Below are 70,490 nucleotides of genomic sequence, written 5' to 3' on the forward strand. Positions count from 1 at the left end.
CCCCGTAGGGGCAGGAGCACCTTGGGTCGCCCTAGGCTTGGTAGGCCAGCTAGGCCGTCTTCAAACGTCAAGGAGATGAAGGAAGAACAGAATGTTGAGGTTGGAAAAGCTAGAGTACAGAAAAAAAGGTAAAGACAATGAAAGATAAATGTATTTGATAGATTCGATTGAGTGTTGTGTCCCCTCAATTGGCCGTGGCCTTTTACATTTATAGAGTGGGGAGGTCTATACCATGGGAGGTCGAAAATATGTTAAAACTGACATAGAATCAACTTACAGACCTAATTTGGACTAAACTGCTAAAAACCTGTCAGACCGGTCACCAAATCCGGTCAGACCGGATTTACTTAGATAGGGAAACTTGCAGGTGACCATATAACCGTTTCGATCGTCTCAACGAGGGCTTCATCTTAGTGCACTCAAACTCATGATTTGACCTCATCTTAATTCTGTTTTGAATTCTTTTTTGGCTCATTGATGAAATCATGTCTAGAATATCCCAAAACGATCTCCCTATCCTGCACAGCAGTCATACATGCCAAACTTGCAAAAATAATAGGAGTTAATATTAAATTGGCTATTTTGACCTTTATCTTGCTTATGCCATTGTTGAGTGTCAACAATTAGACACATGAAAATTGGAGTCCTTAGCGCAGCCTTGAGATGTTCTCCATTACTTCATAGGTGGTTCATTGTGTCCGTACTTGTACATGTAAAATGGCCCGGCAAAGCTTTGAGAAGGGACATTGGAAAAAAGGTGTTCCGAGGCTTGCGACTTTAATTTGGCTCCTTTCCTGCATATCAAGAATACACTGGAACACCTCCCTTCCTGATCCCTTCTCTGCCAGGAGTGTTCTAGCTCCATGCCGTTTGCTCTCCACACATGTTTCACATACTTGCAGCCAAGAAACAGATGCCCCCCATCCTCATTCAGCCCATTACACATCACACATCTTGTGTCAAGTTCAATCCCTAGCCGTTCTAAGTTCATTCTCACTGCTAAAGTATTGCGTGCCATACGCCAGACAAAGTGCTTGATCTTAATTACTCGGGCAGTTCATCTTCCACAATCTCTTCCAGTGCTGTTCCTCCATCGAGTTTCCACTGGATGATGAGGCATGTCCTCTACTTCGCTCCCTCTTCTTTGTAGAGCTCTCTGAACTTTGTACGTAATGCCACACGAGCAGATCATCAAGATCAGGATGCATAGGAATACGAGCAGATCATCGTAATCCTGTCTTTCATTTGGTGATGTGTGACTTGGACGACCCTCCTCTTCATCGGCGTGATGGCTTTCAATTAATTTGTTCCAGGCCAGGAGTACACAACCTCGGAGGCTCGGATTAGGTAAGCCACAACTACTCACGAAATGTGAATGGTCTCGAAAGATCCTGTGATATAAAATTTCTAATCATCAGTCCAAAGCATACATTGCACTATAAAAATATCAAGGCCATTAACAACAACACAACATATACAAAGAAGTAAAATCCACCGGCCTAATAATAAACTCAGCACTATGGTACGTAGACCCTAAGAAAAGCACTCAGTTTTTTTAAGACAGGAGGAAATAGGGTCATCACTACTGGAGGAAAATCATTGAAAAATACCTAACCGCTACATGGTGCCCCAGTACTTGCTAGGTGACCCAAAAAGCTGCAACAGTTAGTGATAATGATGCCAAGGGCGGCTATTTGCCGACACCACTATGTTGGGTCATCTATATCTGCAATTATTGAAGCAGTAATGGTACAAATAAATAAAATTACACATAAGCCACACCTTGACATCCTTGGGGCATGCACTACTACAACCACCCCATCACCATCGGTTCCAAATCCCCATTGACCGCCGGTTCGGGAGGGGAGGGGGGATTAGAGTCGGCGGTGATGGAGTGCAGCATCACTATGGGATCTAGTTAAAAAAACAAAACAAAGGAGAAAAACTTGCTCGTGCCGCCCGCGTGCCTCCTTGCCCCACGCTAATACCCGCCGCGGACCTACGCGCTAGCAGCGCCGCCTCACCTCACGCACTGCTGCCCGCCATTCTGTAGGGGAGGGGCGGCAAAGGATGTGCCAGCGGGGAAGAAGCGAGGGGGGGGCATGGAGAGGGAAGGGGTGGCTGGGAGATGGGAGGGGTGATGGGAAGGAGTGGTGGGTGGAAGGGGGGGATGGTAGGGAGGAGCAGCAGCGGTGATGCAGCGGTTTTGCAGTATTTGGGAAGAGCGTTCATATACATAGTCATGCGCCGGGAATGTAGGCTTCGACTAAACCTCATCCACAAATATATCAAGCCTGTGTCGTCTGGGATCTTGCATATATCATCTGGATAGGTCATATACCATTGCACCGACATCACTTACTTATACTGTCAGTTTAACTGGTGCTACTGAGTTTTCTTCATAGTTAATCTCCAATTGCACTGTCCAATGCACTGACGCTTATAATATTCATGCCGTCGGTTCAACCGATGCATGTATTCATGTTGTACTTGTCCAACTCGTCGTGCCTATCATTTAAATTGGACATCTTGACAGCGAATTGGACATTTAGACTATAGATTATACTTCATCCATGGGATCTAGAAATTATACAAACTTGAGCTCACAAACACGTTAATCCCATTGATTATGTTGTCACACAACCACCAAGTCACAAACTATGGCCTAATGAGGTCATGTTTCTTACATGGAGTGTTACCAAAACCCAAAGCTACCATACCAACCCCATCCTAAATCCTAACCAGAATTCTTTGCCGAAGGTGAGAAGGGAGGGACAAAGAAGCAAACCCACGGTGTGGCAAGAAAATTTGAGTATTGGTACGTTGTTTAGGATTTCCCTTTAAAAAATGAGATTTCAAGGGGGCCTGTTTCTTAATTTAAATTTACTTATTTCCAGTGTGGGCCACAGTATAAATTTATTTGTTTATTGTTCGTACACAAGCGACTTGTATACCAACTTTCATCGTACCAAAACCACCATCATGCTCAGAACCACAAAAGCCGCCGGGTGACCTATTGCCTGACGCATCATTGGCCAACCAATAGCATTATAAATTGAGCCACCGATAAGCCCACTTCACTCAATACTCAAACCAGTGTTCAGCAGCCAGCTCTCAGGTAGCAAAGAGCAGACATCTAGCCAACTAGCTTGGAGTAGAAGTCCGGTCAGCCAGCCATGGCTGCAGCTCCGGTGACGGTGCCGCGCATGAAGCTGGGGTCGCAGGGGTTGGAGGTCTCGGCGCTTGGCCTCGGCTGCATGGGCATGTCCGCCTACTACGGCCCGCCGAAGCCTGAGCCGGACATGATCGCGCTCATCCACCACGCCGTCGCCGCCGGCGTCACCCTCCTCGACACCTCCGACGTCTACGGCCCTCACACCAACGAGATCCTCCTTGGCAAGGCTCTGCAGGGTGGGGTGAGGGAGAAGGTGCAGCTGGCCACCAAGTTCGGCATACGCCTGGGCGTCGACGACGGCACCCGTGAGATCCGCGGGGACCCGGCGTACGTTCGCGCCGCGTGCGAGGGCAGCCTCAAGCGGTTGGGCGTGGACTGCATCGACCTCTACTACCAGCATCGCATCGACACAAGGGTACCCATCGAGGTCACGGTGAGGATATACACTTTCATGCTCATCAGATAAAATTTCATACGGATACAAAAGTTCAAGGGGTGTCTTTGGCACCTATTTACTTCATTGCAGAATAGATCCTCTGGTAATTCTTCTATACTATATGTGGGACTAGAATGGGTGACCCGAGAGGGGAGTGAATGGGAGCTTTCAAAACTCAGTGAAAAAGCTGACTCCAATTCACTACCCAGAACCCTCTCTTCTAATCGCCAGAATAACACGAGTCAACTAGTGTGACACGCTTTCTAGAAACAATTAGGAACACTTGACTCAAAGCGGAAGCGACACTGAAGACATGGCAAAAGAAAACTTGCACTAGAGGAGAAGCAAAACTATCTCTAAAACACCCTAACTAATCAACAGTAACTAGCGAGAGTGAAAACTAAATAAAGCTAGCTAACTACACATGCAAAAAACTCTAAGAATTTGACTAAGCAAGGAGATTAACAAGTATCAGCAGCAACAAAAGCTAATAAATTAAGGCACGAATTAAGTGCTCGTGAGAGAAACAAAACAAAAACAAAGAGAACAGCATACTCACCTTGCTTAGTGATGAGCTGCCTGTCTTGCAGCTTGGCCCGAGCACTCCACGGGTGGGCTGCACGATGCTCACTTTTGGGCCGCCTGCCCTGCGAGCCTGGTTGGCACCTGGGCCGCCTGCTGGGCTGCAGCACGTCTGCTGGACGGCCTGCCCCGCACGCACTCGCGTGAGCGTGCCTGCTGCAGCTGTGCTCGCCACCGTATCTCAAAAAAAAAAAAATGCTCGCCACAGCCCCAAGCGCTGCGCCGCCGCATGCGCGAGATCGCTGCTCGGGCCGCCCCACACGACCGTCGCGCTGCGCGTTGCCTAGCAGCAAGCGCTGCTGAGCGAGCCCCTGCTCAAGAACAGAGAGGAGAGAAAGGAGGAAAATGAGAGGAACTCCGGATCTTCAAATTCCAATAACTCACTCAAATCATAACGATTCGAAACGAAACTCAAGCCATAAAATCAGAACGACTAGGACTAACAGATCCATGAAAAATTTCGAAAAGACAGTGGAGTAAAAACATGTGAATCGAAAATCGCATGAAAATACCCCGAAAATCGCAAAAAAAAAGAAAAACAAAGGGAATATGAGGATGAACTCAAAAATCACACAGATCTTGACGCCCGGAGGACAAAAGTAGGTTAGAGCCTCCATTTTCAACAAAATCTCCAACAAATCCTAACAAGAAAATTACAAGAAAAAGAAAAAATCAGGGGAGGAGAAGAGAGAGATCTCCAACTAGTTATGCCTATTAATAAGAGATCCTTGGCGAATGACTAAAATACCCCTATGCTAATAACTATGGTAACCGCCCATGCAGGGCAAAACGGTCCATATTTTTATAAGAGCAATGGACGGACATGCCGTCTTCACGACTTTGCTTCGCATCGACGCAAGCTTCGCGATGGTGCAACATGACCTCTGACTCGGCCATCGTCCTCGCCAACTCGGACCACGTCGCCACATCCTTCGTCATGCTTCCTTGTCGATCCGTGCACCATGTAGGCCGCCCGCGACTCTGCCTGACCTCTTCAGATCCCTCGGTCCAAACCTACTCTTGTTCTCCCCCGAACTTTTCACTTGGTCTTCACCTACTTGTCCTTCACCTCGCGCCGTCGACAGGGTTTTTTTCCCAACCGGACACCCCAAACTGGAGCACTCCGGCTCCGGTAAACCGGACCGGTTTGACCGGTTACCGGTAGAAACCGATCAAATTCAAATTTGAATTCAAAAAACTCAGTTCAACCGGTTCGTACCGGTATACCGACCGGTTAGACCGGTTTACGGGTCGGTTTGACCGGTTTACCGGCCGGTTTGACCGGTTTGAATTCAAATCCAAATTTAAAATCGCATGTGTAGCCGGTTTGGACCGGTATACCGGCCGGTTTGACCGGTTTACCGGCCGGTTTGACCGGTTTACCAAGTGGGCCTTAATGGGCCGTCTTATTTTTTCTTTTTCTTTTTTGTTTTAACTTTAAATGCCTGAAAAGTATGTTAAACGAATGAATTTTTGAGAAAACTTGACACCATTAGATTCGTCGCACCTTGAAGTATTTTTAGGAATTTTTTGGAATTTTTTCATTTTTTTGAATTCAAATTTGAATTTTGAATTTGGGCCGGTTTGGAACCGGCCCAAACCGGAACCGGACCGGTTCCCACCGGTAAGGTGAACCCTGGCCATCGACCGCCACGTCGCACCCTGAACCTGCGCTTCACAATCAAGGCAAGCATAAATACACAACGATTGTCAATCACTCATTACAACAGCACTGGTCCTCACTATCTTTGAGGTTTGCCCAATTTATTTTGCATTATCTCATCTTCTTTTCAATCGCTCGGGAATTCTGTTCTACTTTCAAGCTAAGGGTTTGTCAAACTTGAAAGACCGGTGAGTATATATTTTCAGAAAAAATTGAACTTGAAGAAAATCATTCAAAGTTTCAGAACGAGAAAATGGTCTCCGGCAGGACTCGATTATTTTAATTTGCAGTTGTATCCAATAAATAGCCTATAATACTGATATGAAAAATAAGCTCATATTCTTGGCATCTACAGGTAGGTGAACTCAAGAAACTAGTCGAAGAGGGTAAGATAAAATACATTGGCCTGTCAGAAGCATCGGCGTCGACCATCAGGAGGGCGCACGCAGTTCACCCAATCACCGCTGTCCAGATGGAGTGGTCTCTCTGGTCAAGAGATGTTGAAGCAGAAATAATCCCAACTTGCAGGTCTTTCCATGACCTACCTTTGAGTAACTGAAAGTATCTGTACTATTGTCTTATTCAGAACCATCCACCTTGTTCTGACAATTTCAGGGAGCTTGGCATTGGAATAGTCGCATATAGTCCACTAGGCAGAGGGTTCTTGTCAAGCGGGCCTAACCTGGTCAACACGCTTTCTGATCAAGATTTCCGCAAGGTCTACATCTCTTAACTAGCTTGGTACAACATATTATCTCAGCACCATTTAGCCTTTCCAATGAACCATGCATCCTATGCATTTTTCAGGATTTGCCTAGGTTTCAGCCAGAAAACCTAGAGAAGAATGCCTTGATATTTGAGAAAGTGAATGCAATGGCGGTAAGGAAGGGGTGCAGGCCATCTCAGCTGGCGTTGGCATGGGTTGACCACCAGGGACCTGATGTCTGCCCCATACCTGGGACAACAAAGATTGAGAATTTCAACAATAATGTGGCGGCCTTGTCCGTGAAGCTCACGCCTGAAGACATGGCTGAGCTCGAGTCCTATGCCTCGGTGGATGTCCAGGGTGATCGCTACCATGACTTCCTCAACACCTGGAAGGATTCTGAGACTCCTCCCTTGTCCTCCTGGAAGGCTGAGTAACAGCTACTTACGTGGACGGTCTGATACATGAGGCTATGTTATGCTACCTGGTGTTGTTTTCACGACGTTCCTTGGTGTTGGCAAATCAATGGCAACATTTGTGAGTTGGGTGATACTCGTGTATGATGGCGAGGTTGTGCTTTCGCATAAAAAAATGAGAAATAAATTAATAATGCAATGTATGAATAAGTTGCTAAAGGAGAATGCTACTATATTTGTGGCCCTAAGCCAAGCAATCAGTTGCCACATCTCTATGCATCGGTGCGCTTCCTTCTTTATCTGAAACATATTTGACTCTTGTTACAAGTTCCCTATGCTAAGAGGGAAAAACAGATACTTCCCCAAATTATCTGAGTCCCTCATGTAATCTTGTTCTATTTCCTTCTTCTTGTACCCTTATATATATATATATATATATATATATATATATATATATATATATATATATATATATATATATATATATATATATATATATAACTAGTAGGTGTCTTACCTCTACCGTACTCCTCAAATAATGTTAATAAATCGTGGGAATTTCTACATCAGTGACAAACTTAGGTCTTGCATACTTTTAGAAGTACAGTTGTTCGGAACATTTCCACATTACGATGAAGTGATCCATGTCTGAATAAAAAAGCACCTTTCAGTGAGTAGAAGGCTGAAGGGCGAGGCACACAAATAAATGGTAAAGTCTTCAATGTGCGAACACTTGGCTGGTGGCTATCTGCAACCAGCAGAGTATATAAAAAACAACTTTGTGCTACCTGAAGCTTAGAGAAAGACTCTACCTTTTCAACACAATGAGGTAAGCAGCATTATAACTTCGTCTCTGATCTCACTATATCGTCGTGGTCGTCGAGCAATCAGTGTTCCCGCGCTCATATTATTCTACCTGTGAATTTTGGGGAGAAATTTGATAATATTCCACTGGGCAGGTACGTTGATGGATGGATACATCTAACTTTTAGTATGGCATACAAAGGTTTTCTATTAAATTGCGAGAAGAAGACTAAACTATCTTCATCTTCTTGAACAACAAAAACAGAAAGATTATTCAATCTGGAATAAAAATAAATCTTACCATAGGTCTGTTAATTGAGATCCTACATTTCTTCTAGAAGTGCACTAAGGGTCTATGCCATCCCACATATTAGCGATGCCGCCTTCATGGTGTGTTAATCGACACCCCCCCCCCCCCCCCCCCCCCCCCCCCCCCCCCCCCCGAGATTTATCTGAAGTATAAATTAGGCACAATGTGATCTTTCCAATCATAATGGGAAACCAGATATTCAAAGAGATCGTTACAACATTTATTTGCATGTACTCTGATGGTGGCAACTATGCAAATACATTTATGGCGAATGCACTCAGATAACAGTAAACATTTCTAATTCCCTTTCCAAGATGACAGAGGAGGGGTCTCGGAATCCTTCCAGGTATTCAGAAATGTGCTGTGATACCGGTCACCTTGGACATCATCCATGGCGGCATAGGACTCAAGCTCTGCCATCTCCTCGGGCGTGAGCTTCACCGACAACGCTCCCAGGTTCTGGTTGAAGTTGTTTATCTTTGTGGTTCCAGGTATGGGGCAGACATCGGTTCCCTGATGGTGAACCCAGGCTAGTGCGAGCTGCGATGACGTGCATCCTTTCCTTGCGGCCATCTCACTGACACGCTCAAATATGAGTGCGTTCTTCTCCAGGTTCTCTGGCTGAAACCTTGGTAGATTCTGAAAGACAACGGGATTGAATTAAGATTTGAGTGAAAGGATGAATTCATGAACAGTAGGCAAATTGCCCAATTATAGTTCTTAGATACATCATGGATAGTTCACCTTGCGGAAATCGTTGTCGGGCAGTTCCTTGACCAGTTTGGCTCCACCGGAGAAAAACCCTCTGCCTAATGGACTGTATGCGACGATCCCAATGCCAAGTTCTCTGAAATCATCAGAACACGAAGAGAGTTCAGAACATATATAGTATCTTACAATCCATTCCAATAATAAAACAGAGTCTTGTTTCTTCTCCTGCAATGCAATACACTCTGTACCTGCACGTTGGGATTATATCTTGCTCTACATCTCGTGACCAGAGAGACCACTCCATCTGGACGGCGGTGATCGGGTGAACTGCGTGCGCTCTCCTGATTGTTGATGCAGACGCTTCGGACAGCCCGATGTACTTTATCTTCCCTTCTTCAACCAGCTTCTTGAGCTCACCAATCTGCACGACAAATCCAGCAATCCATGCTAAGAAGGAAACAAGCAAGAAAGCTCAACGTGCAGCAGCAACCAACGGCAACGTGACACTACTCACCGTGACCTCGACGGGCACCGTGGTGTCAATCCGGTGCTGGTAGTAGAGGTCGATGCAGCTGACGCCGAGCCGGCGGAGGCTGCCCTCGCACGCCGCGCGCACGTACGCCGGGTCGCCGCGCACCCCCCTCACGTCCGGCGTGATGCCGAACTTGGTGGCGAGCTGCACCTTCCCCCTCACCTCACCCACCTGCAGCGCCGTGCCGAGGAGGGCCTCGTTGGTGTGAGGCCCGTAGACGTCGGAGGTGTCGAGGAAGGTGACCCCCGCGGCGACGGCGTGGTGGAGGAGCGCCACCATGTCGGCCTCCGGCTTGCGCTCCCCGTACGCCATGGACATGCCCATGCAGCCGAGGCCCTGCGCCGAGACCTCCAGCCCCTGGGAGCCCAGCTTCATCCGCGGCACCGTCACCGGAGCAGCAGCCATCCCCTGCACGTACGGTTGCGCCACCAGTGGATGCTATTTTGCTGCCTGCGACTGTCGGCCGGCTTCTGTGTTCCTGCTGCTGCGGTTACCACCAGAGATCAGCTGGGTTATTTGTAGGCCGTTGTTGGCGTCACGGAGTAGGTCACATGGGCGACGGGAATTCAAGCAAGAAAGCCATTGTCAAAGGCTTCCTGTTTAATTAGTCTTCAGGAAACTTGTAGCCGCCGGCGCGTCATGGCTTAGGTCACGGTGGCAAATTAAAGTTTTTCAGGGGCTAAACGAACACGATACTTTCGGTGGCCGTCTACATATACTTTTGACTCTTTCTTTTTCCAACAGCTACCAATCAACAAGCTCAGACAGATCCAGTGATAAATCAAAGTCTTGATAACTATTAGTGACGTGGCAGCGGATGGGGACAGCAATCCCATATGGCCTGGCACCCATAGGGAGACATAGGGATCCTTCAAAGTGATGACAACCACTCCATCCTTCTGCGTGCATAATCGAACCAGTGATTAATGCACGTCCATGCCTGCGAGTTGCTAATATGTGATAAGCAGTATTACTGAAATTGATAGCTGTTTCATGTTTAGTACATATAAAGTTGTCTTGAAGAAGTGTATTAGTATATCGGGAGTAAAATAAATTATTCTGATTATTCTTGCAGGATTGGTATTATTTTTTGTTCGTGTAATTGGTTCATCCATTTCTAACTGTGCAAGAAGGAAAGGTCTTTGTAGAAGGTTATATTTAACATAACTAGCATTCAATTGCATATAGTAATTAGAGGAAACGAAAAGAGAGTAGTAGTTGATATCTAATGACCATTTGTGTTTCCATTCCTATAGAACATAAAGGACCCTGCATCTCCAAGAACTCTTGTATCCGTGAATAGCTAAAATTCTTATATAGTTATTATGTAAAACGAAATAGCTAGCGAAAAAGGGATGAAATCTAACAACTTCTCCAAAATTCAAAAAGGGATGACTAACACTCAACGCTAGGCAAAGATGCCCAGCGGCACCCCCTAAATAGAAAAGGATGATGGAGTTTTTTTGTCTTCCTTTTCTTTTTTTAGAAAACTCACTCAAGATACAATAGCTCTTGGAAATTCTCTTGGCTCTGCAAAGGAGACTAAAAGTCTCAGTCTTTAGTGTGGTAAATAGCTAGTATTGGTGCTTGGACAACTACTAACAAGGATCTTTAGTAGAGCCGGTACCAAAGGGGGCGTCACTGCATGCACGATGGCGTTCCATCCAACTGGTACTAAAAGGTTTCCCCTTTTTCTCTATTTTAATTTTCTTTCAAATTATTAGTATTATTTATTTATTCATAGAATTATTACATGTACCTGAGTTATACTGTATTATACATCCTTTAATCATGATTGAATTGAAATAATATATAAAAATAAATAAATTTCATGACCAATAATCATGTAATTAGGTATATAAAAATATAGTACTAGTTATTTAAACATATTAATATTTACAAAAATGTATAAGTATATAAAATATCATTGGGTTCGAATCCCGTTGGCCGCGTAGCGCACGAAAAATGCTATGACTTTTCGATTTTGATGGAGCGGATGGGTGGCTATGGGGTGGGGTCCTCCCTGATTATTTTTTATATTTTTAAAATCAGTTTTCTGAAAAAAAATTGCCACGTGATTTTTAGCACTCGGTAAATGCTTTGCCGTGTGCCCGAGAAACGACCCACGGCAAAAGGCCTCTTTGCTTCCCAACGGCTACTAAAAGGTTTACCCTTTTTCTCTATTTTAATTTTCTTTCAAATTTTTATCATTACCTATTTATTCATATAATTATTACAAGTACCTGAGTTGATTGAGTTGAAATAATATATAAAAATAAATAAATTTCATGACCAATAATCATGTAATTAACTATATAAAAATATAGTACTAGCTAGTTATTTAAACATATTAATATTTACAAAAATGTGTAAGAATATAAAATATCATAATGTTATCCGATTACCATGGTTTTAAATAGTCGGCTATAGCCCCGCTATAGCTCCACTATAGTCTTTTTAAAGGGTTCCCGCTAAGCTATTTGTATTTGTGCCGCTATGGCAGCTATGGATGCTAAATAGGGCTATAACTGCGCTAAATGGCGTAGTGTCGGGTACCACGATTAGGACACCCTAATCGGAGTACTAAGATCACTCTAAAAAACGCAAACACTTGTTAAGTTAACCGGGCTCACGAAGGCCCACGGCCTCCTTCCAATCTGGAAGAAAGGAAAGGACTCAAAGAAGCCTAGCATACGGCCTATTCGCACCCCTCTCGGGCCCACGAGACGATTTCCGCCTCGCTCGAGGGCTCCCATCGGGACCCTCGACTGCGCCCCGCATCTCCGCCTCGCTCGAGGGTAGCGAATCTACCCTCGAGCGGGCAAATCATCTCCGCCTCACTCGAGGGCTGCGAACCTCCCTCGAGCGGGTAACTCATCTCCGCCTCGCTCGAGGCCACCCCTCGGCGTAAGGGACAAACGGCCCTACCGCTCAACTGCCCGTTGTACGGAGGTATTGAATGCCAACCACTCTTCCACAGTGCTCAGGACAGACGGCGTCAGGCCGCCATTCCCCATAGTGGCTGTGACCGGAGTCCCATCCGCCGACTCCGGTCACTACTCCGCCATCCCGGACGCTGTGGCAGCACTGTGGGACCTACGACGCGGGACACGGCGTGCTCGGCACTGCTCCCCGTATTATTCTGCCAACTCCGGCCGTCCGGACTCCACCTCATCACACGTATGGCCCCGGACCCGCCTCCAGCTTGGGAAGGGATCCGGCGACGCCACGTACCCCTCCAAGAGGGAAGCCCGGCGCTAAGTAGCCGGAGGCCCGGACCTCCGTCCTCGAGGGGTTTGGGACCTCCACGCAACCCTCGGACCTCCTTAGTGCTCACACCGGCACTCTATCCAGAGGGTCCGGGACCGCCGCGTGCCCCGCCACCGCTGGAGCACACAGGACCCTGACCTGCAGGGCCCACTGAATGCCACATCTGGAGGACTGAACATCCTACAGCGATGACCACGCCGCCTGCTGGGGTTGGCAGGACGCCGGCGCGATCTCCGCAAGACCACGGACGACATCCAGGACGACTGCCACGCTCGACGCCATGCCCCACAGTGTACTTTTTACAGTGTTCAACTACTGCACCCCCGCGATTCGGGGGAGGACGACGACTTCCACGTTCCCCCACTCATGTATACCGCCCCTCCTTATGACTATAAAAGGAGGAGGCGGGCTTCCTTTAAGGGGGATGGTCACCCACACTCGCGATCATCGTCACACTCTCGGCACCACTGAGCACTCACCTCAACCGACTCCTCTTCTAGCAGAGACTTGGGAGCCTCCCTCCCTCTCTCGCCACGCTTGTACCCCCTACTACAAGCACTCCGGGTGCAGGATAATACAGTGCCCTCGCACACCCCCTTTGCTGGACGTACGGCCCTGCGGCCGGAACCAGGATAAACCCGTGCGTTACTGTGTTGCCTCTTGCATCAACATCTGGGACGAGGAAACACGCAGCATTTACTAGTTGAGATCCGGACCCCCGGGTCAGGGCACCGACAGTTGGCGCGCCAGGTAGGGGATCGCTGCGTGACATTTTCTCTCTTGTTCCCATTTGATCTCCAGGGATGGCATGCAGATCCAACCCATACCCCATGGGTGTTTCGGATCTGCTCCCAGCGGGGTACGTGATCTGGTTCGGGAGTCTCGAGTTTAGAGCAACTGGCAACGGTTACCTCATGCAGCTCCTCTCGCCTAGACGCAACCCCGTCACTCCGACCTCATGCACTCGGGCCATCATTCGCGACAAGCACGCGCGGAGCGGCGTCGTGCGGCACGCCACAGCTCCCCCACGTGGGTTGAGGCTGGCATGTCGCAACTTAGCGTCACGGCCAACGGGGCCACCACTTCGTCGTCACGTGCCTCGGCGTCATCTGCGCCGGCACCGTCATCTGCTGCAGCACCAGTGCCTCCCAGGGGGGGCTCGACCTCGCCGTCGCCCTTCCCCTTTGGGATGTGCAATGCTGCGACCTACGCTTCTTCGGTCAGTTCTAACTTCACCGAGTATGAGGATCTATCGGGTCATCACCTTCTGTCAATCCGCAACATCATCGCGTCATCTCCTGACGAATCCTACCCCGAGACGGCGAGCTCGATCTCCGACAACATCCACTTCTTCATGAACAACTTCACGGCCGAGGAGGCCGAGGACTACTCCGGGGTCCGCGACCCCGACGCATTCCGCTCATTCCAGCTTGCGACGGCTTATTGCCTCACCTGCTCTGAGGACTCCAGTGAGGGGGAATACAATCCCACTCGGGAGTGCTTCATGGCAGACCTTGCGGACGAGCAAAACGACAACGCTCCGGGTGACGACGGGGACGGCGGGGTGGACGCACAGGCGAACCAACCAATTGTGCCGCCTGCGGCCCCTTCTTCTTCATCAAGCTCGGCGGTGCGGCAAGCACAGCTGGCACAGCTCAAAGAGCTTCAAGCCAAGCTCGACGAGTAGCGTCGGCAGACCCAGGAGCTGCACACCGCGCTCGAGCCGCAGCGCACCGCACGTAGTGCACATGCCCAAGCGGCGGCGCGCGTTGCCCGGGAGGGCATCCTGGCTGACGACACTCGTCGCCGCAGCCTACCTACTCCAAGCCATGCCCGAGCCATCGACACCTTCGGGTCGCAACCTGCGCCGCGAGGCACAGGCACTCATCGAGCAAGCTGCCGTGCAGCAAGCCGAGAGCTCTGCGTCTCGAATGCGCTCGAAAGCTCTGGAGCAGCCCGGTAGGACTGCACGCCAGGACCACAAGGCTTCTGTGCACACTCCACCGGCAGAGAAGGGCAAGGCAGCCGTGGCGCCCGGTGCCAAGGCACCCTTGGTGCACGACCGCATCGGAAGGCCACCCGCGAGGGAGCGGCTCCACGACACACGCGGGCATGCTGAAGACAGGGACGCCCCCTACATCGTCGGCGGTAGGAGGTACGCCCCACGACGGGGTGGATGTTTCGACCCCGAGCATGACAGGGGTGAGTCACCGGAGCCTCTGGGCACCCGGGTGTTCAGCCGGGAGATCTGAACTGTGTCTTTTCCCCCGCGCTTTCGACAACCCACCACCCTCGTCAATTACTCGGGTGAGACCGATCCTGCAGTCTGGCTCAACGATTACCGCCTAGCGTGCCAGCTAGGCGGTGCGATGGAAGACGCTGTCATCATCCGCAACCTTCCTCTTCACCTTGCTGACGCCACATGAACATGGCTTGAGCACTTGCCCGCGGACCAGATCCCCAACTGGCCCGACTTAGTCAAGATCTTCGTGGGCAACTTCCAGGGCACGTACGTGCGCCCTAGGAACTCCTGGGACCTCAAAGGGTGTCGTCAGAAGCCCAACGAGTCCCTGCGCGACTATGTGCGGCGCTTCTCCAAGCAATGCACCGAGCTCCCCAGCATCACACACGTCGAGGTCATCAACGCCTTCCTCGAGGGTACGACATGCAGGAACCTGGTGCATGAGCTTGCGACCACCAATGAGTTGTTCGACGCCAACACCAATGAGTTGTTCGATGCCGCCACCAACTACGCCGCCAGCGAGGAGGCTGTTGGTGCCATCTTCGACGACAAGCCGAGCAAGCGCAAGGACGATGCGCCCGCGGAGGGCAGCAACGTCAAGCCCAACGCCCCCGCCGAGAAATAGAAGCGGGGGAGGAAGGGAAAGAAGCCAGTCCCACCGAACCAGCACAGATCAGGGCAGGTAGAGGACTCCGAGGAGGCCTTCACTGCCGCCCCGGACCGCAAAGAACCTCAAGGCCCCCCTCGAGGCGGTGGTGGTCTGTTCGACGACATGCTTAAGAAGCCGTGTCCTTACCACAAGGGCTCAGTCAATTATACCCTCGAGCAATGCGAGATGCTCAAGAAATACTACAACCGCGTTCCCCCAGTGGAGAACACCTTCTTCATCTTTGGAGGACCAACGACGAACATGACCTCCCGGCAGCGCAAGCGTGAGCGCCGGGAAGTTTTCTCCATCACCAAGGCCACGCCATCCTACCTCGATTGGTCGAAGGATACCATTTTGTTTGGCCGTGAGGACCACCCCGACTACGTCCCGCACCCGGGACGGTATCCGCTCGTTGTCGACCCCATCATCGGCAACACCCGCTTCTGCAAGGTACTCATGGACAGAGGCAGCAGCCTAAACATCATGTACGCCCACACCTTGGGGCTCATGGGGATTGGGCTGAACAAGCTTCGCCCCAGCAAGTCGCCATTTCATGGCGTTGCACCGGGGAAGCGCGTCCAACCCCTCGGCCAGATCGATCTGCCTATCAACTTCGGCACGGCAGCCAACTTCCGCAAGGAAGTACTCACCTTTGAGGTGGTGGGGTTTCGGGGATCCTATCATGCCATCCTTGGACATCCCTGCTACGCCAAGTTCATGGCCATCCCCAACTACACCTACCTCAAGCTGAAGATGCTGGGTCCGAAGGGCGTTATCACCGTCGGCTCTTTGTTCGAGCACGCCTACGAGTGCGACATCGAGTGCGTTGAGCACGCGAAGGCTCAAGCGGAGGACGAGGCCCTCGCAGCCACCCTCGACAAAATGGCAAGCAAGGCCTTGGACTCCATGCACCGACACGCCGGGAGCTTCGAACCCGCCGAAGGAATCAAGAAGGTGCCCCTCGACCCGAGCCACCCCAACGGCAAGGCGTTGCAGATCAGCGCTACCCTCGACAGCAAATAGGAAGTGGTGCCCGTCGACTTTCTCCGCGCCAACGCAGACATCTTTGCGTGGAGCCCCTCGGATATGCCTGGCATATCGAGGGAGGTCGCCGAGCACTCCCTTGATATCCGACCTAACTCCAAGCCGGTGAAGCAGCGCCTGCGACACTTCGACGAGCTCAAGCGCCGGGCGATTGGCGAGGAGTTGCAGAAACTTCTGGCGGCCGGGTTCATCAATGAGGTATTCCATCCCGAGTGGCTAGCTAATCCTGTATTAGTGAAGAAAAAGAATGAAAACTGGAGGATGTGTGTAGATTACACTAGTTTAAATAAAGCATGTCCGAAGGTTCCCTTTCCTTTTCCATGTATCGATCAAATCGTAGATTCCACTGCGGGATGTGAACTTTTATCCTTTCTTGATGCTTACTCCGGTTACCACCAAATCAAAATGAAAGAGTCTGACCAGCTCGCGACTTCTTTTATCACACCTTTCGGCATGTACTGCTACGTTACGATGCCCTTTGGCCTCAGAAACGCCGGAGGTACATATCAGCGGTGTATGCTCCATGTTTTTGGAGACCATCTCGGGCGGAACGTAGAGGCATATGTCGATGATATCGTTGTAAAATCTAGGAAGGCGGACGACCTGGTTGCCGATCTCAGGATCACATTCGATTGCCTGCGGGCCAAAGGGGTAAAACTCAACCCCGAGAAGTGCATGTTCGGGGTGCCTCGAGGCATGCTCTTGGGCTTCATTGTCTCCCAGCGGGGCATCGAACCCAACCCTGACAAAGTCTCGGCCATCACATGGATGGGACCGATTCGAGACCTAAAGGGGGTACAAAGGGTCATGGGATGCCTAGCGTCCCTCAGCCGGTTCATCTCGCGTCTCGGCGAGAAAGGCTTACCCCTGTATCGACTCTTGAGGAAAACCGAACGCTTCACGTGGACCCCCGAAGCCCAAGAAGCCCTCGACAGGCTGAAGGCATCACTCACTCACGCCCCCATTCTCACACCACCCACGGATAGCGAGCCCCTCTTTCTGTACATAGCTGCGACGACCCAAGTGGTCAGCACGGTGATCGTGGTCAAAAGACAGGAGGAGGGCCATGCTCTGCCCGTCCAACGGTCGGTGTACTACATCAGCGAGGTGTTGTCTGAAACTAAGACATGCTATCCACAGATTCAGAAGCTGCTTTACGCAGTGGTTTTGGCTTGGCACAAGCTGCGCCACTACTTCGAGGCCCATCCTGTCACCGTGGTCTCGTCTTTCCCTTTGGGAGAGATAGTCCGCAACTGGGAAGCCGAAGGTAGAATTGTCAAATAGTCTGTGGAGCTGATGGGAGAAACTCTCACCTACGCCCCCCGCAAAGCGATCAAGTCCCAAATCTTGGCTGACTTCGTAGCTGAGTGGTGCGACACTCAGCTACCCCCATCGCAAATCCAGGCCGAATGCTGGACCATGTACCTCGACGGGTCGGTGATGAAAATCGGCGCTAGTGCCATCCTCCTTTTCATCTCACCCCTCGGAGAACACATGCAGTACATGATACGGTTGCACTTCCCTGCATCTAATAATATGGCAGAGTACGAGGCCCTCCTCTGTGGCCTTCGCATCGCCATCGAACTCGGCGTCAAACGCCTCGACGTGCGCGGTGACTCTCAACTAGTCATCGATCAAGTGATGAAGGAGTTTAGTTGCCACGACCTGAAGATGGAGGCATACTGCAATGCAGTGCGCCGCCTCGAAGACAAGTTCGACGGCCTAGAACTCAATCATGTCCCGCACAAGTACAACGAGGATGCCGATGAGCTAGCCAAGATTGCATCGGGGCGGACCACTGTTCCCCCGAACAGCTTTGCTCGTGACATCACCAAGCCCTCCGTCGAATTCAAGGATCTGGCGGAGCCAGGCCTCTCGACCACCGGGCCCTCCGGCGGGAACCCCCCGGCGGACGAGACCGAGCCCATGGACATTGACTTCGGGACCACCTCCGCGGACGAGGCCGAAGCAATGGAAGTTGATGAGGCCCCCACTTCGCAAGATTGGCGCATCCAGTACATTGACTGGATGATTCGAGGGGTCCTACCCTCGAAGCGCGCTCAGGCGCGGCGCCTCGCTAGGTGGGCAAAGTCCTTCGTCCTGATCGACCATGAGCTATACAAGCGCAGTCCCCCGGGAGTCCTGCAGCGATGCATCCCCATCCCTGAGGGCAAGGAGCTGATCCGCGATATTCACACTGGCGTCTGCGGCCACCATGCCGCACCACGCACCCTCGTGGGTAACGCATTTCGGCAAGGTTTTACTGGCCCACTGCGGTCACCGACGCCACCAACGTCGTGCGGACCTGCGAGGGTTGCCAGTTCTACGCTCGAAAAACACACCTCCCCGTGCACGTTCTGCAGACCATCCCCATTACATGGCCTTTCGCTGTGTGGGGACTGGACCTCGTCGGTCCACTGCAGAAGGCGCCCGGGGGCTTCACCCACTTGCTGGTAGCAGTCAACAAATTCTCCAAGTGGATCGAGGCTCGACCCATCGGCAAGATCAAATCCGAGCAAGCGGTTCTATTCTTCACCGACATCATCTTCAGGTTCGGGGTCTCGAACTCGATCATCACCGACAACGGCTCCCAGTTCACAAGCAAGAAGTTCTTGGCATTCTGTGACAGTTTCCACATATGTGTGGACTGGTCGGCTGTGGCACACCCACAGACGAACGGGCAAGTGGAGCGTGCCAATGGCATGATCCTCCAGGGACTGAAGCCAAGAATCTTCAACAAGTTGAACAGATTTGGCCAGAGGTGGCTCACGGAGCTACCCTCGGTCATTTGGAGCCTGAGGACGACCCCAAGCAGAGCCACGGGCTTTACCCCATTCTTCCTAGTCTATGGCGCCGAGGCCATACTCCCCCACGGACTTGGAGTACGGGTCGCCGAGGCTCAAGGCATACCAAGAGCAGAAGAACCAGCAAGCCCGCGAGGACTCGCTGGATCAAGTGGACGAGGCTTAAGACGTAGCGCTCCTACACTCTGTGCGCTACCAGCAGTCTTTGCGAAGATATCAGGCGCAGAGAGTCCGGCGCCGAGACCTCGATAAAGGGGACTTGGTGCTAGGGCTTCAATAGGACAACAGGGGCCGCCACAAGCTCTCACTGCCATGGGAAGGACCATACATAATCGCTGAGGTGCTCAAACCCGGCACGTACAAGCTGGCAAATGAAAAAGGCAAAGTCCTCACCAACGCTTGGAACATACAACAGCTACGTCACTTCTATCCTTAGAATTCCAAGCTATTTGTACATCGTTTCTACTCACATTTTCGATTTCCCGAAATAATAAAGAAGTACACTTTACTTGTTTATTTTTGGGAACCTTCCGGACCCTCGAAGGCTCGGATGCACACGAACACTGAGGTACGCCTGGCTTTACCCTCGGCAAAGCCAAGCCTCCCTCGGGGGCTATTACGGGGGGAACCCCCGAACGTCCCCAAAAATCGCCAATGTTTTTTCGAAATATTTCCGTCTCGCCCCTAAGTTTCTCGTATACTTGGAAAAAATGGACGCGGGGCGTAAGCGACTACGGTACGGGGCCGGCCGAGTCGTGGGGCCGCCTACGCCTCTGGGATATGGCACCCCCTCACCACCCCACGCCTATGTTGCTTATGAACGCAAAATTCCTCGCAGATGTTTATCTAAGTCGCATACGAGAACATGGAAATAAAGTAAAGAAAACAAAGGCTCGAACACACAAGGCCTCGATGGGCCACACAGTCGAGTTAACGAGAACGAATTTCTTATATTCATCGACACGATTACAAAGTGTGATTACAATAAACACTAATCTATTACATGGGCTTCGAGGCCCAGACTTCCTACAGGCTACCATCCCCCCTTGCGGGTCTTCAGTGGCATCGAAATCAGCTATGGGAGGGATGTCTGCTTCGAGCTTCCCGGCAAGGACGGTGGTGAACTCCTCCGCGGCTGCGTCGGCTTCGTCCATAATGGCCGACGCAGCGTCTGCATCAGCATCATCGGGAATGACGTACTCCGACGACACCCTCTGGAGATCCATGAGGTTGTGTGTCGAGGCCACGGTGAGGACCCGCAAGACACCGAGGTGGAAGGTAATCTTGGCGTGTTCGGCAATCTGACCGCCTAGCTCTCGCAGGCGGCTGATCACCGAATTGCCCAAGACGGCACCCTCCCCCTCGAGCTCTTGGCACACGCTCACGGCGGTTTGCTCCAGCTTGGCGAACTCCACCTGCGCCGCCGTGAGTGCGGTGTGGACCGCTTCCTTCGCCATGGACTCGTCCGCCACCTTCTGCCTCAGCTCTGGGCAAAGGAAATCAACGTAAGCTACGAAAAGAAAACAAACTGACGAAAACTCGAAGGTACTTACCCATGATGCTCTTCTGTGCCTCCTCCCTCTGGACTCGGGCGGCCTCTTCGAGCGAGGACAAGGAGTTTTCCTTCTCCTTAAGGGCGGCCCCCACGTTCTGGAGGGCCACCTCCTTCTCCTCGAGGGCTTCGCCCTTTTCCCGGAAGGTCTCAGTGAGCGTGACAACGGTCACCACCTTGTGGAGGAGCTCGGTCTCCTGCTGCTCGAGCGCCATTCTAAGGCGCCGCAGCTCGGCGCTCTGCGCCTCAGCTTCCCGAGCTTTCTCCTCGAGCGCCATCCAGAGGCGTTGCAGCTCGACAGCCCGCGCCTCGGTCTCCCGAGCCTTCTGCTCTGTTGTGGACCTCTGGACGTCCCGCTCACCGATAGCCCACGCCAAACCCTCCTCCAGTGCCTACTGACGCGCTCCCAGATCCGCCATTTTAGTGTTGGCTTCGATGTTCTTGAGCACTAGCTCGGCGTTGTGCTGCCCGAGCTGGCTCATCTGGGAGTACATCCGGGTCATCTCGGCACTTTTTTCGCGTGAGATTTCCCTCAGCCGCTGCAAGTGGAAGGGTGTGGGTAAAAGCGTGTTAAAGCCAAATCGAATCCGAGCAATTTTCAGGGGAAAGTATTTACCTTGCTGACCTGGTAATCCGTCCTCTGATGGAGCTGGAAGGCGCGGTCGAGAGCTTGTAGGATCTCGCGGCCGACGTCGAGCTGCGTGTTCCAGGCCTCCTCCTCCTCTTGCTCTTTGCGGAGGAACTCCGAGGGGAGCCCGGACGGGATGATCTCCCCGTGATGAGGCCCCTCGGACGTCCCCACATCAAGCACATCCGCGCTGGCCGATGCGAACTCGGCGATGTGTGGGGTGGTGCTTGCCGCAGCAGCGGGGTCGATGTCCATCGAATCCCCATATTCCTCGCTGCTGTCTGATAGCTGCACCACCGGCACCATGCTCCATTGCGCCATTGGCACCGGCACCACCGCGACGATACCCTCGTCCCGGGCCTCCGTGGGCTCCGAGACGGGTGCTCCTTCCACCCCCGGCGCCCCTAGCGCCGTCTCCTCCTCTGCGACGCTCTCGACCTCTGCCCTCGGGGGCTCGAGGACAAGGGTCTCCACCTCCGCATGGCTGGCGGGGCACTCCCGCGCCCCCCACCAGTTTCGCCTCCTGTAACCGGCCAGACAGCGCTAGCCGCGTCGCCCTGACCGGCCTCAACTTCGATGTCCGGCCGGGCGGCGTCATCCGCACCGCCCCGGCCGGTTTCCTCGACGTTGTCAGCCTGAGCGGCTGTTTCAGCACCGCTTTGGCCGGCGTCGCCCTCCTCCTCCTGTGCTCGAGCTTGCTGGGCAGCCTGGGCCCCTCGAGCCATCGCCTCCCGCAGCTTCGCCACCTCCGCCATGAGGTCCACGGCAGGAAGGGGCTGCGGCGCCGTTTGCGGCGTACTGCGTGCCCCGGTCTTGAGGGCCTTGGTTGGGGCGAGCTGGACCGCATCCTTGGCAATGACCCCGGGGCTGGAGATCGAGGAACAAAAGCTGAGGATAACGGAATCGAGAAATCGATCAAATGGATGACATAAATAAAGTCCAAGTCCACTTACCTGGATCGAGCGCTCATGCTCTGCTTTCTCGTACCGCTTCTTTGGGCCCGCGGCACCACGCCGCCCCTCGAAGACTGCCCCAAGGGCGCCCCCCTCGGGTTGGCCTGGTGCCTCGAGGCTATTAGCACGGGCACCTCTGCGCCCGCCGCAGACTCGTTGCCACGAATCAGCACCTGGGGCGCGGGCGTCTCCTCACCCGCCGCCGGAGGGGACGACTCCCGCTCCGCCCCCTCGAGGGACGGATCCACCGACGACTCCGCCGCGGTCCTTGTTTCTTCCGGCGCTGCCGACACCCCCTCGCCGGCATCCCACTGATAGGTGGGCGGGGAGCTCGCACCCGTTGCCACCCCATCGTCCCCCAGAAGGTGGCCCTCGGCATCCGAGGCCTCTTCCTCCTCCTCGTCTGTGGACTCGGGCGTGGCAGGCCGCGGCTTCCCCTCAGAGCGTGCAATCTTGCACGCGTTGTCATGTTTCTCCTTCAGCTTCCTCTTCCTCTTGGCCTTCGCCTCCGCCGTGTCCTTCCGCCTCTTCAACTTCTCTGCGTGCAGGCGGTTGATTTGGCGTTCTTCCGGGACCGGGGGCCTCGAGGAGTGGCACTTCAACCCCTGCAAAGCATGACAAAGTTGAAGTCAGGGGGCGGGGAAAGGGACTGCACAAAGACACAACAAATTCGGAATCGAAACTCACCAGTGAAATGTACCCCGACTCGGGGCGCATCATGATCCTCCAAAGATCCTCGGGGTCGTGGGGGAACTCCGCCACCGCGTACCTCGCCCTCCGGGCGGCGGTGGTACGGGAAAGCAGTTCGACCGCCGTCCTCGAGCCCGAAGCCTTGGCCCCGGGGTGAGCTTGAATATCAGCAGGGCCCTCTCCATGAGAGGGATCACCGTCTGCCGATGAAAGTTTGCGATGACGGCCGCCGCCGTCAACCCCTTCTTCGCCAGATGCGCCAACACATCGGTGAGGACTCCGAGCTTGGCTTGTTGTGCTGGGGGCGACACCCCCCAGTCCCACTTCGGTGGTCGCTCCCGGAGTACCTTGTTGGTGAGCGCCGGGAGCACGCCGCTGTAGTTCCGAAGGTAGAACCACCCTCGACTCCACCCGGCGTTGTTCGTCGTCATCTTGCTGTGGATGTACAAATTCTTCCGGTATGGGCGCACGTGCAGCGTCAGGCCACCGGCGCGTGCGAACAGCTTCGGCTGGCCCCACGCGTTCTCAACGAAGAGCTCGCCGCGGAATAGATGGATCCAAAGATCCCAATGGACCTCGATGCCAAGGTACCCCTCGTAGATGGCGACGAAGACCACCGCCTGCGAGATAGAGTTGGGGCTTAAGTTATGCAGCTCCGCTCCGTAGTACTCACACAATGCCCGCATGAACCTGCAGACGGGGATGCCGAAGCCTCGCTCGTGAAGACGCACGATGCTCACAACGTAGCCCTGGGGAGGCTTCGGCTCGGTCTCCTCTGGCAGCGGGGAGGCTTCGGCTCGGTCTCCTCTGGCAGCGGGGAGATCCTCGGGGTTCAGCGGCAGCAGCCGGTCGGCGACCAATTGCTCTAGAACCGCCACGGTGGCGGAGGACCTCCCCCATGGCAATGGCTCCTGGACATCTGACATTTCTCTGAGTCGAGGGGGGATGTGGGAATGAAGGCTCCGGGATGGCTAAGGTGTGCTCTCACTCTCCTTCTTCCTCCTTTCGCTCTTGGCTGTGCGCTCAGGATGCAGGGGAGGCGGAGAAGGCAAAGCGAGACGAAGGCAAATGGCCATGTGAGCCTAAACAACCCCTTCCTCTTCGTTTTTATTCACCACGACGGGCGGGTCCGCCGCCACAACCCGAATCTACCGCATTGAATGCGGTAGATTTCGCTGTCGCTGATGGCCGGGCCCCGTGGCTGCAGAGTCTCCCACGCGTTAGCCACCGCCCACGCCGCTTCGTCTGCCCGAGGCTGCCGCCTGAAAAGGCGCGCCCGCGCCGCACCGCACGAATCGGGCCACATCGCCCACAACCAGCAGAAGACCCGCGCGCGTGATTCGCAACTCCACGTCGTTCTCGAATCATGACGGAATATTCCTTCCGGGGTCTCTTCACCCTCGAAGGGATCGCATTCCGAGGCCTTACTGATCAGGGGTTCAAAGCCTGGCCCGTCGGCGGTTCGACAGGCGCTCCAGATCACTAGAATCAGGGACTGCATGGATGTGCCATACAAGCCACCCTCGAACGCGGAGTTCGAGACATCCTACACAGTGTTCAAGGCCAGTCGAGGGTGCCTAGTAGGGGGATCCCATCGAGGGACAGCATCGAGCCCTCGGACCCCATCGAACGGGTCCGAGCCCCGCCTAGCGAACCTTCGCAAGCGCTCTATGGGACGTGTCCATGGACCGCAAGCCGACCCTTATCGAACGGGGCACGGACGTCCGCTTGAACTACCTGCTAATAGCTCACCGAAGCAGCCATAGCTCGCGGCACGGGCATGGGTAGCATGGTGCGCTTTACCCCTCCTCCCTGCGAAAGGGCGACGAGGGTCATAATCGAAGACGAGGGTTTCCCTTGAACGCCTTCACATGGGCCTAGGCTCGGGGGCTCCTCGCACACCACAGTTCAGACCGCACCCTCGAATAAGCCGACGACCGTCGATTGTGAAGCTCCGCGTGTCTAACAAAGTCCCCTACTATCAACGCGTACCCACCTGATGGTTAAGCTGAACGCCGGGTCGCTGTACCAGCACTGAGAATGCCGAGGCCGGCTGAAAGAGTGCCGATGCCGGCTGAAAAAGACGCTGGACGGCCACCCCAGTGAAGCAACCCAGCGGGGCGATGTTTATAGCCCTTGGACGAGTACAAACACTCCTCCAAGGCCTCAGGGGCTACACCCGCGGGTGCGCTGACGCGCCCCCACGGAGAAACTTCACACATATTCGGGGGCTGTAACCCTCTGTACATCCCTATACCCTCGGTCATCCTCCCCGTAAAGGAGAAAGGGACTTTATTGCTCAATGCAAATAAAGATCATAAAGGGTTACCGGCGCGAAGCCGTCGAAAGATACAAACACATTGCCACCTACGTGGCAATTTTCCCTGTCTTGGGGAGGAGCGAGCAACGAAGAAAGGCACCGAGCACCTGGCTGACGCGACGGCCAGGTTGCTAGGGATGCGAGGGACAGCCCCCAGGCCGCACGGGTCTAGCGGGATGCTCCCCTCGCAAGCTTTCTTTTAGCATCTCTTCCACCGAAGACTACGCGGGGGGTTGAGCTAGCGGACAGCACCCTCCGCACCGTCTCCCCGAGAGCAACCTTGTTGCCGGGGGGGGGGGGGACGATACGAAGAACAACCACCAAACCTGGCACTAACGCCATGGTCAGGCATCTCCATCCCCCTTCAGGCTAGGGGACATCACAGGAGCAGGACCCCACGGGCCCAATGCTCTTCTGCTGATCCCACTGAAGCTGAGGGATGGTGCGCATGCCCTCTCCGGCTTTCCCCTGCCGCTCGCAAGCATTCTTCTAGCACCAAAGCTTAAAAAGGCCAGGCCACCCCATCTGGGGGCCAGTCACGAAAGGCAAAGAAAAATATTACAAGACTTAGGCAATGCTGGAAGAAAGATCAGGGAAGTTGGAGAGGAAAGGGAACCCCACGACCCCTATTTATAGCTGCGTCAGGCACCAAGCTTCAAGCCTGTCGAAGGACAAGGGCTTGGACCGCCCATGACGGCACGACCCTCCATGAACGGAATATGCCCTTGGTTATCACGCCGAGATGAGACCAAACAAAATAAAGCCTAGTCCCTGGACGCTGAGCGGCTCAGGATCGGCCCAGGCCGACCGCCCCCGAACGGCGCGCCGCAAGGCAACCAGGGAAAGCGGGGCCGAGACCTTGGGCGCGGGACAGCGCGACGGAAGCACCAGCTGCTGAGCAGCAGGAGCCATCATCCGCCCTGGCCCACTCAGCACTCTGATGCATCCCGTCCCCGGAACAAACAAAACAAAAAGGCTCGCGCCTCGAAGTACTCTCCCCACAGACGCACTACCCTGACCGACGAGTTGTCACATCCGTCGGGCTGGCGCTCAGGCGCGCCTGGTGGGTGCACGGCATTGACCGATCACGTCAAGGGGAAAATTGCCAAATTACCCTTTGGCCGAATCCCTTGACTCGACCAAAGCCTCAGGGGCTGCTATCGGGTACCATGATTAGGGACACCCTAATCGGGGTACTAAGATCACTCTAAAAAACGCAAACACTTGTTAAGGCAACCGGGCTCACGAAGGCCCACGACCTCCTTCCAATCTGGAAGAAAGGAAAGGACTCAAAGAAGCCCAGCATACGGCTCATTCGCACCCCTCTCGGGCTCACGAGATGATTTCTGCCTCGCTCTAGGGCTCCCATCGGGACCCTCGACTGCGCCCCGCATCTCCGCCTCGCTCGAGGGTAGCGAATCTACCCTCGAGCGGGCAAATCATCTCCGCCTCACTCGAGGGCTGCGAACCTCCCTCGAGCAGGTAACTCATCTCCGCCTCGCTCGAGGCCACCCCTCGGCGTAAGGGACAAACGGCCCTACCGCTCAACCGCCCGTCGTACGGAGGCATTGAATGCCAACCACTCTTCCACAGTGCTCAGGACAGACGTGTCAGGCCACCATTCCCCACAGTGGCTGTGACCGGAGTCCCATCCGCCAACTCCGGTCACTGCTCTGCCATCCCGGATGCTGTGGCAGCACTGTGGGACCTACGATGCGGGACACGGCGTCCTCGGCACTGCTCCCCGTATTATTCTGCCAACTCCAGCCGTCCGGACTCCACCTCATCACACGTATGGTCCCGGACCCGCCTCTAGCTTGGGAAGGGATCCGGCGACGCCACATACCACTCCAAGAGGGAAGCCCGGCGCTAAGTAGCCGGAGGGCCGGACCTTCGTCCTCGAGGGGTTCGGAACCTCCACGCAACCCTCGGACCTCCTTAGTGCTCACACCGGCACTCTATCCAGAGGGGTCCGGGACCGCCGCGTGCCCCGCCACTGCTGGAGCACGCAGGACCCTGACTTGCAGGGCCCACTGAACGCCACATCTGGAGGACTGAACATCCTACAGTGACGACCACGCCGCCTATTAGGGTTGGCAGGACGCCGGCGCGATCTCCGCAAGACCACGGACGACATCCAGGACGACTGCCACGCCCGACGCCATGCCCCACAGTGTACTTTCTATAGTGTTCGACTACTGCACCCCCGCGATTCGGGGGAGGACGACGACTTCCACGTTCCCCCACTCATGTACACCGCCCCTCCTTATGACTATAAAAGGAGGAGGCGGGCTTCCTTTAAGGGGGATGGTCACCCACACTCGCGATCATCGTCACACTCTCAGCACCACTGAGCACTCACCTCAACCGACTCCTCTTCTAGCAGAGACTTGGGAGCCTCCCTCCCTCTCTCGCCACGCTTGTACCCCCTACTACAAGCACTCCGGGTGCAGGATAATACAGTGCCCTCGCACACCCCCTTTGCTGGACGTACGGCCCCACGGCCGGAACCAGGATAAATTCGTGTGTTACTGTGTTGCCTCTTGCATCAACATCTGGGACGAGGAAACACGCAATATTTCCTAGTTGGGATCCGGACCCCCGGGTCAGGGCACCGACACGTAGCTTTAACACCGTTATAGCCTTATCCTTATATCAGTGCTACTGTTTTGGTCTTTTGGACAACTGGATATTTGACTGTATGAATTTTATTATATTGTCAACTTAAGTAATGTTCCCGTAGTGTCAGTGTTTTGCCGTCGGGTTCTCCGAGGGGTATCCCAAGGAGAGTGGTTATGAGTAGGGACTCGCCGAGATCAGAATGCGATGGTGCAAGGAACACAAGGATTTAGATATGTTCGGGCCGCCGGAGCGTAATACCCTACGTCATGTGTGGTGGTTTGTATTCCCTCTGGTATTGTTCGATCTTTTGGAGGGGTCCCTGCTCCCCCTTATATAGTCTGGGGGAACAGGGTTACATGGAAAGTCCTAGCCGAGTACGTTTAGAGTCCTACTTCGAGTGAGTCGGGTACTTTCCTTGTACTTAGGCTAGTTCTACAGCTGTACGAGTAGTTACAGTAGAGGTAGGGCGTGCCTATGCAGTATTCCCTACTCTAGAATATTTGATGACCGTGAGCAGTCATGCTGCCCCAGGTCTGACAAGCCCCCGAGCTCTTCGTAGTCGAGTCTTGCAGGCGTTGAGTACTTCTGAAGATGTCCATCGGGTGCTTTCGAGTACTTTTGGAATCCATTGCACAGGTTCGAAGTCCTTTGAGTGCCTTGAGTAGTCTTCCGAGTACTTCCCTAGCTGCATCGAGACTATGAGGTGCTCTAGCTCTGAATTTCTCCTTCTGATACGGTGCGTGATGTGCTCGCGCTCCATATGGAGTAGCCCCCGAGCCTTAGCTTGAACCGATGGATCAGGCTGAGGGTCATTTCTGTTTTTAGGTCTGTTTTTGAAAAAAAGTTTACCATTTATGATATATGTCTCGCAACCCCTGAGCCTTGACTTGAAATCCCTCGATTTAGGGTTAAGGATCCCAAACCGAGGCATTCTATGTGACCTTTGGTTTTTCTAGTATTTCCGAAAATGCCATTGTCTTGATTATTTAACAGTGGTGATCCGATCTGCGTTTTCATTTGCTCTTGTCTGAGACCAACTCCTCAACCTTCTGTCTTCTCTTGATTTCTCAGCCCCCGAGCATATGCGTGAGAAGCGGCTTGTGACCTTCCGAATGGCACCGAAGAGGTCCAGGCGTCAGAGATCTGAGAAGGTGGCGACGATTGCGGACGGTTGGAGGAAAATTAAGTGTCGATTGCATTGACCTCTACTTCCAGCACCGTGTCGACAAGAAGGTGCCCATCGAGGTCACGGTGAGTATTTTTTTTATCTCGATCGGAATAGCAGCATGCCACTGCACTAATAGAAAACGAAGAAGAAAAGTTTGACACTATATATGACACACGCTACGTTCCAGGATTACATTCACGATAAAAAAGAAATTAAGAACCTGACCTGACCTAAATACTTATCAGGGCTCCAACGGCAGTAAAAAAGGATAGCCCTTTTGCCCCCAACAAACTTCAAATTAAGAACTGCTTCGATTCCTCTGCAGCAGGCAGCAAGGCAGTTGCTTAGCTCGGGGAAGTACAATTGAAAATGGAACAATTTAGATGTTTCTATATGATCGCTATGCTCGGGGGATGATGAGGGAATTCAGCCCTTGCTTAATCTGATCATCACTCACCCATCTGCTGACTTTGCTCTGAAAATTATCAAAGGAGTGTTATAGGTTGTATTGCCAAAGCTTGCAAGAAACCTCTGAAATAACAGAGAAGGTCAAGGTGAGGGGACGACCTTCTCCGGCCACTATTTGATTTCTCATTAGTTTAATAGCTGTGACTTGTGAGCATCAAGGTTGAAAGTCAGGGGAATACTAGCTCCACAGTGATACTATGATAGTTGTCGTGGCTCTAGGAGAGGGCCACAGCCGGGTGGCTGAATGCACCCGCCTAATCCCAGAGGGTGGTTACCCGGGGAGTACAAGCTATCCCTCAGATCTACTCATGGGGCAAAAACACAAGAACACTCGGGGATTTAGAGTGGTTCGGGCCGCCGGAGCGTAATACCCTACGTCCACTGTGAGATGTTTTGTTCTTATATCTGTGGATGAGTCTATCCTCTGCCTCCAAGTCCTTTCCCCGACTTGAGTCTTTCTCTAGCGGGCGTCCCCCTTTTATAGCACAAGGAGGACGCGTACACAGGCGTTGGACCCCGATAGGTGGGCCCAACAAGGATGTATAGTATATATAAAAAATAGACACTAATGGAGCTACAGTGGTTGAGAATCTCTTCCTTGATATGCTTCATCGCACTGTCGACTCTCTGACCGAAGGGAGTCTTCACTTGTCCCATTGGCGAGGCGCCCGTTGAGACAGTGTAGGTTGCGGCGTAGACTGTTGGGTCTACCACATAGGCGTTATGATACTCCGTTGCCGAGCAGTCGTGTCTAACTGGCGTAGCAGACTGTCACGCGTGGCGTGGGTGGTGCCAACAGCTGTTCTGAGTGCCTTGGTAATCCACGATCAACAGTACAGCCTGGCAAATGTCTCCTCGGGCTCTGCTATGGCAGAGCGCACTTAACGTCTCCCATATTGAATGAGGTAGGTGGGCGAGTTTTCCCGAGAAAGCTTGGTGGCCGCGCGCGCGCGTGCCTGCGCCCGCGGACACGTGGTGGCTCCGGACCCTCCCAAGCGGGGTGTCTACTCCCTTCCCGGAGAGGGGTCCGGATAGTATATGGGGGTCCGAGACCCGGTGGGAGGTCCGGGGCCCCCGGCCGTTTTGGCCCTGAGCACCCTCCGGGCCACGTGGCGACACCGGACCCATCCCTGAGCGGGAAGCGGGTCCGGGACCGTTAGTCTGGTGATGTGGAGCCGGACCCTAGGGGTCCGACTGCCCAGTTCCTTAGGACGCAGCCATGGATAACTACGCGAGTCTTGGCACAGCAAGAGGGGGTACCCTAGTCCAGAGGTACCGACAGTGGCCCCCAGGCCCACCTCGGGGGAGGTACGAATCCGCAGGTGGGGCCATTATCGTGACACAATCTCCGGACCCTTTCAAGGCCGTAGCACTTTGCTGCCAGGTTCAGGTACTGGAGTGCTCTCCATAGGGCGGCGAAGGTGCAGGCTTAGGGTACGGAAACAAGCTAAGCGGCTGCACGGACCTCGAACTGCCCAGGGAGCAAGCACCACTTCCCCGGACCCGGCTCTAGACGACCGTGGCGAGCGGTCTCCGCCGGAGCGGGCCACCGGAGTGGACTTGGGCGACCGTGGCGAGCAATCTCCGCTGGAGCGGGCCACCGGAGTGGACTTGGGCGACCGTGGCGAGCGGTCTCCGCTGGAGCGGGCCACCAGAGTGGACTTGAGCGACCGTGGCAAGCGGTCTCCGCCGGAGCGGGCCACCGGAGTGGACTTGAGCGACCGTGGCGAGCGGTCTCCGCCGGAGCGGGCCACCAGAGTGGACTTGAGCTGTCGCTATTGATCCATCGAGATACGTATCCAGACCTCGTGGTATGGCATAGGAAACCAAGCCTTATACTAGAAAGGAGTCCAAACCTCTAGGTTCGACAGCATCGGATACTAGAGTACTCGTAACAGGGCAGTGAAGTGCGTAGGCTTAGGGTACATTACCAGGCTAAGCGGCTACGCAGAACTTCTCCACCCCAGGATACAAGCACCACTTCTCCGGAGCAGGTCCCTAGGAGTTAGAACCGCCTTCCAGTTAGAAGGGGTATTACAACCGGACCACTAGCCATTAACTCAATTTGGATCGTTAGCGAAAAAAGGATTCCACATGGGAGAAGGAAAAATGCAAGCTGATCAGATGAGTGCGGTTAAGTTAATGTAAAGATAAGACTGAGGAAGCAAATCTCCTTTATTTCTTGATTTGTGGTGTACATCAGAGGTCGGGATTACGAGGGCGGACCTCTACCGCTCTGGACCACTTGCTGGTGTCGCCTGTTTGTGCGATGAAGCCAGAGGTCGGGTTTACAAGGGTGGACCTTTACCGCTCTTGACCACACGTAGGCACCACATTATTACAAAGGAGAAATACACTCAATCCTATCTAATGTTAACCTTCAGTCGTCGCCCTGTGAGGCATGCACGCCCCTGGTCGGAGTAGAACTGCCACCTTGGAGATTCCTTAGTTGTTGGGGGTGAAGGCGGTCTGGACATGCTTATACAGCATCATCCAGCATCACCTCGGGAGCTTGCAGGGCCCTCCTTTGCACAAGAACTGTTTCATGCTTAGTTTGCATGAGAACAACTAATTTGGCTTTGAATGGGAGTGGCCCTGCTGCTGCCAGCTGCCGATGGGAGCCAGCCCGACACCCCGGCGCAGCGGATGGATGGGTGCTCGTTTGGACGAGCACGGAGCGTGGAGAAGGGCGGTCGTTCGCCGGCTCCACCTTGGTGCTGGCACAGGGCCCCCGCGCCTTGTGGTGGAGGCTGCTGCCTGTCTGCAGCAGCTCCAAGGGAGGCCCGAGCCAGGCGAGGGGGAAGGCGACGGACATCCTTTCCGAGCCACAGCCGTCGGCTCCAGCTCCATCTTGAGAGGAAACCTTGAGCCGACGCCGTGCCGCCGCAGGGGGCCCCCGATGGTTGCTTGAGAGAAAACCTTGAGCCGACACCGAGATACCGCAGGGCGACACGTAGCAGGCGTCGCCTCTGCGCACCACCATGCCGGCTCTGAGGTGTCGCAGTGGCGACGCACAGGTGGCGCTGCTGCCATGCGCCACCGCACCGAGGACACTGCTGCCTCGGCGTCAGGGCATGCGGCGTAGGCGACACCATGCCACCCTTCATCTTCTCGTCGTCGTTGCAGAGGATGAGCTCAACCTCAGAAGCCAGGAGGTGAGCGAAGATCTGGCCAACACTTGCGCGCATCCCCATGGACGACACCAGATGTCTTGGCTCTAGGAGAGGGCCACAGTCGGGTGGCGGAATGCACCCGCCTAATCCCAGAGGGTGGTTACCCGGGGAGTGCAAGCTATCCCTCAGATCTACTCATGGTGCAAGAACACAAGAACACTCGGGGATTTAGAGTGGTTCGGGCCGCCGGAGCGTAATACCCTACGTCCACTGTGAGATGTTTTGTTCTTGTATCTGTGGATGAGTCTATCTTCTGCCTCCAAGTCCTTTCCTCGACTTGAGTCTTTCTCTAGCGGGCGTCCCCCTTTTACAGCGCAAGGAGGACGCGTACACAAGCGTTGGACCCCGACAGGTGGGCCCAACAAGGATGTATAGTATATATAAAAAATAGGCACTAATGGAGCTACAGTGGTTGAGAATCTCTTCCTCGATACGCTTCATCGCACTGTCGACTCTCTGACCGAGGGGAGTCTTCACTTGTCCCATCGGCGAGGCGCCCGTTGAGGCAGTGTAGGTTGCGGCGTAGACTGTTGGGTCTACCACATAGGCGTTATGATACTCCGTTGCCGAGCAGTCGTGTCTAACTGGCGTAGCAGACTGTCACGCATGGCGTGGGTGGTGCCAACGGCTATTCTGAGTGCCTTGGTAACGCACGATCAATAGTACAGCCTGGCAAATGTCTCCTCGGGCTCTGCTGTGGCAGAGCGCACTTAACGTCTCCCGTATTGAATGAGGTAGGTGGGCGAGTTTTCCCGAGGAAGCTTGGTGGCCGCGCGCGCGTGCCTGCGGCCACGGACACGTGGTGGATCCGGACCCCCCAGGCGGGGTGTCTGCTCCCTTCCCGAAGAGGGGTCCGGATAGTATATGGGGGTCCGGGACCCGGTGGGAGGTCCGGGGCCCCGGCCGTTTTGGCCCTGAGCACCCTCCAGGCCACGTGGCGACACCGGACCCATCCCTGAGCGGGAAGCGGGTCCGGGACCGTTGGTCTGGTGATGTGGAGCCGGACCCCAGGGGTCCGGCTGCCCAGTTCCTTAGGGCGCAGCCATGGATAACTACGTGAGTCTTGGCACAGCAAGAGGGGGTACCCTAGTCCAAACGTACCGACAACAGTGATCTTGGTTGGTGGAGAATGGTTTTGAAGAAGTCCATCTCTATTATTAATGAGTGGTTAGAAAATATTAAGCCACGAATGGTTGCGTAGAATCCGTACTGCACTGTGTAAGGCATCAACTATATTTTTAGCTTATTCATGAATATGTTTTCCTTGTCAGATTGGTGAACTCAAGAAGCTAGTCGATGAAGGGAAGATAAAATATATCGGTGAACTCAAGAAGCTAGTCGATGAAGGGAAGATAAAATATATCGGGTTATCTGAACCATCCTCATCCACAATAAGAAGAGCTCATACAGTCCATCCTATATCTGCAGTTCAGATTGAGTGGTCGCTATGGTCCAGAGATGTGGAAGAAGAAGTGATTCCTACTTGCAGGTATTCACGGACAGTGAAACATAAGAATTGTACCGTAAAAAAATTGAAAATTTGAAATTTTGAATTATGTACTTTCCGTGACAATTTCAGAGAACTTGGAATTGGGATCGTGGCTTACAGTCCACTGGGCAGAGGGTTCTTTTCTAGTGGGTCAAAAATGGTTGAGTCACTGTCCGACGATGACTACCGCAAGGTGAATTCCAACTGATACCTATGGAAATTGATTGAGCTCCACTAGCAAGTTAATTTATATTTATCCATTATTTTTTTACTTTTCAACTCATTTTGGAGATATTTCATGAATTTGTTGGTCAATTTTACTACATTGTAAGCATAACCTAAAAATGTGTGTATTTACCATTTCCTTGATCTCAGATACCTTTTTGGATCCTGCTCATCCATTTCTATGTATATCAGTATATAATGGTTCCATATAAAAAGAATCATATATAGAAATGTGATTAATTAATTGCTTGTTTCTAACGGGAATTTCATACTTCTCCAGTTTATTCCTCGATATCAACCAGAGAATCTCGACACGAACATCCAGATATTTGAGCGTGTCAACGCGATGGCAGCAAGAAAAGGATGCTCCACATCACAACTCGCATTGGCTTGGGTTCACCATCAGGGAAGCGATGTTTGCCTGATACCAGGCACAACAAAAATTCAGAATTTCAATGACAACGTTGGAGCACTGTCTGTGAAGCTGACACCAGAGGAGATGGCTGAGCTGGAGTCATATGCTGCAGGTGAAGTCCAGGGAGACCGGAACGCTGTACTTATGGACATCATATGGAAGGATTCCGACACCCCGCCATTGTCATCTTGGAAACTTGAGTAGCGAGATTACATGTACCTTCAACTGCGTTTGTTGCCGTACCTTTAAATGTGTAGTTGAAGCTTAAATAGTTGAAACCCCTGGTGGCTGGTGTGATGAATAAGCCGGTTTCGTATATCTGTAATTTAACTTTAAAACCCCTGGTGCTCTGAATAAGCATGTGCACTGTATTGTAGTCGGTGCTCATTGAAGTATTGAACTGAATTTTGAATAAAAAACTGTGAAATCGGATCTTTTCTACGTTGATTCACCTCATCTATTTGGGCCAGACCATTGTCAGCACACATGAACCATAAATATAAGCCTAATCTTCTTTCTGAAGAAAAAGAGTTTATGGGCTTCTTGTGGGCTCTCTCTTCTTGATGAAAGGAACAAATATAATAGAAGGCCCTAGCCCAGATAAGTATAAAGGCCCACTATATGTTCATTATTGGTTCATCATGGATCTTTCGGTTCACTTAGCTCTTCTGCCATGATCTCAAAAAAAAAAAACTTAGCTCTTCTGCCTTCCCTCAAAAAAAAAACTCTTATGTCCCTTTTCTGCAAAAAAGATGGTTTTGGAGTATCAAGCTGGTAAGTTTTGTTGTCTTTTGGATGACATTATTCGATTGGGACTTCGGCCTAGGGAGAAATCCAGTTCTGAAATTTTGAAATAAAGCCGGTAACTACTTTCTGTCAACCACAATTAACAAGTTTAATTAGTCCTTTACTAATGATTTTCGATGATACCTACTTCAGCGTTGCAAGGTTAAATAGTACAGTTAATAGTAAGTCAAATATTTAGCATTAAAAATTTACAATATATCAAATGCATGTTTGTTTGATCACTTTCCAGCCACTGACTACAATATATAGAATTACTATTTACAAATTCCATCATACTCTGTTCATGTGAGCCCGTAATATATGTGTATAAGAGGAATTATATAACTTTGTGTACATAATACCCAACAAAATTATGCAAAAGAAGAAAGGGATAAAAGGTACCAGACAAATCTGTACTGCTGTTCCAACTGTCTGAAGAATAAACTTTTATGCTTGCAATTTCACATAGAAGTGAGCTTTTCATTTCTTAAGATAACAAAAGAGGAACTGCGAAATAAATCTAACAAGGAAAGAACCTATTAGAAAAGCTTCAGTTCGCCCTCCATCTGTGTGCTAAGTAATACAATAAAGGAAAGCTTCAACTCCTACTACATCTATGTGCTGAGTAATACGACTGCACTTACCACTTGGCATGAGAGATATCTAGGTGAAAATGGTCATTTTTTGCAGGTGATGACTCAATAATTACCGGTTCCTTATAGGTAATATAATCTGGACAAAAATATCTAGGAGGAGACAGCATCCATAAATTTTAAGAACATGGTGGACATAAATAAGGCATGCTGTCATACGGTCCACATGGCATAGACATATGTGATCCATGAGATGGAAACGACATTGTCATCGCAGAATAACTCCATAGCCGATTCTGATCATGGAATTTTTGTTTAGGAACAGATTTTGTTTGCTTTGAATTTTTAGGTCGACAAACAACATTGACATTCGCTTCCCTTTTGGATTTACCTGAAAGCACTCTATGAATAGGCTTCGGCTTTTACTTTTGATGTTTGCTATGACCTTTGGCTTGAACTGTTTTCCAAACACCAATCTCAGGTTTCTTTGGCTTTAACATCTTAGGTTTAGACTTATTTTTTGATCTGATGTCTAAGCCAATATTTGACTATTTAGAATTAGAATAGGATTTTCAGCTTTTAAGATTGGCTGTTCTGAACTTAATCAGTCATGAACAAGACATGAATCTTTGAGTTGTTGCCCCCCCCCCCCCTCCAGTATAGAAGCGCTTGACGTAGCTTCTATATTTTCACTAGAAGGATTTGTATCAATAATTTCGGTTTGAGATGGCCGAATTAGATCTTTGCTTTTATGGACAACAACACAAGTAGATCCTCATTGCAAGGATTAATAATACATTCATCACTAACAAAATCTAGATCCTCATTATCCTCCTCATTGATCAAATAGTTCACATAGTCGGATAGAAAATCAGATACAGTACATGAGGATTTCATCTCTTTTAGTAAGTCAATGGTGGATGGTGGCTGCCACTCATTTATCTTGATGATGCCTTGCTCTGTTTTACAATAACAGGATAGAAACAACCTTTCATCCACCCGATTACGCTCTTGCCGATACTCCTCAAGTAGTTCTTCATATGATGTCGTATTGTTAGAGTTTGACAAATCGGCCATGATAACCTAATTCTTGGTCCCCAGCGGAGTCGCCAAAATATGGCTCCGATTTAGGGCCAACACACAAGAGCACACATGTAGCATGTAGCGACGCTCCTTCCAGCGCCGCAGCACCAATCGGTTAGACCGATATGGTGGACCGGTCAGACCGGTCTCGTCGAGGCAGCCCGACAAGGATCGAATGAACACTTACCCGGGAGGGACCCCGTAGGGGCAGGAGCACCTTGGGTTGTCCTAGGCTCGGCAGGCCAGCTAGGCCATCTTCAAACGTCAAGGAGATAAACGAAGAACAAAATGTTGAGGTTGGAAAAGCTAGAGTAAAGAAAAAAAGGTAAAGACAATGAAAGATAAATGTATTTGATAGATTCGATTGAGTGTTGTGTCCCCTCAATTGGACGTGGCCCTTTACATTTATAGAGTGGGGAGGTCTATACCGTGGGAGGTCGAAAATATGTTGAAACTGACATAGAATCAACTTACAGACCTAATTCAGACTAAACTACTAAAAACCTGTCAGACCGGTCACCAAATCTGGTCAGACCGGATTTACTTAGATAGGGAAACTTGCAGGTGACCATATAACTGTTTGGATCGTCTCAACGAGGGCTTCATCTTAGTGCACTCAAACTCATGATTTGACCTCATCTTAATTCTGTTTTGAATTCTTTTTTGGCTCATTGATGAAATCATGTCTAGAATATCCCAAAACGATCTCCCTATCCTGCACAGCAGTCATACATGCCAAACTTGCAAAAATAATAGGAATTAATATTAAATTGGCTATTTTTACCTTTATCTTGCTTATGCCAATTTTGAGTGTCAACAATTAGACACATGAAAATTGGAGTCCTTAGCGCAGCATTGAGATGTTCTCCATTACTTCATAGGTGGTTCATTGTGTCCGTACTTGTACATGTAAAATGGCCCGGCAAAGCTTTGAGAAGGAACATTGGAAAAAAAAGGTGTTCCGTGGCTTGCGACTTTAATTTGGCTCCTTTCCTGCATATCAAGAATACACTGGACCACCTCCCTTCCTGATCCCTTCTCTGCCAGGAGTGTTCTAGCTCCATGCCGTTTGCTCTCCACACATGTTTCACATACTAGCAGCCAAGAAACAGATGCCCCCCATCCTCATTCAGCCCATTACACATCACACATCTTGTGTCAAGTTCAATCCCTAGCCGTTCTAAGTTCATTCTCACTGCCAAAGTATTGCGTGCCATACGCCAAACAAAGTGCTTGATCTTAATTACTCGGGCAGTTCATCTTCCACAATCTCTTCCAGTGCTGTTCCTCCATCGAGTTTCCACTAGATGATGAGGCATGTCCTCTACTTCGCTCCCTCTTCTTTGTAGAGCTCTCTGAACTTTGTACGTAATGCCACACGAGCAGATCATCAAGATCAGGATGCATAGGAATACGAGCAGATCATCATAATCCTGTCTTTCATTTGGTGATGTGTGACTTGGACGACCCTCCTCTTCATCGGCGTGATGGCTTTCAATTAATTTGTTCCAAGCCAGGAGTACACAACCTCGGAGGCTCGGATTAGGTAAGCCACAACTACTCACGAAATGTGAATGGTGTCGAAAGATGAGGAATGTTGAGTACTCTATCCTGCTTGTGATGAGTGAATTGTCAACCGTGTGGTGTGATCGTGCATTTGGTCTTTGGTTGCATTTGGTCTTTGGTTGCAGGTACACGGGTGATTGTGTGACTCTTTGAAGTGATCCTAATCCTTCTAGCCAAGTGCTAAAACCCCCAGAATCACGGGTCCCCTTGGATCGAAGTTTTTGAGTTCTAGAGAAAACCCCAATCTTGCTCGGAATTTCCTCGATTCCTCCCAAACCATGGAGTGATTCGTCGATTCCTTCCATGGACATGTTCACAAGTCCTTTGTGATCATGCCTACGAATTTTGGTGAGATTTGGACTTCATTTGATCCTTCGATCATCGAGTTTTTGGGCGAGGCGCGGACTGAAAAGCGTTTCTGTACTCGAATAGAGTTTTTACCTGTCACCGGTTAAACCGACGCTGGTGGTCAGGTTGCGTCGGTTCAACTGGTGAGTAGGTTCTTCGCCTGTTAGGGTTTTCTACTCTTCGCTTGGTTGCACTGGTGCATTAGCTCCACGTGCATCGGATCAACCGGTGATACTTATTTGTTGTGCTACCTTGAGCAATTAACCGGCGTATTGGAGTTTCTTAACCTCGGTTCATCCGGTGCTCTGCTGGGTCCTTTTGTTGCCTCTCTGGACAACTACACCGGTGTTTTAGATTTGTTTACGTCGGTTTAACTGGTGCATTGAATTTCGATTTTGTGTTCCCTCTGGACAACTGCACCGGCGTTGCTGTTTGATTTTGCCGGATCATCCGGTGTGTAACACCGGTTGAACCGACGCTGTTCAAACCCATCCGTCGGATTAACCGGTGCTCACTCTTCTCTCTGCTGCCTGCTCTGCTCATCGATTGAACCGACGCTGTTCAAATCTGTGCGTCGGATCAACCGGTGAGTTATACCGTGCTATTTCTCGTGCTGTTTTTCGGTGATTGATTCCGTGTTGGATCTTGTTTGTTCCTAGGGCTTTCTTGTGTTGGTGTAGCTTCTCCATAGCTACTCCACACTGTGCCTAGGACTCTATGGTTGGGCGTGTACTTCGGGACTAAGCCGATCTTTCCGTTTGCAAGAATTTTTAATCGGCTCCCATTCACCCCCTCTGGTCGCCCTTTTGGTCCCTCAAAAGATCCTGTGATATAAAATTTCTAATCATCAGTCCAAAGCATATATTGCACTATAAAAATATCAAGGCCATTAACAACAACACAACATATACAAAAGAAGTAAAATCCACCGGCCTAATAATAAACTCAGCACTATGGTACGTAGACCCTAAGAAAAGCACTCAGTTTTTTTAAGACAGGAGGAAATTGGGTCACCACTACTGGAGGAAAATCATTGAAAAATACCTAACCGCTACATGGTGCCCCACTACTTGCTAGGTGACCCAAAAAGCTGCAACAGTTAGTGATAATGATGCCAAGGGCGGCTATTTGCTGACGCCACTATGTTGGGTCATCTATATCTGCAATTATTGAAGCAGTAATGGTACAAATAAATAAAATTACACATAAGCCACACCTTGACATCCTTGGGGCATGCACTACTACAACCACCCCATCACCATCGGTTCCAAATCCCCATTGACCGCTGGTTCGGGAGGGGAGGGAGGATTAGAGTCGGCGGTGATGGAGTGCAACATGACTACGGGATCTAGTTAAAAAACAAAACAAAGGAGAAAAACTTGCTCGTGCCGCCCGCGTGCCTCCTTGCCCCACGCTAATACCCGCCAGCAGTGCCGCCTCGCCTCACGCACTACTGCCCGCCATTCTGTAGGGGAGGGGCGGCAAAGGATGTGCCAGCGGGGAAGAAGCGAGGGGGGCGCATGGAGAGGGAAGGGGTGGCTGGGAGATGGGAGGGGTGACGGGAAGGAGTGGTGGGTGGAAGGGGGGGATGGTAGGGAGGAGCAGCAGCAGTGGTTTTGCAGTATTTGGGAAGAGCGTTCATATACATAGTCATGCGTCGGGAATGTAGGCTTCGACTAAACCTCATCCACAAATATATCAAGCCAGTGTCGTCTGGGATCTTGCATATATCATCTGGATATGTCATATACCATTGCACCGACACCACTTACTTATACTGTCAGTTTAACTGGTGCTACTGAGTTTTCTTCATAGTTAATCTCCAATTGCACTGTCCAATGCACTGACGTTTATAATATTCATGCTGTCGGTTCAACCGATGCATGTATTCATGTTGTACTTGTCCAACTCGTCGTGCCTATCATTTAAATTGGACATCTTGATAGCGAATTGGACATTTAGACTATAGATTATACTTCATCCATGGGATCTAGAAATTATACAAACTTGAGCTCACAAACACGTTAATCCCATTGATTATGTTCACACAACCACCAAGTCACAAACTATGGCCTAATGAGGTCATGTTTCTTACATGGAGCGTTACCAAAATGAGATTTCAAGGGGGCCTATTTCTTAATTTAAATTTACTTATTTCCAGTGTGGGCCACAGTATAAATTTATTTGTTTATTGTTCGTACACAAGCGACTTGTATACGAACTTTCATCGTACCAAAACCACCATCATGCTCAGAACCACAAAAGCCGCCGGGTGACCTATTGCCTGACGCATCATTGGCCAACCAATAGCATTATAAATTGAGCCACCGATAAGCCCACTTCACTCAATACTCAAACCAGTGTTCAGCAGCCAGCTTTCAGGTAGCAAAGAGCAGACATCTAGCCAACTAGCTTGGAGTAGAAGTCCGGTCAGCCATGGCTGCAGCTCCGGTGACGGTGCCGCGCATGAAGCTGGGGTCGCAGGGGTTGGAGGTCTCGGCGCTTGGCCTCGGCTGCATGGGCATGTCCGCCTACTACGGCCCGCCGAAGCCTGAGCCGGACATGATCGCGCTCATCCACCACGCCGTCGCCGCCGGCGTCACCCTCCTCGACACCTCCGACGTCTACGGCCCTCACACCAACGAGATCCTCCTTGGCAAGGCTCTGCAGGGTGGGGTGAGGGAGAAGGTGCAGCTGGCCACCAAGTTCGGCATACGCCTGGGCGCCGACGACGGCACCCGTGAGATCCGCGGGGACCCGGCGTACGTTCGCGCCGCGTGCGAGGGCAGCCTCAAGCGGTTGGGCGTGGACTGCATCGACCTCTACTACCAGCATCGCATCGACACAAGGGTACCCATCGAGGTCACGGTGAGGATATACACTTTCATGCTCATCAGATAAAATTTCATACGGATACAAAAGTTCAAGGGGTGTCTTTGGCACCTATTTACTTCATTACAGAATAGATCCTCGTAATTCTTCTATACTATATGTGGGACCAGAATGGATGACCCGAGAGGAAAGTGAAGGGGAGTCTTCAAAACTCAACGAAAAAGCTGACTCCAATTCACTACCCAGAACCCTCTCTTCTAATCGCCAGAATAACACGAGTCAACTGGTGTGACACGCTTTCTAGAAACAATTAGGAACACTTGACTCAAAGCGGAAGCAACACTGAAGACACGGCAAAAGAAAACTTACACTAGAGGAGAAGCAAAACTATCTCTAAAACACCCTAACTAATCAACAGTAACTAGCGAGAGTGAAAACTAAATAAAGCTAGCTAACTACACATGCAAAAAACTCTAAGAATTTGACTAAGCAAGGAGATTAACAAGTATCAGCAGCAACAAAAGCTAATAAATTAAGGCACGAATTAAGTGCTCGTGAGAGAAACAAAACAAAAACAAAGAGAACAGCATACTCACCTTGCTTAGTGATGAGCTGCCTGTCTTGCAGCTTGGCCCGAGCACTCCACGGGTGGGCTGCACGATGCTCACTTTTGGGCCGCCTGCCCTGCGAGCCTGGTTGGCACCTGGGCCGCCTGCTGGGCTGCAGCACGTCTGCTGGACGGCCTGCCCCGCACGCACTCGCGTGAGCGTGCCTGCTGCAGCTGTGCTCGCCACCGTATCTCAAAAAAAAAAAAAATGCTCGCCACAGCCCCAAGCGCTGCGCCGCCGCATGCGCGAGATCGCTGCTCGGGCCGCCCCACACGACCGTCGCGCTGCGCGTTGCCTAGCAGCAAGCGCTGCTGAGCGAGCCCCTGCTCAAGAACAGAGAGGAGAGAAAGGAGGAAAATGAGAGGAACTCCGGATCTTCAAATTCCAATAACTCACTCAAATCATAACGATTCGAAACGAAACTCAAGCCATAAAATCAGAACGACTAGGACTAACAGATCCATGAAAAATTTCGAAAAGACAGTGGAGTAAAAACATGTGAATCGAAAATCGCATGAAAATTCCCCGAAAATTGCAAAAAAAAAAGAAAAACAAAGGGAATATGAGGATGAACTCAAAAATCACACAGATCTTGACGCCCGGAGGACAAAAGTAGGTTAGAGCCTCCATTTTCAACAAAATCTCCAACAAATCCTAACAAGAAAATTACAAGAAAAAGAAAAAATCAGGGGAGGAGAAGAGAGAGATCTCCAACTAGTTATGCCTATTAATAAGAGATCCTTGGCGAATGACTAAAATACCCCTATGCTAACAACTATGGTAACCGCCCATGCAGGGCAAAACGGTCCATATTTTTATAAGAGCAATGGACGGACATGCCGTCTTCACGACTTTGCTTCGCATCGACGCAAGCTTCGCGATGGTGCAACATGACCTCTGACTCGGCCATCGTCCTCGCCAACTCGGACCACGTCGCCACATCCTTCTTCATGCTTCCTTGTCGATCCGTGCACCATGTAGGCCGCCCGCGACTCCGCCTGACCTCTTCAGATCCCTCGGTCCAAACCTACTCTTGTTCTCCCCCGAACTTTTCACTTGGTCTTCACCTACTTGTCCTTCACCTCGCGCCGTCGACAGGGTTTTTTTCCCAACCGGACACCCCAAACCGGAGCACTCCGGCTCCGGTAAACCGGACCGGTAGAAACCGGTCAAATTCAAATTTGAATTCAAAAAACTCAGTTCAACCGGTTCGTACCGGTATACCGACCGGTTAGACCGGTTTACTGGTCGGTTTGACCGGTTTGAATTCAAATCCAAATTTAAAATCGCATGTGTAGCCGGTTTGGACCGGTATACCGGCCGGTTTGACCGGTTTACCAAGTGGGCCTTAATGGGTCGTCTTATTTTTTCTTTTTCTTTTTTGTTTTAACTTTAAATGCCCGAAAAGTATGTTAAACGAATGAATTTTTGAGAAAATTTGACACCATTAGATTCGTCGCACCTTGAAGTATTTTTAGGAAGTTTTTGGAAATTTTTCATTTTTTTGAATTCAAATTTGAATTTTGAATTTGGGCCGGTTTGGAACCGGCCCAAACCGGAACCGGACCGGTTCCCACCGGTAAGGTGAACCCTGGCCATCGACCGCCACGTCGCACCCTGAACCTGCGCTTCACAATCAAGGCAAGCATAAATACACAACGATTGTCAATCACTCATTACAACAGCACTGGTCCTCACTATCTTTGAGGTTTGCCCAATTTATTTTGCATTATCTCATCTTCTTTTCAATCGCTCGGGAATTCTGTTCTACTTTCAAGCTAAGGGTTTGTCAAACTTGAAAGACCGGTGAGTATATATTTTCAGAAAAAATTGAACTTGAAGAAAATCATTCAAAGTTTCAGAACGAGAAAATGGTCTCCGGCAGGACTCGATTATTTTAATTTGCAGTTATATCCAATAAATAGCCTATAATACTGATATGAAAAATAAGCTCATATTCTTGGCATCTACAGGTAGGTGAACTCAAGAAACTAGTCGAAGAGGGTAAGATAAAATACATTGGCCTGTCAGAAGCATCGGCGTCGACCATCAGGAGGGCGCACGCAGTTCACCCAATCACCGCTGTCCAGATGGAGTGGTCTCTCTGGTCAAGAGATGTTGAAGCAGAAATAATCCCAACTTGCAGGTCTTTCCATGACCTACCTTTGAGTAACTGAAAGTATCTGTACTATTGTCTTATTCAGAACCATCCACCTTGTTCTGACAATTTCAGGGAGCTTGGCATTGGAATAGTCGCATATAGTCCACTAGGCAGAGGGTTCTTGTCAAGCGGGCCTAACCTGGTCAACACGCTTTCTGATCAAGATTTCCGCAAGGTCTACATCTCTTAACTAGCTTGGTACAACATATTATCTCAGCACCATTTAGCCTTTCCAATGAACCATGCATCCTATGCATTTTTCAGGATTTGCCTAGGTTTCAGCCAGAAAACCTAGAGAAGAATGCCTTGATATTTGAGAAAGTGAATGCAATGGCGGTAAGGAAGGGGTGCAGGCCATCTCAGCTGGCGTTGGCATGGGTTGACCACCAGGGACCTGATGTCTGCCCCATACCTGGGACAACAAAGATTGAGAATTTCAACAATAATGTGGCGGCCTTGTCCGTGAAGCTCACGCCTGAAGACATGGCTGAGCTCGAGTCCTATGCCTCGGTGGATGTCCAGGGTGATCGCTACCATGACTTCCTCAACACCTGGAAGGATTCTGAGACTCCTCCCTTGTCCTCCTGGAAGGCTGAGTAACAGCTACTTACGTGGACGGTCTGATACATGAGGCTATGTTATGCTACCTGGTGTTGTTTTCACGACGTTCCTTGGTGTTGGCAAATCAATGGCAACATTTGTGAGTTGGGCGATACTCGTGTATGATGGCGAGGTTGTGCTTTCGCATAAAAAAATGAGAAATAAATTAATAATGCAATGTATGAATAAGTTGCTAAAGGAGAATGCTACTATATTTGTGGCCCTAAGCCAAGCAATCAGTTGCCACATCTCTATGCATCGGTGCGCTTCCTTCTTTATCTGAAACATATTTGACTCTTGTTACAAGTTCCCTATGCTAAGAGGGAAAAACAGATACTTCCCCAAATTATCTGAGTCCCTCATGTAATCTTGTTCTATTTCCTTCTTCTTGTACCCTTATATATATATATATATATATATATATATATATATATATATATATATATATATATATATATATATAGTAGGTGTCTTACCTCTACCGTACTACTCAAATAATGTTAATAAATCGTGGGAATTTCTACATCAGTGAAAAAAGTTTAGAGAACTAAATAGAAGATTTTACTATGGCAAACTTAGGTCTTGCATACTTTTAGAAGTACAGTTGTTCGGAACATTTCCACATTACGATGAAGTGATCCATGTCTGAATAAAAAATCACCTTTCAGTGAGTAGAAGGCTGAGGGGCGAGGCACACAAATAAATGGTAAAGTCTTCAATGTGCGAACACTTGGCTGGTGGCTATCTGCAACCAGCAGAGTATATAAAAAACAACTTTGTGCTACCTGAAGCTTAGAGAAAGACTCTACCTTTTCAACACAATGAGGTAAGCAGCATTATAACTTCGTCTCTGATCTCACTATATCGTCGTGGTCGTAGAGAATCAGTGTTCCCGCGCTCATATTATTCTACCTGTGAATTTTGGGGAGAAATTTGATAATATTCCACTGGCCAGGTACGTTGATGGATGGATACATCTAACTTTTAGTATGGCATACAAAGGTTTTCTATTAAATTGCGAGAAGAAGACTAAACTATCTTCATCTTCAGGAACAACAAAAACAGAAAGATTATTCAATCTGGAATAAAAATAAATCTTACCATAGGTCTGTTAATTGAGATCCTACATTTCTTCTAGAAGTGCACTAAGGGTCTATGCCATCCCACATATTAGCGATGCCGCCTTCATGGTGTGTTAATCGACCCCCCCCCCCCCCCCAGAGATTTATCAGAAGTATAAATTAGGCACAATGTGATCTTTCCAATCATAATGGGAAACCAGATATTCAAAGAGATCGTTACAACATTTATTTGCATGTACTCTGATGGTGGCAACTATATGCAAATACATTTATCACTCAGATAACAGTAAACATTTCTAATTCCCTTTCCAAGATGACAGAGGAGGGGTCTCGGAATCCTTCCAGGTATTCAGAAATGTGCTGTGATACCGGTCACCTTGGACATCATCCATGGCGGCATAGGACTCAAGCTCTGCCATCACCTCGGGCGTGAGCTTCACCGACAACGCTCCCAGGTTCTGGTTGAAGTTGTTTATCTTTGTGGTTCCAGGTATGGGGCAGACATCGGTTCCCTGATGGTGAACCCAGGCTAGTGCGAGCTGCGATGACGTGCATCCTTTCCTTGCGGCCATCTCACTGACACGCTCAAATATGAGTGCGTTCTTCTCCAGGTTCTCTGGCTGAAACCTTGGTAGATTCTGAAAGACAACGGGATTGAATTAAGATTTGAGTGAAAGGATGAATTCATGAACAGTAGGCAAATTGCCCAATTATAGTTCTTAGATACATCATGGATAGTTCACCTTGCGGAAATCGTTGTCGGGCAGTTCCTTGACCAGTTTGGCTCCACCGGAGAAAAACCCTCTGCCTAATGGACTGTATGCGACGATCCCAATGCCAAGTTCTCTGAAATCATCAGAACACGAAGAGAGTTCAGAACATATATAGTATCTTACAATCCATTCCAATAATAAAACAGAGTCTTGTTTCTTCTCCTGCAATGCAATACACTCTGTACCTGCACGTTGGGATTATATCTTGCTCTACATCTCGTGACCAGAGAGACCACTCCAGCTGGACGGCGGTGATCGGGTGAACTGCGTGCGCTCTCCTGATTGTTGATGCAGACGCTTCGGACAGCCCGATGTACTTTATCTTCCCTTCTTCAACCAGCTTCTTGAGCTCACCAATCTGCACGACAAATCCAGCAATCCATGCTAAGAAGGAAACAAGCAAGAAAGCTCAACGTGCAGCAGCAACCAACGGCAACGTGACACTACTCACCGTGACCTCGACGGGCACCGTGGTGTCAATCCGGTGCTGGTAATAGAGGTCGATGCAGCTGACGCCGAGCCGGCGGAGGCTGCCCTCGCACGCCGCGCGCACGTACGCCGGGTCGCCGCGCACCCCCCTCACGTCCGGCGTGATGCCGAACTTGGTGGCGAGCTGCACCTTCCCCCTCACCTCACCCGCCTGCAGCGCCGTGCCGAGGAGGGCCTCGTTGGTGTGAGGCCCGTAGACGTCGGAGGTGTCGAGGAAGGTGACCCCCGCTGCGACGGCGTGGTGGAGGAGCGCCACCATGTCGGCCTCCGGCTTGCGCTCTCCGTACGCCATGGACATGCCCATGCAGCCGAGGCCCTGCGCCGAGACCTCCAGCCCCTGGGAGCCCAGCTTCATCCGCGGCACCGTCACCGGAGCAGCAGCCATCCCCTGCACGTACGGTTGCGCTACCAGTGGATGCTATTTTGCTGCCTGCGACTGTCGGCCGGCTTCTGTGTTCCTGCTGCTGCGGTTACCACCAGAGATCAGCTGGGTTATTTGTAGGCCGTTGTTGGCGTTACGGAGTAGGTCACATGGGCGACGGGAATTCAAGCATGAAAGCCATTGTCAAAGGCTTGCTGTTTAATTAGTCTTCAGGAAACTTGCAGCCGCCGGCGCGTCATGGCTTAGGTCACGGCGGCAAATTAAAGTTTTTCAGGGGCTAAACGAACACGATACTTTCGGTGGCCGTCTACATATACTTTTGACTCTTTCTTTTTCCAACAGCTACCAATCAACAAGGTAAGACAGATCCAGTGATAAATCAAAGTCTTGATAACTATTAGTATATCGGGAGTAAAATAAATTATTCTGATTATTCTTGCAGGATTGGTATTATTTTTTGTTCGTGTAATTGGTTCATCCATTTCTAACTGTGCAAGAAGGAAAGGTCTTTGTAGAAGGTTATATTTAACATAACTAGCATTCAATTGCATATAGTAATTAGAGGAAACGAAAAGAGAGTAGTAGTTGATATCTAATGAGCATTTGTGTTTCCATTCCTCTAGAACATAAAGGACCCTGCATCTCCAAGAACTCTTGTATCCGTAAATAGCTAAAATTCTTATATAGTTATTATGTAAAACGAAATAGCTAGCGAAAAAGGGATGAAATCCAACAACTTCACCAAAATTCAAAAAGAGATGACTAGTACTCAGCGTTAGGCAAAGATGCCCAGCGGCACCCCCTAAATAGAAAAGGATGATGGAGTTTTTTTTGTCTTCCTTTTCTTTTTTTTAGAAAACTCACTCAAGATAAAAGAGCTCTTGGAAATTCTCTTGGCTCTGCAAAGGAGACTAAAAGTATTGGTGCTTGGACAACTACTAACAAGGATCTTTAGTAGAGCCGGTACCAAAGGGGGCGTCACTGCATGCACGATGGCGTTCCATCCAACTGGTACTAAAATGTTTCCCCTTTTTCTCTATTTTAATTTTCTTTCAAATTATTAGTATTATTTATTTATTCATAGAATTATTACATGTACCTGAGTTATACTGTATTATACTGTTGTCGGTCGAAACCCACCGGCGAGCAGCGACAGGCAACACGAAGAGCCGGGAGGTCGCCGGGGCGCTGGCAGGCACTGCTCCCTCGTCGACGGCCCGCAATTCCGTCACGCGCCCGGAGATTCCGTGGAAAGCCGTGCGTGTCACCTGACCTATACCCGATCAGGAAGGTGCGAACGTGCTCCAAACAGTTTCCTACATACAAAGACACGTGTAAACATAAGTCCGAGCCGTGGTCGGCTCCCCGGGACGACTCTTGCATCGGCTTTAAAGAGCCGATCGAGTCCCGGTGTCAGATTGGATCTAATTGTATCCGGATATGATAAAATAAGCAAATAACTGTAAAGCTGCTTCAATTAAATCTAATTAATCTAATCCACGAAGGTAAAAGCTTCACTGCTAGATCGGAACATCCTACACGTAATTGGGCCTAATGAACGTAACAGATAACTAAACCATAACCCAAAACAGAGGCCTAAGAACTAGCAAGAGCCGATTCCCGGAACAATCCCTATCAAGGCTAAGATAAAGCATCTACTACACCACCGGATAATCCAACCCGTTTGCAAGGCCTAACCTAGCAGATATTACGCCAACTCTTAGAGATAAGAGCAAACCATAACCGATTAGATCTACTAGACATAAAAGAAGCAGGGCGTTGTCTCTGTGCAACTAATTCTATGCGACAAGAACTAGCATAAGATTAAAACATGACTGCACAGAGACAACATGATATTCGTAGATGATAAGAAACAAAGCACAACAGATCTACTAAAAGCCATGCTACGAACATCAAGATAACTAGTACTACTCGCCATCAAAAACGCTTCAGTACGAGTAATACCAAGGTAAAAGCAAGAACAACGCTGCCCTGATCGCGAGAAGCGATCAGGGCAGCATGGCGCTTACTTGGATGAAACCCTAAGATTAGGGGTGGCGATGCGCCGAGATTGTTATTTGTGAGACGTGATGACGTTCCCTCTCTTTCATGAATAACATAGAGTACATATTTATAGTCCGGAGACTTGGTAAACAATCTAAACTAATCTTGTCCCGATCGGACTCTATCTCTAATCTTAAACTAAATCTAAGGATACATGGCCCATGTGGACCAAATGCTCACGCAAGAGCCGATTTACAAGTCTTCTTAATCTTCTGCTTTAAGCCCATCTTGCTTTCGACCCATAAATTAATCCTGTTAATTTATGGCGATAACACATGCCCCCCTGGTTTTGGCAATGATAGTTCCAAAACCACTCCGTCGCTTCATCTTCCCGTTAATGCTCATTAAAACTGCTGCAACCACCAAGGAAGACGCAACATCTCTGCAATTGGCTCCTCATAGAATGTGAAACTGCCGATCTGTCTTCCATCTTTTCACTATTTAATCTCATTCCGAATCAGCTCTTCTTCACAGCGAACTCCTTCTTCTTCCCAAAGCCAGTAGCGCACCAATCCTTCACCAGCCATGGCCATCTCTTCTTCCTCTGGCTCCAATTCTTTTGGAGATTCTTCCTCCTCCTCTTCTCCTTCTTCTTCTTCTCTCTCCGCCTCCTCCATCGACTCTATCCCAGAGAGCCGAGAGCCGACCCCCGAATGGGACCCGATAGCGGCGTACGAAGCACTGGCTCCTCTGCATTGGGATGCAGAGGAGTTCGATTTCAGGGTCATCTCCGAGGAAGACGAGCCCGAGACCGAAGGAGAGGAAGACCCCCAGTTCCTGTTCCAAGAGGAACTGGAGAGCAGTGAAGACGACGTCTTCTCTTGGGAGGGAGCCGACTCCTCCGAAGAGATCGACTCTTCCTCCAGCGACGACATGGCAGCAGGAGGAAACCCCCACCAATTCCTCAAAGCCCCCACGGAGGGGAGCGAAGAAGGAAGCAGCAGCGGCGGCAGACGAAGCAGCAGCAGTGCCGATGACAGCGGCAATGGCAGCAGCGACGACGACGATGACGATGATGACGACGGCGGAGACGCACCGTCGCGAAGCCCGAAGCGTCGTAGGCATTCAGATACCTACGACTGGTAGATGTAGGTAGCATCGTAGGGGTAGGATCACAAAGCCGAAGGATTGATTCCTTTATAAAATCGGCTTTCCTTGTCATGCCATTTCTTCTTATGAAATCGAATTTCCTTCAATTCCATGTGTCTTCGTTTACTTTCAAAAAAAGCCGATGGCAACGCATCAGGCTTCTATAAATATCCGAGAGCCGACGAAATTCAAACTAGAAGCAACCCGCACAAGAGTAGAGTATTACTTCCACCTTGAACCGAACTCGAAACAAGCTCTCAAATCCGAGCGTAATTCGAAAACTTAGCTCTACAAATTCGAGTAAGAACTCTCCAAGCATCCGGAATTCGAATCAGAGCCTACAGCAATCAAACCCTAAGTCAACAGATCTGAACCATGGCAGATTCTGCAGCTCAGACGACAAGCTCTGCAATCGATGATGCGGCAATCTACGGCCTGAAGGTAATATTCGGCCTAAACCTTTAGTTTTCTTCAGCTTACTAAGCTTCTGAAACTAAAACTCTGAAACATGACACCATACGCATACTTCTGGATTTCTGAACTTCAGGTGTCAGACATCCTTCTACCGCATCCTTCCAATCCAAAATTTTTCTGTCTTGGCCCACAAACCCATGAAAACCCCATAGATTTGATCTCTTGTGAAGCAAATAGGATCCCTTTTGTGAGTAAAAACATCGATCTGAACCTCTGGGCCGACTGCTTGAGGGCCTGGCCTAATCCCCCTGAGAGCTGGATTACATGGTACAGCAGAGTAGCAAAAACTCATATGCCCTTACGGCAGGATTTGAACATAGCCGATGCACTTAGCTTATCACTGTCACCCCTTGACAAAGATGAAAATCTTCTGAAAACCATCGGCTATTTCTGGTCTGATGCTCTGAATTGTTTCCTCTTTGGTCATGGACCCTTGACCCCTACTCTGCTGGATGTCACCATGATCACTGGCCTAGACATTAGCTCTCCTAATCCTGCTGCTCACAAAATGGCAGAAGTCCCCTTCAAACTTTCTTCCAAGGTTAACTGCACAAACTGGGGCACTTACATGAGTCAGCATATGAAAACAAAAGGTCCAATGACTGAGAAGGAACACACAGCCTTCTTAAATCTTTGGCTAGAACACTTCATCTTCTGTGGTCCTTCTTTAGCTCCAACTAAGAACTATCTCCCCTTGGCCTATCACCTGGCCCATGGCAATCACACCATCCTAGGCAAACTCTTCCTTGGAGAAACCTACAGATATCTCCATTTGATGACATCTAACCTGCTTAACCACAAGAAACTGAGAACTGGAGGCCCTTGGTGGTTTATTCAGTTGTGGGCACAACTGTACTTCCAGCACCATATTCCCAACTTCCAAGGCCTGACCAAGAACTCCTTCCCTGATGAAAGTGGCAAACCAATTAGATGTACTAGCTACGACCAAGCTTTATTTAATCTCCCTGGCAGTAAACTGAATTCAGCATATGCAGCAAACTGGTTCAGAGTCTTCTACAAAGGACTAGATAATCCCCTCTATTTCCCATTTACTGAATCTGAATCCTTTGAAAACCCAACTACCTTCAGACTAGATAGTTTTGCCGATGACGACAGCACTCAGCATCTGTATTCTTTGATGATTTGACCTGGCTTCCTCCCTGTTGGCATCAGCACCTCTAATAGAATTATCAAACCAGGTTATGAGTCTTACCAACCAGTCATAGCAGCTCGGCAATTTGGCCTAGGACAGGTCCTTCCCCACTTCCATATTCACCACTTGGTGGAGAGCAGAGCCGATCTGCCTGATGGTCTCACCAGCTCAAGATGCTACAACATGTTCGATAACCTCCACATTCCAATACCAGCCGATCTGTCCTTCACCTCCTCATCAATCGGCTTCAGCACATGGTGGGGAATGTGGAAAACACATGTATTCAGGAAAGCTCTAGGTCCTTGACTGCAACAAATTGATCCTGAATATGTAATCCCCGAGGAAGAGGTACTGAATTTATACATTCATCCTTCTAAGTCCTCCATCCTTTACTTGACTAATCCTGCTCATCCTGTTAGCAGCAACAGGATGGTCCAGAACCTATGACCAGCAACGGGGAACCATTCCACTTTCTTCCAAGTGCCCCTGGTGTACTCTTCTGCAAGGGATCACCAATAATGAAGAAAGTGATAATGACTGTTCAGCCAGTCTTACTTCAGTCGGCTTCCAAACGAAGACAAACTTCTGCAAGCGTTGCCCCCCGAGTCTTGACCAAGAAAAGGAAGATGATCACGAGGCGAATAATCAAGAAACCAGCACCAGCTTCCCCAAGTCCATCAGAGTCCAACACCAACCAGGTAACTCATCTTTCTAAAACTTCTTCTTTATTTCGTACACATGTACTCTGGTTGACTATAATTCTATTCCCAGGACGCAGCTGAAGACATCTCCAATGCAGAAAGCCCAGTACAACATGAGATGACTGCAACTCTGACAGAGGCAAACGAGGAACAAGCCGACACAGTCGATGTTCTTGACATCAACACCAGCTCTAACAGGGCAGTTGCTCTTGAACCGCCCAACGCTTCTTCTTCAGAACAGGTAACATTACAAAACCAATTCTGAACCAGCCGATAGCTCCATAAATGCATCTTGCTCTAACTCCAGATATGTCCATAGGACTTTGACATTTCAGGTTTGCTTTCCTTTGACCCAGCATCAATGGGTCTGACTATCCCTGGAGCAAAAGCACCATCTTTGCAGCAATCGGCTAATTTGGCACATCAGCTTTGTCTCATCAAGGATCTACTATCTGCTCCGATTACTGCTCTGGTTGATAATTCCAGCAATATAAAGAACATCTTCGAGCAAATAGAATCCCAACTCCCGGAGCCATTGCAAATCAAGCTTTGGCCAGCCAGCAATCTTCCATTCTTCCGGGTAGAAGTGAATAAAGCATGACAAAGAATAGAAGCACGTCATTCTCAAGCTTCTCTGAAAGCCGACATCGCTCAAAAGTGCAAGGCCCTCAACCAGAAGAAGGCAACTCTAGATATCAAAGCTGTCGTGTCTACCAACATGAACCGACTCGACCTCCTGAAGAAAGAACTGGCAGAACTCGAAGAGAAGGTTCATATCACCAAGAAACTCATCCAGGCCGAGGAAGCTTCCATCGCAAACTCCAAACAAGTAACCCAGGAAATAGCCGAGCAGATACAAGCAGAGTTTGCAGAGATCAGCACCTTGAGTCGGCAAATAGTTACAGGCGGTGACAAAGATGACGAAGCAATCATAGCACGAGCAGACATCGTCCGCACTGAAGCCATCCATGCCATAGAGGAATTCTTGAACCAATAAATAAGCTCAAGAAACAATTAATGTTGCCCGTTAACCTGAAACTCTGTATTCATTTAAAAACATCTTAAGTCGATGGTTATACATCGGCTATCTTGCTTCTCATATGCATTTTTTTCCAGCCAACTCAACGTGTTGGCCTCTCATTCATTTTTTTTACCGGCCAACTCAACGTGTTGGCCTGTCATAATTTTCTTTACTGGCCAACTCAACGTGTTGGCCTATCTTTTTTCTTTTTCTTTTTTTACCGGCTAACTCAACGTGTTGGCATTTCTCAGTATAGCCAGATGGGTCTCATTGGCTCGTGTTACTCGCTCTCCCACATGCTCGGGAAATACTTCTTGAGATGTTGGCCATTGACAACAACAGGAAACTTGACGCCGTCCAATTCTTCGAGCATGTATGCATTCCCAAGCAAAACCTGATCAACCTTGTACGGCCCATGCCAAGTTGGAGACCATTTACCAAACTTTTTATCTTTAGTTCCCAATGGAAATACTGCCTCCCAAACCAAGTCTCCAACCTGGAAATCCTTAGGCTTGACCTTCTTGTTGTATGCACGAGCAACTTTAGCCTTATTTTCCTTGATCTTCTCCAATGACCAAAGCCTTAGCTCTGTCGGGTCCACCACATTATCGTTCATCAAGGCTGCATACTGTTCAGCAGATAGATCATTCTGAAACTCAACACGCCTTGATTCGGCCATGATCTCCCATGGTAGCACAGCATCCTGGCCGTAGACTAGATGGTACGGCAATGTCTTGGACCCGTGACATGACATACGATATGCCCACAAAGCTTCTGACAACACCTCATGCCAGCGCCTAGGATATTCATCGATCTTCCTCTTTATGAGCTTGATGAGGCTCTGGTTGGATGCTTCAGCCTATCCATTAGCTTGGGCATAATATGGAGATGATCTGATCAGCTTAATCCCCATGTCATCGGCAAACTCTCTGAATTCCTCTGATATAAAGACCGATCCTCCATCGGTCGTAATAGTCTGAGGGATCCCAAATCTGTGAATGATGTGCTCTTTGACAAAGCTGATCACATCTTTTGACGCTACTGACCTCATGGGCACTGCCTCTACCCATTTTGTGAAATAATCCGTAGCAGCTAAGACCCATTGGTGACCCTTGCTAGACGACGGGTTGATCTGACCAATCATGTCCATGGCCCAACCTCTGAATGGCCACGGTTTGATGATAGGATTCATTACTGATGCTGGCACTATCTGAATTTTGCCAAACCTCTGACATGCCTGACATCCTTTATAATATTTGAAACAATCTTCAAGCATAGTGGGCCAGTAATAACCCGATCGCCTAATCAGCCACTTCATCTTATGAGCCGATTGGTGAGTACCGCAGGCTCCTTCATGAACTTCATGCAAGAGCCGATTTGACTCTGAAGGTCCCAGACATTTAAGCAGTAGTCCTTCCAAGGTCCTCTAGAACATGTCATCCCCTATCAGAACATACTTCATGGCCTTGAGTCTTATCCTTCTGGGTGCCCCCCGAGCCGAATCCTTCAAGTAATTGAAGATATCGGCTCTCCAGCCTCCGGGTTCTAGAAACTGAACCTCCACATCGACTCCATCGGCTGTCTCCTTGTAGCCAGAAGCCATCTGTGCCAAATCATTGGCTTCATTATTCAGAGTCCTGCGTATCTAGTGGAAATTGATGTACCTGAATCGTGACATCAACTCACGGCATTGCATCCATATCGGAAAAAGAGCCTCGCTTTCCCATCTATATTCTTCTGTGAGCTGAGAAATCACCAACTTTGAATCTCCAAAAATTTCCACCGCTTCTGCTCCAGCTTCGAGGAGTAGTTCCATCCCTTTGCGAACGACTTCATATTCCACCAAAGTATTGGTGCATGGGGCAGTCATTCTGATGGAAAAGGAGTAAGTCGCCCCACGAGGCGAGACCAACAGAATTCCCACACCGCACCCATCATCACAAGCCGATCCGTCAAAGAACATAGCCCAAGCACGAATAAATAATGTAGCAATATCAGTGCTGATCCTGTCTGCAACAAGATCCGCCAGTGCTTGTCCTTTGACCGCTTTTGCAGGCTGATACCGCATATCGAACTCTGACAATGCAAACATCCATTTTCCAAGTCGGCCTTTCAGGATAGGAGCCGACAGCATGTGCTTTATGACATCCGATTTGCATATGACAATTGTTTCCGCCGAGAACAAAATATGACGAAGCTTTGTACATGTAAAGTATAAGCAAAGGCAAAGCTTCTCAATTTCAGGATACCTGGTCTCGGCGTCTAACATGCGCCTGCTGAGGTAGAAAACCACCCTCTCCTGCCCGTCGTACTTCTGGATTAACACTGAAGCAATGAAAGTGTCACCCGCGGATAGGTACACGTAGAACGGCCTATCTTGCTGAGGAGGAACCAATACTGGAGGCTTTGACAAATATTCTTTGATTTCATCGAAAGCTTGCTGCTGTTCTGTCCCCCAGCGAAACTCATCATCGGATTTGATCTTCACCAAACCCATGAACGGTTCAATGCATCCAGACAGATTAGAAATAAATCGTCTGACAAAGTTAATTTTACCGATGAGCGTCTGCAACTCTTTCTTTGTAGTAGGTGGCTTCATCGTCTTCACAGCTTCTTGACTCTTTAGGCCGATCTCGATTCCCCGTTCATGCACCAGGAATCCCAGAAATTGACAGGCCGATACGCCGAAAGCGCACTTCTTTGGGTTCATTTTGAGCCCAAACCTTCGAGTCCGCTCCAAAACTTGACGTAGATCTTCTAGATGCCCCCTAGCTGATTTGGACTTGACCACAACATCATCAATATAAATTTCTACCAATTTGCCGATGAGATCATGAAAAATGTAATTCATGGCACGTTGATACGTTGCACCGGCATTTTTCAGTCCAAAGGTCATAACCAAGTACTCGAACAAGCCGACCGCGCCTGGTACTCTAAACGCGGTCTTGTTCACGTCTTCTGGGGCCATGAAGATCTGGTTGTAGCCGGCATTGCTGTCCATAAAACTCATCATTTTGTGGCCAGCAGCTGCGTTGATCAATGTCTCTGCAACAGGCATCGGGTACTCGTCCTTCGGCGTCGCTCTGTTGAGATCTCTAAAATCGACGCAGACACGTCATCAGCCATCCTTCTTTTGCACCGGTACCACACTGGAGATCCATTCTGCATACCGGCACGGCCTGATGAACCCAACATCCAACATCTTCTCCACCTCTTTCTTGACTTCTTCTAGGACCTCGGCCTTCATTTGACGTGCTCGTTGCTGAAACGGCCGAAACCCTTTCTTGAGCGGGAGCCGATGCTCGACGATGCTTCTATCTAGACCGGGCATCTCAGTGTAATCCCACGCGAAACAATCCCGGTACTCTTTCAGCAGTGCAATCATCTCCTCTCGCAAGACCGGATCCAACTTTTTGCTGATAAATGTCGGCCGTGGCTTATCCCCAAGACTGATGTCAACCTCTTCCAAATCATCAGCTGATGTGAACTCATATCCTAGCTTGTCGTCGTCTGAAAAACCAACCGCGAACGCAGGCGAGTCCTCGTTATCCTCAAGACCAGCAGCAAACACAGGGAGACGACAAGAAAAATTATGTGGCCAACCGCACGGGCTGGCCGCTTCTATAATTCCATTATCATTCGAAACCAAATAATCGATGAGTGGCCAACTGCCAGAGCAGGCCATCATGCGTACATGATGTAACAATTCCGAACCCAAACAGGATTTTTCTATTTTTTGGGGCCGGTCGCTGGGACCGGCCTCTCTATCTCTATTACATCCTGTGGCATGCCAGGATGCGTCTACTCTGTGAGGCCAGTGGATAAGACCAGTCTCAGTCTGTTTTTTGTCGCTTCGATCCGATCACAATCTTCTAGGGCGATCCCTGAGATCGGCTCTTGCCCTTCCGCATCCTAGGCATTCATGTCTGCGAGCGAGACCTCACTGGAGTCATCTGCACGGACCACTTCCACTTCATCGCCATCCCATTAGACAAGGTACTGATGCATTGTGGAAGGGATACAACAGTTGGCGTGGATCCATTCTCTTCCAAGCAACATCGTGTATGTACTCTTGCTGTTGACGATGAAGAGCGAAGTCGGGATCGTCTTGCGGCCCACTGTCAGCTCCACATTAAGAACCCCCATTGCCTCTGATGGTTGTCCGTTGAAGTCATTGAGCATCACATTGGTCTTGATTAGGTCGGCAGAAGAACGACCCAATCGGCGCAGCACAAAGTATGTCATCAGGTTGACTGCGGCGCCAGTGTCGACCACCATCCTGTTCACAGGCTTGCTGTCGATGAAGCCCTTGAGATACAATCCATTCAGGTGCTTGTAGCTTTTCTCCTTGGGCTTCTCGAAGATGATCGGCCATGGGCCGAGATCCAGCTGCGCGATGGCCAATTCTTCCGGTTGGGGCGCCCGAAACTCCGATGGGAGCACGAACACCATATTCACATTAGCCGATGGCTTCTAATCGGCTTTTGTCTGCTTGAGGCGCCACTCCTTTCTTGGAGGGCGCCTCTCCTCCCTTCACGGCCGCCTGATCTGCTCCGTGAGATCCGGACGTGCCTTCCTCAGCACGTCGAAGTACTTTGCTTCTGCCTCTTCTAGATTGCGCAAGCGCTGCACTCTGCGCTTCTGTGAACGATTAAGCCCGTCAGGACACCACCGTGGATGATGGTACCTGTCTTCTTCTTCTGGCTCGGAATCACCCCTGGATGGCCGCCTCACACGGTCATCATGACATGGTCTGGGCCCTCAGCGCCGGAACACCGATGTCTCGTCCTGCAGGCGTCCTCGAGGCCTGCACTCCAAGCAATCATCTATAGTAGGCAATCGGCTCATGCCGGAATTCCAACAGTACCTGAAGAACGGGCAGTGCCAGTGGTCGCGTATAGCCTGGCGTCTCCCCAGTGTCCTCCCTGTGCGGTGCTCGTACTCATCCTCTTCCGATTCGTATCGGCGGCGCAACTTGTACTGGTACTTTTCCAGAAGCCGATTAGAAGCTGGAAGCTGGTTGTGGACGTGACGCACTTGCTCTTCAGTCACATGTTGCTATTCCAGATTGTGTTCATCCTGCGGCCGTTTGCCAGAAGCGGCCTCTCTCCTCTGCTTGTCATGGCGGCGCATGGGTCCCACCATGTTGATCTGGAATGCCAAATCCTAGCCCTCGGATCCGAAGTCTGACAGCTCCACAACATTAGCTTGCGGGAAGGGCTTTGTGTCAACCTTCATCGTGTGTTGAGCCAGGATTAATCGGCCTTGCTCGATAGCCGATTGGATCTGACGACGCAGCTCCTTGCATTCACCCGTGGCATGAGTGAACGAGTGGTGCCATTTGCAGTACAGCCTCCCCTGCAGCTCTTGTGCCGTCGGTAGCTTGTGATTCTCTGGGAGCTTCAGCTATTTTTCTTTGAGGAGCAGATCAAATATCTGCTCTGCTTTGGTCACGTCGAAATCAAAGCCCTTCACAAGCCCCTGCTGTTTGATCCACTTGCACGGGACAGGGTTTGCCCCCCGAGTCCACTCTGCCACGGCCACTTCTTGCTCTTCGCCAGAGTCATCAGATTCATCCTCCTAGGCCATGTTTACATGGCGCTTGAACTTATCTTGGTACAGCTCAGGATGGTAATGCTCATATGTCGTAAGCTTCTGCACCAGGTGCGCCAGAGATGTGAACTCCAACTGAAAAGCCAGATCCTTGATCGGCTTAGCGAGTCCCAGAACAGCCAAATCGACTGCCTCCTTCTCTGTGATGCGCGATGAGTAGCATCGGTTCTTGACTTCTCTGAAGCGCTGTATGTACTCCGACACAGTCTCCCCTCGCTTTTGCCTGACTTGGGCGAGGTCGGCAATTCCAGCTTCAGCAGCCTCTGAGTGGTACTGGGTATGGAACTGATCTTCGAGCTGCCTCCAAGTTCGAATCGAATCCGGAGCCAATGACGCGTACCATCCAAAAGCTGGGCCTGTAAGGGACTGGCCGAAGAACCGGACCCTCAGAGGATCCGATACTGAGATCATCCCAAGCTACGTTAAGTATCGGCTCACATGCTCTATGGAGCTGGCTCCTTCTGACCCGTTGAACTTGGTGAACTCAGGAAGCCGATACTTGGGAGGCAACGGGATCAAGTCGTAGTCACTTGGATATGGCTTGGAATAGCCGATCGCTTTCCTCTTGGGCAGGATGCCAAACTGGTCTCTCAGTATTGCACTGACCTGCTCCACACTAAGAACTCCTGGGGCCGATGGCTCAGCACTCGGCCCAGTAGCGTACTTTGCCAGCCACGCTTGTTTCTCCGCGTCTGCTCCAGAAGCTCTTGGGTTTACCATATGCACCGAGCGTGTTGGATTGATGCTGTCAGGGATGTATGTGCACGTGTAGCCGTGCGGGATCTCCTTGGGTGGCTCGGTGAGGAATTGGCCTTCTCCAGGATCGCCGCCGATCTTGTGGCCGACGTAGATCGGCGAATTTTGTGGTCTTGGGGCCGCAAATGAGAACGGCAATTGCGGCCTAGAATGCAGTGCGGCTTCCTATGTATGACTCCCCAGGGTTGGTCCTGATGGAGAGTACTGGTTCTTGATTATCTCCTGGATGACGCGATGCGCCATGCGCTCGAGCTCGTTCATCAGGCTCTGAGAGTGCCGATGAAGCATATGGGCCACCATGTAGTTCATCTCTTGACGCAGGGCCCTGGTGCGCTCCTCTGATGGTACAGACAAATCCACGTTGTCGAGAGCGCCTTCAGGCGAGAACCCCTTCCACTTAATGCCATGGTTGCGGGTCCTCTCAAAAGAGCCGATGAGATCGGCTTCCAACAGAGCTTTGACCTCATCATACTTCTTCTTGTGTTCAGGAGGGAGCTCTTCGTACGTGACGGGCTTGGGAGCGGGTTCTTGATCTTGAGCTCCAGACATTGTTACCGAGAAGTGTCCCACCGGGCGTGCCAGAATGTCTTGTCGGTCGAAACCCACCGGCGAGCAGCGACAGGCAACACGAAGAGCCGGGAGGTCGCCAGGGCGCTGGCAGGCACTGCTCCCTCGTCGACGGCCCGCAATTCCGTCACGCGCCCGGAGATTCCGTGGAAAGCCGGGCGTGCCACCTGACCTATACCCGATCAGGAACGTGTGAACGTGCTCCAAACAGTTTCCTGCATACAAAGACACGTGTAAACATAAGTCCGAGCCGTGGTCGGCTCCCCGGGACGACTCTTGCATCGGCTTTAAAGAGCCGATCGAGTCCCGGTGTCAGATTGGATCTGATTGTATCCGGATATGATAAAATAAGCAAATAACTGTAAAGCTGCTTCAATTAAATCTAATTAATCTAATCCACGAAGGTAAAAGCTTCACTGTTAGATCGGAACATCATACACGTAATTGGGCCTAATGAACGTAACAGATAACTAAACCATAACCCAAAACAGAGGCCTAGGAACTAGCAAGAGCCGATTCCCGGAACAATCCCTATCAAGGCTAAGATAAAGCATGTACTACACCACCGGATCATCCAACCCGTTTGCAAGACCTAACTTAGCAGATATTACGCCAACTCTTATAGATAAGAGCAAACCATAATAGATTAGATCTACTAGACATAAAAGAAGCAGGGCGTTGTCTCTGTGCAACTAATTCTATGCGACAAGAACTAGCATAAGATTAAAACATGACTGCACAGAGACAACATGATATTCGTAGATGATAAGCAACAAAGCACAACAGATCTACTAAAAGCCATGCTACGAACATCAAGATAACTAGTACTACTCGCCATCAAAAATGCTTCAGTACGAGTAATACCAAGGTAAAAGCAAGAACAACGCTGCCCTGATCGCGAGAAGCGATCGGGGCAGCATGGCGCTTACTTGGATGAAACCCTAGGATTAGGGGTGGCGATGCGCCGAGATTGTTGTTTGCGAGACGTGAAGACGTTCCCTCTCTTTCATGAATAACATAGGGTACATATTTATAGTCCGAAGACTTGGGAAACTATCTAAACTAATCTTGTCCCGATCGGACTCTATCTCTAATCTTAAACTAAATCTAAGGATACATGGCCCATGTGGCCCAAATGCTCACGCAGGAGCCGATTTATAAGTCTTCTTAATCTTCTGCTTTAAGCCCATCTTGTTATCGGCCCATAAATTAATCCTGTTAATTTATGGCGATAACATATACATCCTTTAATCATGATTGAATTGAAATAATATATAAAAATAAATAAATTTCATGACCAATAATCATGTAATTAAGTATATAAAAATATAGTACTAGTTATTTAAACATATTAATATTTACAAAAATGTATAAGTATATAAAATATCATTGGGTTCGAATCCCGTTGGCCGCATAGCGCACGAAAAATGCTATGACTTTTCGATTTTGATGGACCGGATGGGTGGCTATGGGGTGGGGTCCTCCCTGATTATTTTTTATATTTTTAAAATCAGTTTTCTGAAAAAAATTTGCCACATGCTTTTTAGCACTCGGTAAATCCTTTGCCGTGTGCCCGAGAAACGACCCACGGCAAAAGGCCTCTTTGCTTCCCAACGGCTACTAAAAGCTTTACCCTTTTTCCCTATTTTAATTTTCTTTCAAATTTTTATCATTACCTATTTATTCATAGAATTATTACAAGTACCTGAGTTGATTGAGTTGAAATAATATATAAAAATAAATAAATTTCATGACCAATAATCATGTAATTAACTATATAAAAATATAGTACTAGCTAGTTATTTAAACATATTAATATTTACAAAAATGTATAAGAATATAAAATATCATAATGTTATCCGATTACCATGGTTTTAAATAGCCGGCTATAGCCCCGCTATAGCTCCACTATAGCCTTTTTAAAGGGTTCCGCTACGCTATTTGTATTTGTGCCGATATGGCAGCTATGGATGCTAAATAGGGTTATAACTGCGCTAAATGACGTAGTGTCGGGTACCACGATTAGGACACCCTAATCGGGGTACTAAGATCACTCTAAAAACGCAAACACTAGTTAAGGCAACCGGGCTCACGAAGGCCCACGGCCTCCTTCCAATCCGGAAGAAAGGAAAGGACTCAAAGAAGCCCAGCATACGGCCCATTCGCACCCCTCTCGGGCCCACGAGACGATTTCCGCCTCGCTCGAGGGCTCCCATCGGGACCCTCGACTGCGCCCCGCATCTCCGCCTCGCTCGAGGGTAGCGAATCTACCCTCGAGCGGGTAAATCATCTCCACCTCACTCGAGGGCTGCGAACCTCCCTCGAGCAGGTAACTCATCTCCGCCTCGCTCGAGGCCACCCCTCGGCGTAAGGGACAAACGGCCCTACCGCTCAACCGCCCGTCGTACGGAGGCATTGAATGCCAACCACTCTTCCACAGTGCTCAGGACAGACGGCGTCAGGTCTCCATTCCCCACAGTGGCTGTGACCGGAGTCCCATCCACCAACTCCAGTCACTGCTCCGCCATCCCGGACGCTGTGGCAGCACTGTGGGACCTACGACGCGGGACACGGCATGCTCGGCACTGCTCCCCGTATTATTCTGCCAACTCCGGCCGTCTGGACTCCACCTCATCACAGGTATGGCCCCGGACCCGCCTCCAGCTTGGGAAGGGATCCGGCGACGCTACGTACCCCACCAAGAGGGAAGCCCGGCGCTAAGTAGCGGGAGGCCCGGACCTCCCTCCTCGAGGGGTTCGGGACCTCCACGCAGCCCTCGGACCTCCTTAGTGCTCACACCGGCACTCTATCCAGAGGGGTCAGGGACCGCCGCGTGCCCCGCCACCGCTGGAGCACGCAGGACCCTGACCTGCAGGGCCCACTGAACGCCACATCTGGAGGACTGAACATCCCATGGCGACGACCACGCCGCCTGCTGGGGTTGGCAGGACGCCGACGCGATCTCCGCAAGACCACGGATGACATCCAGGACGACTGCCACGCCCGATGCCATGCCAACAGTGTACTTTTTATAGTGTTCGACTACTGCACCCCTGCGATTCGGGGGAGGACGACGACTTCCATGTTCCCCCACTCATGTACACCGCCCCTCCTTATGACTATAAAAGGAGGAGGCGGGCTTCTTTTAAGGGGATGGTCACGCACACTCGCGATCATCGTCACAGTCTCAGCACCACTGAGCACTCACCTCAACCGACTCCTCTTCTAGCAGAGACTTGGGAGCCTCCCTCCCTCTCTCGCCACGCTTGTACCCCCTACTACAAGCACTCCGGGTGCAGGATAATACAGTGCCCTCGCACACCCCCTTTGCTGGACGTACGGCCCCGCGGCCGGAACTAGGATAAACCCGTGCATTACTGTGTTGCCTCTTGCATCAACATCTGGGACGAGGAAACATGCAACATTTACTAGTTGGGATCCGGACCCCCGGGTCAGGGCACCGACAGTTGGCGCTTTAGGTAGGGGATCGCTGCGTGACATTTTCTCTCTTATTCCCATTTGATCTCCAGGGATGGCGGGCAGATCCAACCCATACCCTATGGGTGTTTTGGATCCGCTCCCAGCGGGGTACGTGATCTGGTTCGGGAGTCTCGAGTTCAGAGCAACCGGCAACGCGACCCCGTCACTCCGACTTCACCAGCCCAGCACAACAGGCGCTCGGGCCATCATTCGCGACAAGCACGCTCGGAGCGGCGTCGTGCGGCACGCCACAGCTCCCCCACATGGGTTGAGGCTGGCATGTCGCAACTTAGCGTCGCGGCTAATGGGGTCATCTACGCCGTCACCATCATCTGCTGCAGCACTAGTGCCTCCCAGGGGGGGCTCGACCTCGCCGTCGCCCTTCCCCTTCGGGATGCGCAATGCTGCAACCTACGCTTCTTCGATCAGTTCTAACTTCACCGAGTATGAGGATCTGTCGGGTCATCACCTTCTGTCGATCCACAACCTCATCGCGTCATCTATTGATGAATCCTACCCCGAGACGGCGAGCTCGATCGCCGACGACATCCCCTTCTTCATGAACAACTTCACGGCCGAGGAGGCCGAGGACTACTCCGGGGTCCGCGACCCCGACGCATTCCGCTCGTTCCAGCTTGCGACGGCTTATTGCCTCACCTACTCTGAGGACTCCAGTGAGGGGGAATACAATCCCACTCGGGAGTGCTTCATGGCAGACCTTGCGGACGAGCAAAACGACAACGCTCCGGGCGACGACGGGGACGGCGGGGTGGACGCATAGGCGAACCAACCAATGGTGCCGCCTGCGGCCCCTTCTTCTTCGTCAAGCTCGGCGGCACGGCAAGCACAGCTGATACAGCTCAAAGAGCTTCAAGCCAAGCTCGACGAGCAGCGTCGGCAGACCCAAGAGCTGCACACCACGCTCGAGCAGCAACGGACTGCATGTGGTGCACATGCCCAAGCGGCGGCACGCGTTGCCCGGGAGCACATCCTGGCTGACGACAACGTCGACAAAACTCCGGAACAGAAGACGACCGGCGAAAAACTCTTCGCCGCGGCCTACCTACTCAAAGCCATGCCCGAGCCATCGACGCCTTCAGGTCGCAACCTGCGCCGCGAGGCACAGGCGCTCATCGAGCAAGCTGCCGTGCAGCAAGCCAAGAGCTCTGTGTCTCGAATGCGCTCGAAAGCTCCGGAGCAGCCCGGTGGGACTGCTCGCCAGGACCACGAGGCTTCTGTGCACACTCCACCGGTAGAGAAGGGCAAGGCAGCCGTGGCACCCGGTGCCAAGGCACCCTCAGTGCACGACCGCATCGGAAGGCCTCCCGCGAGGGAGCGGCTCCATGACACACGCGGGCACGCCGAAGACGGCGACGCCCGCTACATCATCGGCGGCAGGAGGTACGCCCCGCGACGGGGTGGACGTTTCAACCCCTAGCATGACAGGGGTGAGTCACCGGAGCCTCCGGGCACCCGGGTGTCCAGCCGGGAGATCCGAACTGCGTCTTTTCCCCCGCGCTTTCGACAAACCACCACCCTCGTCAAGTACTCGGGCGAGACCGATCCTGCAGTCTGGCTCAATGATTACCGCCAGCATGCCAGCTAGGCGGTGCGACGGAAGACGCGGTCATCATCCGCAACCTTCCTCTTCACCTTGCTGACGCCACACGAACATGGCTCGAGCACTTGCCCGCTGACCAAATCCACAACTGGCCCGACTTAGTCAAGATCTTCATGGGCAACTTCCGGGGCACGTACGTGCGCCCTGGGAACTCATGGGACCTTAAAGGGTGTCGTCAGAAGCCCAACGAGTCCCTGCGCGACTACGTGCGGCGCTTCTCCAAAATGCACCGAACTCCCCAGCGTCACCCACGTCGAGGTCATCAACGCCTTCCTCGAGGGTACGACGTGCAGGAACCTGGTGCATGAGCTCGCGAGAAGCCAACCCGCCAACACCAATGAGTTGTTCGACGGCGTCACCAACTACGCCGCCGGTGAGGAGGCTGTTGGTGCCATCTTCGACAACAAGCCGAGCAAGCGCAAGGACACATCGCCCGCGGAGGGCAGCAATGTCAAGCCCAACGCCCCCGCCGAGAAACAGAAGCGGGGGAGGAAGGGAAAGAAGTCGGTCCCACCAAACCAGCGCGGATCAAGGCAGGCAGAGGACTCCAAGGAGGCCTTCGCTGCCGCCTCGGACCGCAAAGGACCTCGAGGCCCCCCTCGAGGTGGTGGTGGTCTATTCGACGACATGCTTAAGAAGCCGTGTCCTTACCAAAAGGGCTCGGCCAATCATACCCTCGAGCAATGCGAGATGCTCAAGAAATACTACAACCGCGTCGTGCATCGCGATGAGGACAAGAAAAGGGATGCTGGCTGATGAGGACATGACCAATACGCATATGACCAAGGCCCAAGTGAAGATAGAGTTCAAAGCCCAATCCACATTGAAGTCTGATTTATTCGCGAGTCCGGTTCGGACTGCAGGAGCAGGGGACGCCCAGGCCACATACGGGCTCCGTTTTGGGTGTTCTATATATCGTTGGAAAGCTAAGGAGATAAGCTTTCCAACCCAGCTGATCCCATATCAAAATACGCTCGGAGCCGATGGGAATCGTCGAAACAACATGATGACCAGAATCTGCCTGGATGCAGCGATGCCAGTTTTTGGGCCCGAAGGCCTTGTACTCCCTAGGGTTGCCCGGCCACCCCCTTGGCCCCCCCTAGCCTCTCTCTTCTATATACACAGCAGCCACCATTAGGTTACTTGGGTTTTGCTTAGATTATTCTGTCGAGAACAGTTTCGCCGCCGTGTCGGTTTGTGAGACCCCAACTTGAGATTAATCTTTCATCTGCAGAGTCACTTCAATTGAGCTGCGTTCTTTCAAGTTCTTGCTTTGTGTTCTTCGTTGCGCTTGCAGGGATTAGCCTTCTTGGCGAGGTCAACCGGGTTGTGACACGGTTGATAACCAGAGGAGTTGTGGTGCTAAGATTGCTGGATTCGGGTCTTAGGATCTGAAGCCGGATCGGTGTGTCTCGCTCCGCCTACAACGAGAGTTATCCAGAACCTGACGGAAGATCGGGAACCCACGTCCCCATTATTTGGTATTCAGAGACTCAGGTTTACTGTCAGGTTTCACATCTATCTTTAGTTTCATCAATTTCGCCATTGTCCCACAGTCCACCAAAAAGTCCTAGAAAATTTTGTGTTCGTGCTGTTTTCCCATCCCATTAGCCCTTTTAAGCCATTGCATATTTTGATATCGGAGTCTGCATCATTGAGTTTGTGTCCATAGTCGTGGTCTTATTGCTGGTTTAGATCGAGTTCTTAGATTGGTTTGAGTTTTGCATCGTGCCACCGTGTCCTTTTCCATCCCGTCATCACGTCCGGTTCGGACTTGTCTCTGTCCAATTCGGTATTTTGTTGATATCTCTCGCATACGAACTCGGATTTTTGTGTTCTAGTACTTTCTGGAAAGATTGTGAAATTATCTACAACTTTATTAATTGTGAGAATTCCAGAAAACATAGTTATCTGCGCCTAATATGTATTGGAAGTCAATCTGTTGGTGACCCAGAAATTTCTGAGTACTCTGTATTTCGGGGTCAATATCTTCTACTTCCTTTATCCAAAAGAGACTTTCCATATATTGCAAAGAAAGACAAAAGGAGGATCTACAACTTTCGTGTTGTAAGTTTTCGTGTTTGAGGTCTCTAAATTTGTCAAACAGCCTGTATAAGTTTGTGTAGCAAATCTGTAATTTATAGACAACAATTTTGTGATAGCGTGGAGTTGTCTCTTGCTCTTGTGGCACTTTTGAATAGAAAAAGAAAGAAAGAAAAAGGCAAGTGCATAAAAAAGAGCCGCACAAAAAAAAAGAAAAAAAATCAGAAGTGCTTGCATCCTTTTGTGTCCTTTGTGCTTGGTATATGTCGCTTGCTTGCTTGAACTAGTTCTAGGAACACGTTTAGGCCAGCAATATTGATAAGTACTTTGGATATTTATTCAATTTTTGCTATCTGATTTTCAATTGTGCTAATCCTTGCTACTAAATAAAGCCCCCCGAAGCTCCACATATTACTTCAGATCAGTACATCCAGAGGATCTTGCAATCTTGGTACCACTTCCTCACAGGTATCACGAACCAGCCACCGGTTGTACCATCCTCTGCTTTGCATTGGTAAGAACACTTGTAAGAGCTTGGTAAGACGTGCGAGATTGTGTTTCCACCATCCACATCCACATATAGTAGTTGATAGGGATAACCTTTTGTGTTTTCTCTTGTCTACTTACTAACAATGTCAGGAAACACTGAGATTGCTCAACGAGTGTTGAGTTCTCAAATGGAGAAAGTGGAGCAAAATCAATTCAACAATTTGTTCCAGTCTTTCTTTGCCGTGATGGAACGACGTTGCCGAGTCATCATTGATGGTGAGACTTGCAACAACCTTGCAAGTTTAGAGCTGGTCGAGAAGCTTGGTCTGACCACAAAGCCACATCCACATCCATACTACATGCAATGGGTAAATTCTTACGATAAGATTAAGGTAACTGAATTTGCACATATTGAATTTAGCATTGGTTTTTACAAGAGTAGTGCTGATTTTGATATAGTACCCATGCAAGCATGTCATTTATTGCTAGGAACGCCATGGATTAATATAAATGATGTGGTACATAAAAAGGTTGCAAATAGATATTATTTCAACTACAATGGAAGAAAAATTACACTTAAATCTATGACCGCAACTGAAATTTTAGAAGCCGATCTTGAAAGAGCAGAGAGAAGAAAGAATGAGCCTTTTAGAAAAGAATGGATTATTTCAGATGTTACAGTGCCTTCCTCTAAATCTGATTTTGTACAAATTAAAGATATCGCTTTGTCTTCTGTTGGACCTAATATTTTGCAGTATGTATCTAAAACAGAAGACAAGGTGATAGAGAATGAACAGGTAATTGTCTCAGGTAAGAGCTCTCTTGATGTGCTGAAATTGTCCACCACTCATGCTATAATAGAGCAACATTTAGTGGACACCAAATTTGAATTGACTTTGTCACATGATAAATATTCTACTGATTTTTGTGATAAAGAAGAGTTGTGTGATAGTTCTATGTTTATCCCTGTGCCACAACTTGTGAAGGAAACTGATCCTTTTGTTTTGGAACCAAAGACTTATGCTAAAAATAAACATTTGATTCCAATTGCTACAGAAAAGGATGAAAG

The 70,490-nt window shown here is 50.2% G+C and overlaps 5 protein-coding genes across 5 annotated transcripts; 3 read left to right on the plus strand and 2 right to left on the minus strand.

Moving 5' to 3' along the window:
• Positions 1-3,096: 3,096 nt before the first annotated feature.
• Positions 3,097-7,235, plus strand: LOC120640560 (probable aldo-keto reductase 2). The gene is made up of 4 exons (XM_039916431.1): positions 3,097-3,608; positions 6,212-6,384; positions 6,472-6,574; positions 6,664-7,235. Exons 1-4 carry the CDS (start codon positions 3,177-3,179, stop codon positions 6,997-6,999), a joined length of 1,044 nt encoding a protein of 347 aa, XP_039772365.1. The 5' UTR covers positions 3,097-3,176; the 3' UTR covers positions 7,000-7,235.
• Positions 7,236-8,258: 1,023 nt separating this feature from the next.
• LOC120640561 (probable aldo-keto reductase 3) lies at positions 8,259-9,874 on the minus strand. The gene is made up of 4 exons (XM_039916432.1): positions 9,318-9,874; positions 9,052-9,224; positions 8,837-8,939; positions 8,259-8,731 (listed from the first exon to the last, which is right to left on the minus strand). Exons 1-4 carry the CDS (start codon positions 9,738-9,740, stop codon positions 8,390-8,392), a joined length of 1,041 nt encoding a protein of 346 aa, XP_039772366.1. The 5' UTR covers positions 9,741-9,874; the 3' UTR covers positions 8,259-8,389.
• An 18,933-nt stretch (positions 9,875-28,807) lies between these two features.
• On the plus strand, positions 28,808-35,492 carry LOC120640021 (probable aldo-keto reductase 2). The gene is made up of 6 exons (XM_039915922.1): positions 28,808-28,812; positions 29,234-29,360; positions 34,190-34,225; positions 34,271-34,407; positions 34,498-34,600; positions 34,913-35,492. The coding sequence occupies exons 1-6, from the start codon at positions 28,808-28,810 to the stop codon at positions 35,249-35,251; spliced, it is 747 nt and encodes a 248-aa protein (XP_039771856.1). The 3' UTR covers positions 35,252-35,492.
• A 6,274-nt stretch (positions 35,493-41,766) lies between these two features.
• On the plus strand, positions 41,767-45,863 carry LOC120640563 (probable aldo-keto reductase 2). Its single transcript, XM_039916434.1, has 4 exons — positions 41,767-42,291; positions 44,837-45,009; positions 45,097-45,199; positions 45,289-45,863. The coding sequence occupies exons 1-4, from the start codon at positions 41,860-41,862 to the stop codon at positions 45,622-45,624; spliced, it is 1,044 nt and encodes a 347-aa protein (XP_039772368.1). The 5' UTR covers positions 41,767-41,859; the 3' UTR covers positions 45,625-45,863.
• A 1,014-nt stretch (positions 45,864-46,877) lies between these two features.
• LOC120640565 (probable aldo-keto reductase 3) lies at positions 46,878-48,442 on the minus strand. Its single transcript, XM_039916436.1, has 4 exons — positions 47,931-48,442; positions 47,665-47,837; positions 47,450-47,552; positions 46,878-47,344 (listed from the first exon to the last, which is right to left on the minus strand). The coding sequence occupies exons 1-4, from the start codon at positions 48,351-48,353 to the stop codon at positions 47,003-47,005; spliced, it is 1,041 nt and encodes a 346-aa protein (XP_039772370.1). The 5' UTR covers positions 48,354-48,442; the 3' UTR covers positions 46,878-47,002.
• Between the last annotated feature and the right edge of the window lie 22,048 nt (positions 48,443-70,490).

This window comes from Panicum virgatum, chromosome 7K (assembly GCF_016808335.1).
Source record: "Panicum virgatum strain AP13 chromosome 7K, P.virgatum_v5, whole genome shotgun sequence".
NCBI lineage: Eukaryota > Viridiplantae > Streptophyta > Magnoliopsida > Poales > Poaceae > Panicum > Panicum virgatum.

Bases quoted from the DNA above. Each gene is read 5' to 3' on its own strand.
- LOC120640563 (XM_039916434.1), top strand. From the start codon at position 41,860: ATGGCTGCAGCTCCGGTGACGGTGCCGCGCATGAAGCTGGGGTCGCAG. The intron at 42,292-44,836 runs GTGAGGATATAC...TGGCATCTACAG, and splicing joins GGGTACCCATCGAGGTCACG to GTAGGTGAACTCAAGAAACT. The intron at 45,010-45,096 runs GTCTTTCCATGA...TGACAATTTCAG, and splicing joins GAAATAATCCCAACTTGCAG to GGAGCTTGGCATTGGAATAG.
- LOC120640565 (XM_039916436.1), bottom strand. From the start codon at position 48,353: ATGGCTGCTGCTCCGGTGACGGTGCCGCGGATGAAGCTGGGCTCCCAG. The intron at 47,838-47,930 runs GTGAGTAGTGTC...TTTGTCGTGCAG, and splicing joins CGGTGCCCGTCGAGGTCACG to ATTGGTGAGCTCAAGAAGCT. The intron at 47,553-47,664 runs GTACAGAGTGTA...TGATGATTTCAG, and splicing joins GATATAATCCCAACGTGCAG to AGAACTTGGCATTGGGATCG.
- LOC120640021 (XM_039915922.1), top strand. The intron at 34,226-34,270 runs ATAAAATATATC...GATGAAGGGAAG, and splicing joins AGCTAGTCGATGAAGGGAAG to ATAAAATATATCGGGTTATC. The intron at 34,408-34,497 runs GTATTCACGGAC...TGACAATTTCAG, and splicing joins GAAGTGATTCCTACTTGCAG to AGAACTTGGAATTGGGATCG.
- LOC120640561 (XM_039916432.1), bottom strand. From the start codon at position 9,740: ATGGCTGCTGCTCCGGTGACGGTGCCGCGGATGAAGCTGGGCTCCCAG. The intron at 9,225-9,317 runs GTGAGTAGTGTC...TTTGTCGTGCAG, and splicing joins CGGTGCCCGTCGAGGTCACG to ATTGGTGAGCTCAAGAAGCT. The intron at 8,940-9,051 runs GTACAGAGTGTA...TGATGATTTCAG, and splicing joins GATATAATCCCAACGTGCAG to AGAACTTGGCATTGGGATCG.
- LOC120640560 (XM_039916431.1), top strand. From the start codon at position 3,177: ATGGCTGCAGCTCCGGTGACGGTGCCGCGCATGAAGCTGGGGTCGCAG. The intron at 3,609-6,211 runs GTGAGGATATAC...TGGCATCTACAG, and splicing joins GGGTACCCATCGAGGTCACG to GTAGGTGAACTCAAGAAACT. The intron at 6,575-6,663 runs GTCTACATCTCT...TGCATTTTTCAG, and splicing joins CTGATCAAGATTTCCGCAAG to GATTTGCCTAGGTTTCAGCC.